This window comes from Pelophylax lessonae, assembly GCF_965119305.1.
Source record: "Pelophylax lessonae genome assembly, chromosome: 2".
NCBI classification, from domain to species: domain Eukaryota; kingdom Metazoa; phylum Chordata; class Amphibia; order Anura; family Ranidae; genus Pelophylax; species Pelophylax lessonae.
The window spans coordinates 749,087,666-749,159,754 of NC_138769.1; the positions used below are offsets into that span (position 1 = coordinate 749,087,666).

At 50.0% G+C, this 72,089-nt stretch overlaps 1 protein-coding gene across 1 annotated transcript; it reads right to left on the bottom strand.

The window, feature by feature from the left end:
* Positions 1 to 14,966: 14,966 nt before the first annotated feature.
* On the bottom strand, positions 14,967 to 35,188 carry SMPD1 (sphingomyelin phosphodiesterase 1). The gene is made up of 6 exons (XM_082245123.1): positions 34,700 to 35,188; positions 29,007 to 29,770; positions 25,167 to 25,338; positions 24,624 to 24,700; positions 22,854 to 22,999; positions 14,967 to 15,868 (listed from the first exon to the last, which is right to left on the bottom strand). The coding sequence occupies exons 1-6, from the start codon at positions 34,862 to 34,864 to the stop codon at positions 15,477 to 15,479; spliced, it is 1,716 nt and encodes a 571-aa protein (XP_082101249.1). The 5' UTR covers positions 34,865 to 35,188; the 3' UTR covers positions 14,967 to 15,476.
* Between the last annotated feature and the right edge of the window lie 36,901 nt (positions 35,189 to 72,089).

Here is a 72,089-nt window from a genome sequence, read left to right on the forward strand (position 1 = left end):
TAACGGACGTCAAGCCAGGCAGCCGCCGCCTCCGGATCCTCAAAGAAGCGCGTGCGATCTCCATCTATCACCCGCAATCGGCTAGGGTAAAGCAGGCTAAACTTGATCCCCTTCTCCCGCAGCCGCCTACGGATGTCTGTAAACATACGCCGTCTTCGCTGGACCTCCGGGGAATAGTCGGGAAACAACATGACCTTGGCATTTTCAAAGCGGAGATCCGGCTTCGTCCTGGCAGCGGAGAGGATGCGGTCTCGGTCCCGGTAATTCAGAAGTCGGAGCAGAAACGGGCGGGGGGGGGCTCCCGGGATCGGGGGCGCCGGGGGAACCCGATGTGCACGTTCCACCACGAACGTCGGAGGCATATCCCCCAAATCCAGCAAGGAGGTGAGAAACTGCTCAGCGAACTCCGCAGGGCGGGAGCCCTCCGCCCGCTCTGGTAGGCCCAGGATCCGGATGTTATTCCTCCGCAGCCGATTTTCGGTGTCCTCCGCCCGATCCTGCAATGCCCGGACCTGCAGTTGGAGGGCATGAAGATCCCTGGAGTCCGCCTGGGTCGAATCCTCTAACTGGGAGATACGGTCCTCCGCCTCCGACATTCTGGACCGAAATTTATCTAAGTCGTGGCGGATCAAGCTGATATCCGTCGCCATGTAGTCCATCTTGACTGTAAGTGTGTCTTTGCAGGCTTTAATGGCCTCCAGAATGTCGGATGGGGACGGATCCTTGCTCACCCCTGAGCTAGGAGCCTGCTGAGAGCCAGCTGCCATCCTGGAGATGGAGGACCTCGTGGGCAAGATGGCCGCGCTGGAGACAGGACCCGAAGCACCGGAGTTCTTACCGGAGCGGAGCTTCCCCGGAGACAGCGGAGGAAGCCGCGTGGATGTCCCCCGTCTTCTGGAACCCAGGGTGCAGGTAAGTGGGGTGCCGGAGCTGGAAAAAGAGAGGCTGGAAGAAGATAAAAATCACTGAGGACCGGAGCTCAAGCACAGTGCGACCGCTCCGCTTCACATCCCGGCCACGCCCCCGGCACTGCGTTAATTTAACGGACAATTGCGTGGTCGTGCGGCGCTGTACCCAAACGAAATTTACGTCCTTTTTTTCCCACAAACAGAGCTTTATTTTGGTGGTATTTGATCACCTGTGCGATTTTTACTTTTTGCGCTATAAACAAAAAAAAGAGCAACAATTTTGAAAAAATAACAATATTTTTCACATTTTTTTTATATGAAATTCCCCAAAAAAAAATGTAAAAATCAAAATTTTTTAACAATTTAGGCCAATTTGTTTTCTGCTACCTATGTTTGGTAAAAAAAAATTGCAATAAGCGTAATTTGATTGGTTTGCGCAAAAGTTATCGCAGCTACTGTGTGACTTTAACTGACAATTGCGCGGTAGTGCAATGCTGTACCCAAACGAAATTTACGTCCTTTTCTCCCCACAAACAGAGCTTTCTTTTGGTGGTATTTGATCACCTCTGTGCTTTTCATTTTTTTGCGATATTAATAAAAAAAAGCGACAATTTTGAAAAAATAACAATATTTTTCTACTTTGACAATTAAAAAATATCCAATATATTCAATTTTTGTCATATATTTAGGCCAAAATGTATTTAGCTACATGTCTTTGACAAAAACAAATTCTCAATGAGCGTAAAAAAATGTAAAAATCTAAATTTTTTAACAATTTAGGCCAATTTGTTTTCTGCTACATATGTTTGGTAAAAAAAAATTGCAATAAGCGTAATTTGATTGGTTTGCGCAAAAGTTATCGCAGCTACTAACTACGGGAAATTGAATCATTTTTATTGGGTTTTTTTTAACGAGTAATGGCGGCGATCTGCAATTTTTTTTTGGTGCACTGTGACATTGCGGCGGACAGATCGGACCCTTGACTGACATTTTTGACACTTTTGGGGGTACCAGTGACATTTCTACAGTAATCAGTGCTATACATATGCACTGTTACTGTAAAAATGACACTGGCAGGGAAGGGGTTAACTTTTATTGGTGATAAAGGGGTTAATGTATGCCTGGTGCTTACTGATGTGTGTGGGGGAAGGGGACAGTGGGACACAGGGACAGATCGCAGGTTCAGCTATCTGTCCCTGTCTGTCACTTAGGAGATCCGTCTGCTTTGTTTACACAAGGGGGCGGACCTCCTCACTCGATCCCCGACGATCGGGGAAGAGCGGCGGTGATAACCGCCGCTCCTCCCCTGGCCCGACTCCCGCTGTGACTGAGCCTACGGCGGCGCGCGCGCCGCCCACGAAGGGAGGAGTCCAGTGAAGTAGACCTACGTCGCTGGACGGTAACGAACCACTTTGCCGCAGTGGTATCCATGTGAGCGGTCGGCAAGTGGTTAAAAGAACTTCATCCTATGGAGGTTTTTCAGGTCGTAATCCCTTCATGCGAACTGCTACATCATAGAGGGCCTTTTTCCCAGTAGCAGTCTGTTCACTGTTCAACAAAAGTCGGCTCATTGGGTCGACATAAGTAGCTGCTAACAAGATTTCATTTTCCAGCAAAAGACTCTCTCTTTTCATCATTGAAGATGCAATGCCCTCAGCTATTAACCCTCCATTTTTATTCAGGCGATATAACAGGCTCTTCCATTCCAAGAGGAATTTACCCGGGGTTAGATCGTCACATTGCAACCTCTTGGTGACAGTGAAGGGGTGAGAAAGAAGGTTCTCCAGCTCTTTTGTTTGTGTCCACTGGCTTTCAGTTAATGCAAGATTTTCATTGTCCATTTCTTCTATGAAGTCTAAGTTCAAGCAAACGCTTCACCGTTAAATAAGTGCTTCCCCAGCGAGTTGTTTGATCCAAATGGCTCCTTTTCCTGCACGTCTTTTCAAAATTGCATTTGTTTTCAGGGCCATGGCTGCAACAGTTACTTGCCGTAATTTGCCAATTAGTGTAGCTGCATGGCGATCTTTTAATCCATCTCTTATGGCAAGTTGCAGTGTATGAACAGCACATCGCATATGATGAATAGTAGCAAGCTTCAATGCTTCTTCAACAAAGTTGTCTAAAAAAAATGTCAGCATTCTCTTCAGTTTCTAAACTGTCTCCAATACTTGCAGAGCTGTCTTCCTCTAATGCCTCGTACACACGTGCAGATTGTCGGCCGAAAAGATTCGGCCGACGACCGATCGGCCGATTTTCGGCTTGTTAGTATGATGCTTCCGACAGCCGACAGCGCACTTTCGGCCGAACAGAATCTGTCGTGCAGGCATTAAAATTTTTGTATGCCGACACCAGAATGGCCGATTGTTCGCCAGTCAGTACAGAATTCGGCCGACAGACAGCAGATTTGCAAGACTGGGCATGCTCAGAAAATAAAAAAGACACGGAAAGTTAACCATCACATGACATCACTTCTGCAGTCGGCTGTTGTTGGCCGACAATATTCGTGTGCAGTCTTTTGCACTTTTCAACAGACACGACAGCCCTCGGACAAAAGACGGCTGATCGTTTGGCCGACGATCGGTACGTGTGTACGAGGCATAACTCTAATATCTGTTTGTTACCTTCAGGGCCGGTCTTTGGGGTGTGCGAGCTGTGCGGCCGCACAGGGCGCCATGGGCAACAAGGGCGCCGTGCGTCCATCACAGCTCGCAGAAGATCAGGTGATTCAGGCCGCACAGGCCGCAGCCCGGACAGGGTTAACACAAGCCGTGGCCGCCGCTTATCTCCAGCTGTGCGACTGTGCCTCGGTCTGCTACTGCTACAGTCTGAGGCGAGCTGTGTATCACACACAGCTCAGCCTCCGATCGATGCTGACAGATCCCTCCTCCCTGCAGGGACGTCAGAGGAGAGATCATCAGCTCCTCCTCTTCCCGCCCCTTCTCCTCCTCCTGCCCCGCCCACACTCCCCGAGGATGTGTGGGCGGTAAGTTTAAAGAAGAAAAAAAGCTGCAGACAGCGTGATGTAAGTGAGGTCTCTCTCCTTCAAAAAATGTAAGGGGGGTCTCTGATGTGGGGGGCTCTGATGTGAGGGGGGCTTTGTGTGGGGGTCTGTGATGTAAGGGGGGGTCTCTGATGTGAGGGGGGCTCTGCGGGGGGTCTCTGATGTAAGGGGGGCTTTGTGTGGGAGTCTCTGATGTAAGGGGGCTCTGTGTGTGGGGTCTCTGATGTGAGGGGGGCTTTGTGTGGGGGGTCTCTGATGTGAGGGGGGCTTTGTGTGGGGGGTCTCTGATGTGAGGGTGGCTCTGTGTGGGGGTTCTCTGATGTGGGGGGGGCTTTGTTTGGGGGGTCTCTGATGTGAGGGGGGCTCTGTGTGGGGGTCTCTGATGTAAGGGGGGCTAAGTTATTAGTGATCATAAAAAAGAAAAGTCAAATAAAGTGCAAAAAAGGTGCAAGAAAATGGGCTCCACAGGATTAGTTCGCACAGGGCGCCTGAACACCTAAGGCCGGGCCTTGGTTACCTTCTTCATCTGCGTTCATCTTCTCAATTGTGCTCAACACGTTAGAAGCGTTATCTGTCACAACACATAAAATCTGTTCCTTTGTCATTTCAAAATCTTCTAGAACACCCTCCACTAACTTCTGAAGGTAATCTCTGGTGTGATGTGCCTAAATGTCCTTTAATCCGAGGGTCCGTGTTATTGTTTTGTTATTTCCATCCACAAATCTAACATTAATAGCAAAATAATTGACTCTGTGACGTGTGCATGCATCCATTTTAAGGAAGACAAAACGTCCTTTCAGAACTTTCTGTAGTTCTTCCTTTTTACATTTGGCCTCCTCAATTATAAGTTTCCTTATACTAAGTCATTAATTATAACTTTTTGTGAATTGGGACATTTAAACTTGCTTTTTTTTAAATTCCAATCTAAATTTAGTAGGAGTAGGAGTCGGAGTCGTGCATTGTTTGCCGACTCTAGGTACCCAAAATTTCCTCCGACTCCGACTCCTCGACTCCGACTCCACAGCCCTGTTTAGAAGACTGCGATCCCCCATCCACCGGGTCATTTCTACTTCTAAGGTTTTCCTTCCCTGGGTAAAGTTCCTTGTAAGCACTTTCTATGCAGCCTCTGTAAGTCAATGGGCGGACGGCGCCCTCTATAGGATGGGTGAAGATTGACAGTCGTTCTCCTCTTTACCTTACCAGACGCACGTTATGTCATTAACCACTTCCAGCCTGACAATGTATATAAACCTCATTACTGGCTGCCAGAACCCCGGCATTTTTTATACAGTGGGCGATCCTCCTTCATATAAAAGCGGATTCATCACAGGATCACTTTTATGGGGGGCGGAAATGGTGCCCCCCCCCCCCCCCCCACTGCTTCCCAGAGCCGATGGTAAAAAGGGGAAACGATCCGATCTGGTGGAGCAATTGGAAGGAAGTCGAATGAGGGCAAGATGGCCCCCACTCCACTCTATGCCCTTGGAGGACCGGAGCGACGTATGACTTCACTTCCGCCTAACTGTCTGATCAATGTTTATAAACAATATTACTTTGTAACTTTCTATCTCTTGTCTGATCTATGTTTATAAACAATGTTACATTGCATCTCTCTATCTCCTGTCTGATCAATATTTATAAACAATGTTACTTTGTATCTATCTATACCCCGTCTGATCAATGTTTATAAACAATGTTACTTTGTATCTCTCTATCTCCCGTCTGATCAATGTTTATAAACAATGTTACTTTGTATCTCTCTATCTTCTATCTGATCGATGTTTATAAACAATGTTACTTTGTATCTCTCTATCTCAAGTCTGATTAATGTTTATAAACAATGTTACTTTGTATCTCTCTATCTCCCATCTGATCAATGTTGATAAAGGCTTCACTGATTCTCCTCCTGGCCAATCAGGAAACAGGTCCTGAGACCCGTTTCCCGATTGGCTAAAAGAAAAAGCCATGCTATTGGCCAAGGAGCGGAGGAGGAGGGGAGAGACTGAGGGGGAAGCCACCGCCGCCGCTGCCTGTCCAGGGTGAGTGAGCTGGCGACCGGGGGGGGGGCAGTTCAGGCTGGAGCTGGTGGGGGGGGGGCAGTTCATGCTGGAGCTGGTGGGGGGGGGCAGTTCATGCTGGAGCTGGTGTGGTCGGGGGAGGGTTTATGGTGTGGTCTGTCTGCAGCACCCCCCCCCCGGCCAATGGAGCCCTAGACGCCACTGTTTGGGAGTATAATTCTATTTAATAAAGCCGTTTTTATTGGGGTAAATCTGTCCACAGGACAACTATTAGTCGTGCGCTCCACAAATCTGCCCTTTATGGAAGAGTGAGAAGAAGAAAACCATTGGTGGAAGAAAGCCATAAGAAGTCCTGTTTGCAGTTTGTGAGAAGCCATGTGGAGGACACAGCAAACATGTGGAAGAAGGAGCTCTGCTCAGATGACACCAAAATGTGTGGGGGGGGGGGGAAACTAACACTGCACATCACCCTGAACACACCATCCCCACCGTGAAACATGGTGGTGGCAGCATCATGGTGTGGGGATGCTTTTCTTCAGCAGGGACAGGGAAGCTGGTCAGAGTTGATGGGAAGATGGATGGAGCCAAACACAGGGCAATCTTAGAAGAAAACCTGTCAGAGTCTGCAAAAGACCTGAGACTGGGGCGAAGGTTCACCTTCCAGCAGGACAACGACCCGAAACATCCAGCCAGAGCTACAATGGAATGGTTTATATCAAAGCATATTCATGTGTTAGAATGGCCCAGTCACAGTCCAGACCTAAATCACATTGAGAATCTGTGGCAAGACTTGAAAATTGCTGCTCACAGACGCTCTCCATCCAATCTGACAGAGCTTGAGATATTCTGCAAAGAAGAATGGGCAGAAATGTCCTCTTTAGATGTGCAAAGCTGGTAGAGACATCCCCAAAAAGACTTGCAGCTGTAATTGCAGGGAAAGGCGGTTCTACAAAGAGGGGAGGGGGGTGAATACAAATGCAGCCACACTTTTCACAGATTTATTTGTATCATTTATCATTTTCCTTCCACGTCACAATTATGGTCACTTTGTGTCGGTCTATCACATAAAATCCCAATAAAATACATTTACGGTTTTGGATGTAACATGAGAAAATGTGGAAAATTTTCAAGGGGTGTGAATACTTTTTCAAGGCACTGTTTCTGAGGTCTACTTTACCTAGGAGTGATAAGGGGGTGCCAGTGGATCCCCATATGGTCTGACATAGGGGTGTCTGGACTTGAAACGTTACCAATTAACTGAGGAAAGTACGTAAGTCTATATTCTGGCTCTGCTATTGTTATTTTAGAAGTTATGGAATAAACTGGGATGATGGATTCTACCGAGAGGCAGAAATGTGTATTGTACAGATTCCTACTGAGGTATTTATCACCCAACGTCTGTTAACTCTCTGGTCCTCCAAGCAGGCAAGCCCAGCAGTTTTATAGGCCCGGAGATGTGTATTGAGAAATTGCTAAGAGATGTCTACAAGGAAGAGGTTGTGGATTGTAAGCAGAAAGAGAAGGCGGGGGGGGGGGGGGAGGTCACTGGAGTTGTGTCTTCGTAGGACAAGATGGCATGGAAGACTTGTGGCCTGAACAAAATGGCTGCTACACACTAGGGCTGCACGATATTAAATAAAAAAAATCACATTGCGATGTTTTTTTCCCAACTATATATATTGCGATATTTTTTTGCGGCGGATCCTCTTCATCGTGCATTTTTAGTAGTGCAGAGTTACTACAGCGTGCCCCCATTCAATGCAGAGTTACTACAGTGTGCCCCCATTCAATGCAGAGTTACTACAGTGTGCCCCCATTCAATGCAGAGTTACTACAGTGGGTCCCCATTCAATGCAGAGTTACTACAGTGTGCCCCCATTCGATGCAGAGTTACTACAGTGTGCCCCCATTCGATGCAGAGTTACTACAGCATGCCCCCATTCAGTGCAGTGACCAGCATGCCCCCATTCAGTGCAGTGACCAGCGTGCCCCCCATCAATGCAGTGACCAGCGTGCCCCCCATCAATGCAATGACCAGCGTGCCCCCCATCAATGCAATGACCAGCGTGCCGTGTCTCCTTCAATGCAGTGACCAGCGTGCCCCCCCATCAATGCAATGACCAGCGTGCCCCCCCATCAATGCAATGACCAGCGTGCCCCCCATCAATGCAATGACCTGCGTGCCGTGTCCGCTTCAATGCAGTGACCAGCGTGCCCTCCATCAATGCAGTGACCAGCGTGCCCCCCATCAATGCAGTGACCAGCATGCCCCGCATCAATGCAGTGACCAGCGTGCCCCCCATCAATGTAGTGACCAGCATGCCCCCATCAATGTAGTGACCAGCATGCCCCCCATCAATGTAGTGACCAGCGTGCCCCCCATCAATGCAGTGACCAGCATGCCCCCCATCAATGCAGTGACCAGCATGCCCTCCATCAATGCAGTGACCAGCGTGCCCCCCATCAATGTAGTGACCAGCATGCCCCCCATCAATGTAGTGACCAGCATGCCCTCCATCAATGCAGTGACCAGCGTGCCCTCCATCAATGTAGTGACCAGCATGCCCCCCATCAATGCAGTGACCAGCATGCCCCCATCAATGTAGTGACCAGCGTGCCCCCCATCAATGCAGTGACCAGCATGCCCCCCATCAATGTAGTGACTAGCATGCCCCCATCAATGTAGTGACCAGCATGCCCCCCATCAATGTAGTGACCAGCATGCCCACCATCAATGCAGTGACCAGCATGCCCCCCATGAATGCAATGACCAGCGTGCCGTGTCCCCTTCAATGCAGTGACCAGCGTGCCCCCCATAAATGCAATGACCAGCGTGCCATGTCCCCTTCAATGCAGTGACCAGCGTGCCCCCATCAATGCAGTGACCAGCATGCCCCCCCATCAATGCAGTGACCAGCATGCCCCCCATCAATGTAGTGACCAGCATGACCCCATCAATGCAGTAACCAGCATGCCCCCATCAATGCAGTGACCAGCATGCCCCCCCATTAATGCAGTGACCAGCATGCCCCCCATTAATGCAGTGACCAGCATGACCCCATCAATGCAGTGACCAGCATGCCCCCCATTAATGCAGTGACCAGCATGCCCCCCATCAATGCAGTGACCAGCATGCCCCCCATCAATGCAGTGACCAGCATGCCGTGTCCCCTTCAATGCAGAGAGACTTACCTAAGGTAGAAGAACACAGCCTGACATCCATCCCACATGTTCAGTCAGCTAGTTCTCTTGACCGAGCGGTGAGTGCGGCACAGCGAACCAATCAGGTGTGCAGGCACGCGTGATTGGTTAGCTGTGCATCTGCTCATGGCGCGCTGCTCACCGCTCAGTCAGGAGAACTAGGCTAGCTGCAGGCGGGCAGACTTGAAGGTGTGGGACGGATGTCGGGCTGTGTTCTGCTACAACCACTGTGAGGCCTCCCGAGTCCCGACTTTTCCCTGCCTAATGCCTATGCCTTACTATCGTATCTTTCTGCGATGTGACTATCGCCCACGCCCGCAGCACGATAGTCGTTATCACTATCGTTCAGCCCTACTACACACACAGCTTTTGGTGAGCCCAGTACGCAGGACTATTACAAGGGGGAGTAATCAGATGTGAGACAATAGAGAGGCATCAAGACCCAAGAAAGAGAAGAGGAAGAGAGAAACCCAATTCAAGAAGATGTGCAACGGGAATAATGACATTGAGGCACAAGCCAGGGACGCCAGGAACAAACTGAAAGAAAAGTAGATCTACAACCCCCGGTATAAACATCAAACTCTCCGTGTAACAGAGGAACTCTACAACTTAAACAGAACATTCTTGACACGTTTCTTGTGAACTTTCTTGAATTTATTAGTGCAAACCATTAGAATTTCGTCACACAATCCAATATTACAGAATTCAGTGCTATATAGTAAGTTTGTCATTAGACTCTCTGTATACATTATTACCAGATTCTCCCTCTGATTCTCCACCTATAATTCCTGGAATCCCAGAAGAGAAGCACACAAATGATCTCTGCACTAAGGTTCATATTCCACAATTCCATTTTTATATGAAGGCTGATGATGGAGATATGTGGTGGTGGTGGGGGGGGGGGGGGTGATAGAATGTACAGCAGGGTGTTGTAGATAATTGATGAGCTGTGTATGGTATGGTGTGGTGGGATGAGGAGGAGAAGATACTTTGGGCTTGGTGAAGGATTGATGAGTTGTGTAAGTCGGTGGGGTGAGGAAGAGAAGGCGGATATACTTTGGGATTGGTGGAGAAATTATGAGCTGTGTATGAAGTGGAGGGGTGAGGAGGAAATAATTTGGGCTTGGTGGAGGATTGATGAGCTGTGTATAGTGAGGTGTGGTGAGGTGGAGGATTGATGATCTGTGTTCAGTGAGGGGGGTTAAGGTGGAGAAGATAATTTTGGTTGGAAGGAGGATTGATGAGCTGTGTATTGTGTAGTGGGATGAGGAGGGGAAGATACTTTGGGTTTGGTAGAGGGTTGATAATCTGTGTATTTAGTGGAGGGGTGAGGAGGAGATAATTTGGGATTGGTGGAAAGATTAATGAGTGATGAGCTGTGTATGAAGTGGTATGGTGAGGGGGAGGAAATACTTTGAGCATGGTGGAGGATTGATGAGCCGTGTATGGTGTGGTGGGGTGAGGTGGATGAGATATTTTGGGTTTGATGGAGGATTGGTGAGCTTTGTTTGGTGTGGGGTGAGGAAGAGGAGGAGGAGTAGATATTTTGGGTTTGATGGAGGATTGGTGAGCTTTGTTTGGTGTGGGGTGAGGAAGAGGAGGAGGAGTAGATATTTTGGGTTTAGTGGAGGATTGGTGAGCTGTGTTTGGCGTGGTGGGATGAGGAAGAGGAGGTGGAGATAATTTGGGTTTGGTGGAGGATTGATGAGCGGTGTATGATGTGGTGGGGTGAGGTGGAGGAGATACTTTGGGTATGAAGGAGGATTGATGAGCTGTGTATGGTGTGGTGGGATGAGGAGAAGAAGATACTTTGGGCTTGGTGGAGGATTGATGAGCTGTGTATGATGTGGGGGAGTGAGGGAGAGATATTTTGGGTATGATAGAAGTTTGATGAGCAGTGTATGGTGTGGTGTGTTATGGAGAAGGAGATACTGCAGGGTTTGGTGGACATTTGGGTAGCTGTGTATGGTGTGTCGTAATGAGGGGGAGAGGATACTGCATGATGTGCTTGAGTACTGGTAAACCTTAAAGGCTATGAAGGGGTGTAGGGGTGGGGTGGAGTACACACTGCAATGTGTGCTAGGGAATGGGGAGCTGTGTATAGCATGGTGGGATCAGGGGAGGAGATACTGCAGGGTATAGTGGAGGTTAGTGATCAGTAGCATGCATTAGAGAAGTTTTTTGGGGTTTGGCAGAGGATTGGTGAACTGTGGATTGTGTGGTAGGGTGAGGAGGAGATACTGCAGGGTTTGGTGGTCAGTTGGTTCGTTGTATATGGCATGGTGTTGTGATGGGGAGGTGATACTTTGGGTATAGTGGAAGACTGGTGAGTAATGTGCAGTGGGGTGAGGTGGAGATACGTTGGGTGTGGTGGATTGGTGAATTATGTATGGTATTGAGGGTGATAGGGCAGACTGGGTGGAGATACGTTGGGTGTGGTGGATTGGTGAGTTATGTATGGTATTGTGGAGCGATAGGGCGGACTTGGTGGAGATACATTGGGTGCAGTGGAAGATTGGTGAGTAAAGAGCAGTGGGGTGAGGTGGAGATACGTTGGGTGTGGTGGATTGGTGAATTATGTATGGTATTGAGGGTGATAGGGCAGACTGGGTGGAGATATGTTGGGTGTGGTGGATTGGTGAATTATGTATGGTATTGAGGGTGATAGGGCAGACTGGGTGGAGATATGTTGGGTGTGGTGGATTGGTGAGTTATGTATGGTATTGAGGGTGATAGGGCAGACTGGGTGGAGATATGTTGGGTGTGGTGGATTGGTGAATTATGTATGGTATTGAGGGTGATAGGGCAGACTGGGTGGAGATACGTTGGGTGCAATGGAAGATTGGTGAGCTATGTATGGTATGGTGGGGGATTTAGAAATCAGGAGAGGTCGGAGATGTGAGGGGTCATTAGGATCAGGATTGTAACAGCATTAATAACAGTGTGGGTAAAATGTTATGCGGTTCAGAAGTACAATGGGGGAATCGTGGGAGTACAATGAGATAGAGCAAATATTCCTCAGATCCCATTAACAGTTTTGTGTCCAAACAAGCAGCCAGGTGACACTGCTGGGTCATGAATTGGCCCCCCTTTGTAAATAGTATGCAAGCTTACCTGCTCAGTAGACTTGGTGGACAGTTCTGGGAAATGCTTGGACTGAAAGCAGAAGGAACCCACAGTGATGTAACAGAATATAAAAAGGTTGGTTGGACATGAGGAGTTATGGAGTGCAGTAAAGGAACTGGAGTGATGGTGAAGATTGGGGTATTACCAGATTGATATACGGGGGAAGATGGGGAGATGTTGGAGGATTATGGAAGGATGGCCCTTTTTGGGGTGTGGGTGAAGTTGTTGTGTTGTTTGGAGTTCCTGTAGGATGGTAGGGTGGGAAATGGGGGTCATATGGAGTCATTATAGTTAGGATAAATGCATTAATGAGAAATAGGAAAGGTTGATAGGCAGAGCAATCGGTGAGAAGGTAGATTATAAGGGTAAGGTAAGTGGGTGAGATGGGAAGAAAACAGCCTTTGATAGAAGTTAAGGGCAAGAGAGCGATTGAGGTGAGGTATGACCTGTCAGGGAAGGATTTTACATAGACAATTTGGGCATGGGGTAGAGATTTTAGCTGAGGTGGATTACAAGTAAAAAGTTAGGAGGTTGACCATTGGAATGAGGTGAGGATAACAAGGTAATGGTGACTACAGAGGAGGATCAAGAAGGAGGTATAGACTGGAGTCAGAGACAGCAGGAGACCAGGTGAACCTCTCTCTGCCACTTTCTTCAATGGCTTCCAATCAAGCTGCTCTTGTATGTTGAACCACAGAGAACATATCCAAACTCAAAAAGTCACTATCCTTTGTTTTAAAAACACCCCCCCCCCCATCCCACAGCTATAGATCTCACCTCACCGACAAACACAAAATTTAACTCTCGGTTCCTCCACCGACTTACTAATGGCCTCTTCGACCATAACCTCAACCCATGTGTGATGTTTGGTGGAGGAACGTGTGTTGTGACTTCTCTAGGGGAGCTCCAATCTCTACCACATTAGTAGACCAAGATCTTTATAACTGCTTATCCATCTTCTACTCCACCACAACCATTGTAGATAAATGGGACTTACAAAACCACTAGGTATTTCCTGTACGTGGCAGTTTTTACTTCAATAAAAAGGAACTAATATTTGCTATGTGAAGGACAAAAGAAAGAAGTCCCCAGGTTTTATCATTTAGGGTAACATACACTTAAGGCAAGAGGTGCAATTTCTGTGCTTCTGCTGGGAACTTTGAGGAGTTTCTCCACAATGCGATAGCTACAGAGATCAGTTAGCACTCTTTTACTGCTTGTTCGGGATAAGTAAAATATTTGATTATCCTTAGTCTGAGCACAGATTTGCTATAAAGCATGACTAATCCCAGGAACACAAATGTAATACATTGCTGCTTTTCAGTTCTTTGTACCTATATACCTGTTGATCCTACCAGAAATGCAGTGTCCATGCCACTTCCTGAGAGCTGAACTGGAAGCATAAAGCTATGATAATTACTCATTTCATCATCCCTCATGTAATAGAGATGAACAAGGTCGTTGTTGTCATTCCCCTGCTTCTGGTTTTGGAACTATGCAGGCACCATTAAACAGAAGGCCAACCAACCACAGCTAAAGGAACCTCTAGCAACCTCTGGAGGAACCCTACTGGAGAATGGCTTGTGTCAATGATTAGATCATTCAGGAACTACCCTTTTCCTGCTCCTATGCATGTTTTTACCCCTTTATCGTATGATTTACATTGCTGTTTGTCATATCGGCACTTTAAAAGCTGAATTATAATATTGAAGGGTATAAGGGGAGATGACGATATGCAAGAGGTAGAACATTGTGGGCTAAGGCAGACTTGTTTAGTGGCGAGAAAGTCAGAGGCAGAAGATGAAAAAGTCAAGAGAGTGAAGATAAAGAGATTAAAAGATGGCTGAGAAAAGGGGACTTTGATTAGGAGGGGTATTGGGGTAACAAGGGGTAATATGGGGTTGTGATATAAGGAGATTGGGGAAGTTTGCGATTTGTCATTGGTTGAGGGGAGAATGGCTAAGGTCAGAAATTAGCTAAGGTGCCTGGGGGTGGGGGTTGTGGACCCCAAATTCCTTTAAAGAGGTTGGGAGGCACCATGTCCGGCCTTGTGTGGCTTTCTTATGTTTAAGTCACCCTGCATCTTTTATGGATGCAGGGTGACCGGGAGGGTGGTGTACACTGAGAATATGGTTTGGACTACTTCAAACGGGACAGTAATATGCATTACCAGTATCTCTCAGGAAATATGGAGATCTATCTTATTCCTATACACTGTAAGGCACAGGAAGTGCAACTCCTAATTTGGGCGTCCAGGAACTATGAGAGACACCATGTCTGCTAATCAGTGTATTAGCTGCAGAGAGAGGGGGGGATTGTTTCCAGCAGCCCCTCCTAAAGAATGTCTACTGATTAACTAGGTGCTTTTGTCTAAAATAGGACAGTATGTTAATTGGGTCTGAGACTATTGATAAGTATGTTTATGAGCTCACCTGGCTGTCTACTAAGGGGTGTAATTACACAGTCATTGTTCATGTGGCATTCTCAAAGTGTATATAAATGCTGTGTTTCTTTCAATAAAGGGGCAGAAGAGAGTTATTCTCATTTGACCTCAATACGGAGCCTTGTTTCGTACTCGGGGGGGGGGGGGGATTATTTGTATGGGCTTCATGTATGGCGGATTGGAGTGGTCGATAGCTGTCCTGGTATTCGGGAGCGGATTATCCTAGACGACTAACCCCTTTCATACTTTGGGGTGTCGTTACAGTGCCTTTGGATATAAGAAGGGTATTGATTAGTCCCACTTCCATCAGATATAAGGAAAATCTGACACATTAGAAGTGTGGTGGCAATGGTCACTTTCAGAGATAGAACTGTGTAAGTGACTTGTCAGTTGAATAGAAAACACCTGAGCTTGTAGATAGAACCACAGAATGTATCAGAATGCAAAAGTCACTAGGAAGACATTGACGTGTGAATAGTCCATATGTTTTTACCCATCGACAAGAACTTCCTCAGAACTTCCCAGAGACATTGGATGTTCTCCAACAAATCTGGTCTACGTTGCCTTCATTTAAGTCCATGTCTACGTTCCCAAGGAACCACCACAGTTTTATAAATACTCTAAAATCTCTTGAGATTTCTTCATTGCTTCTTAGCTTATATGAAATGCTTTTCAGGAGGTCCAAAATGTCTTTTGTAAACAGTCCTTTCCTCCATGAGTTGAGTTTCATCTCCTCCAGGAGATGACCATAGTTCAATAGTTCCTTGGAAGTTGCATCTTTAGCAAAGAGATTTCCGCTTCCAGTTGGGTTTCCCATCAAGTCCCAGATCTTTGCACAGTTGGGGATCACTGGACCTTCCAGTACGAAGGATACAGATGACAGTCTTCTTACACATTGGCTCACATACCTCTTCCACGTGACCCTTGTGATGGAGGAACCAGAAGGTCTGGAAAAGTCTTTCATCCTGTAGAAATCTCTTTAGCAAGTTGTCCCAGTCTGATGGATAGGCCGACTTCATCCCATACGTGTTGAGGGCGCTGTACAAGAAAGTCCACCGCGGCTCCTCCTTTTTTTTGTTGGCTTCAGTCAGGTTGAGGATGTACGTCTCGTGGTCTAATACAACGTGGGAGCTGTTGAAGTATTCACCATCAATCTGGTATACACGGTAACCTGAAAAGAGGACATATATCAGATTCACTACATGGAAATGAAGGTCACCATACTGAAAAAATTCTAACTAGGGAGTTTCATCCATCTGCACTGTATAGAGTGGATGGAGGAATTATTTTTGAGCACCATGCAATTGTGTCTGGCCAGCCTTACTAAGAGAGGTCAGAGGACAAAGGCCAGACTAGGTGAAGAAGAAAGGAAGTCTGAAACTGATTCAAAAACCTTGCTGTGCAGAAGACCATCTATGAACACAAAGAGCGGACAAGCTAAAGGTGATGGGCTACAGCAGCAGTAGGCCAGGCTGGGCTCCTCTCCTGAGAACAGGAAAATTAGGCTACGTGGGGAAGTTTATTACCAGCACTGGGAAAATGTTGGTGGTTCTGCTGAGACAAGTAGGAGGTTCAGACTTTGATATGAGATTGGCAGTCCTAATAAAAACAGCAATTAAGTGTATTTTTGAAGTACATGTCTCCTATATATGTGCCTTGGAGATAAAATTGTATCTGTTTATATTTTGCCTTCCATGGTTCCTCCCCCCCCCCCCCCCATTTGCCTACCAGGCACTTAAACCCCAGGCCAATTTTCACTTTTCAGCTTTCAGCACTGTCACACTTTGAATGACATTTATGCGGTTATGCAACGCTGTACCCATATGACATTTTTATAATTTTATTTACACAGATAGAGCTTTCTTTTGGTGGTATTTAATCATTGGTGGGGTTTTTTATTTTTTTGCTAAACAAACAAAAAATACTGAAAATTTAGAAACAAAAAACAGTTTTCATGGTTTGTTATAAAATTTTGCAAACAGGTAATTTTTCTCCTTCATTGATGTGTGCTGATGAGGCGGCACTGATGGGCCCTGATAGGCTGCACTGATAAGGCAGCACTGGTGGGCACAGGTAGGGGGCATTAATGGGTGGCACTGATGGGCGGCACTGAAGGGCACTAGTAGGTGGCACTGGTAGGTGACACTGATAGGCAGCACTGATAATGAGGCACTGATTGGCAGCACTGATCGGCATTAATAGGTGGCACTGGTGGGCACTGATAGGCGGGAGTCACTTTGGTTGAGGGGCCCGTGGAACCCAGCGTACCCTAGAGAGGTTGGGAAATCCCTCTCTCTGCTCCCTTGGTCCCTCTTATGTGTAAGTCACCCTGTCTCTATTAGGGGCACAGGGTGACCAAGAAAATGCTAGACTAATGGACACTGAGAATATGGTTTGGATTACTCAAATGGGACAGTAATATTTGTCAACAATATATCTCAAGGAATATATGAAGGCTCTAGGCCTAGGATCCATGTTAAAGGCCTAGCTGCCTATTGCCAATAAGAGCAGTGGTGGCCGGCCAATAGGGGGCGCAGGGGCGCCACCCCCCCAAAAAAAAAGAAGAAGGAAAAAAAGATTAAAAAAAAAAATTGTCCATTTCAGCCCACTAGGGGCGCCGGACCTAGTGGTGGGTATGGGGGGGGGGGTTTGACCCCACGTGCGGCGCCGATTGGCGGCCTTCTGGGGGAGTGTCGGGGCACAGAGCAATGCGACCCGACACTCCCCACTTTACTGGACTCACAGGAGGACATCTCGGGACCTGGTGACGTGACGCCTGGGGGCGGTGCACCGCCCCGGCGTCACGTAATCACCTTCCCGCCCGCCGGAGAGAGGAGAGCCGCTGCCGCGCCCATGTGAGGAGTCAGAGTGGTCGCCGTCGGGACTCGGAAGAACAGGAGAGAAGAAGCACTGCTGCAGCCTTTCCGTCCATCCGGTCCGGTCCGTCCGTGTCAGTGTCGTGACTCGAGGTAAGTTCGTGATGCCTCAGGGGGGACCCGCCCAGCCAACAGTCACTGGCTGCTTTGAAGGGGGCACGCACGCACGCTGATCTCTGCATTGGGGGAAATGAGCTGGTCACTAGTACATTGGGGGCACACATCCACGCTGATCTCTGCATTGGGGGCAATGAGCTGGTCAGTACATAGGGGGCACGCACGCACGCTGATCTTTGCATTGGGGGCAATGAGCTGGCTAGTACATTGGGGGCACGCACGCACGCATGCACGCTGATCTCTGCATTGGGGGCAATGAGCTGGTCAGTACATTGGGGGCACGCACGCACGATGATCTCTGCATTGGGGGCAATGAGCTGGTCAGTATATTGGGGGCACGCATGCATGCTGATCTCTGCATTGGGGGCAATGAGCTGGTCAGTACATTGGGGGCACGCACGCACGCTGATCTCTGCATTGGGGGCAATGAGCTGGTCAGTACATTGGGGGCACGCACGCACGCTGATCTCTGCATTGGGGGCACCATGTACGCTGGTCACTACATTGGGGGCACGCACGCTGATCTCTGCATTGGGGGCACTATGTACGCTGGTCGCTGCATTGAAAGGGGGTCTGTACTGTGGGGTTTGTGCTAGGGGGCCTGTGCTGTGGGGTTTGTGCTGGGGGGGTCTGTACTGTGGGGTTTGTGCTAGGGGGTCTGTACTGTGGGGTTTGTGCTAGGGGGTCTGTGCTGTGGGGTTTGTGCTAGGGGGTCTGTGCTAGGGGGGTCTGTACTGTGGGGTTTGTGCTAGGGGGCCTGTGCTGTGGGGTTTGTGCTTGAGGTGTTTGTGCTTGGGGGGTCTGTACTGTGGGGTTTGTGCTAGGGGGTCTGTACTGTGGGGTTTGTGCTAGGGGGTCTGTACTGTGGGGTTTGTGCTAGGGGGTCTGTACTGTGGGGTTTCTGCTTGAGGTGTTTGTGCTGGGGGGGGGTCTGTACTGTGGGGTTTGTGCTTGAGGTGTTTGTGCTAGGGGGTCTGTACTGTGGGGTTTGTGCTTGAGGTGTTTGTGCTGGGGGGGGGGGGTCTGTACTGTGGGGTTTGTGCTTGAGGTGTTTGTGCTGGGGGGGGGGGTCTGTACTGTGGGGTTTGTGCTTGAGGTGTTTGTGCTAGGGGGTCTGTACTGTGGGGTTTGTGCTAGGGGGTCTGTACTGTGGGGTTTGTGCTAGGGGGTCTGTGCTGTGGGGTTTGTGCTTGAGGTGTTTGTGCTGGGGGGGGTCTGTACTGTGGGGTTTGTGCCACTCTCAGTCAGTGTATCCCATAATAGGGTGTCTCTCACAGTATATCCCATAATAGGGCCCCTGCTCCCTATTATGGGATATACTAGTACTGATGGACCCCTTAATATGTGATCTATTGGGAGAATTTGTTCACGCAAGCAAAATACAGGGGACAAAATGGGTGGAGTCTATAAGGGGTGGGGCTTATGAGAAATGGGAGGGGTCAAATGGAAGGGCTGGGTCTTGCGCCCCACCATCTTAAAACTTCACCAGCCGTCACTGAATAAGAGATTGCTTCACACAGTCAGACTCATAGCAGATGCCATCATCATCAGCTCAACCACCTGTCTTCCACACATTGTTGATTATGCTGATTTATTCACCAGGGTGAGAAGGTGGTAGTCACTCCCCAGCAGCAGATCAGGATCCAGCGGGAGAAGGGAGAGGAGGTTGTCATCCTCCCTTCCCAACAGTCAGTCAGAGCGGAGGAAAGTGTCTTCCCTCCCCAGCCAGGATCTGTGCACCTGGGAGACGGTGCCAGAGAAAGGCTGTCCCAACGGCCAAATGAGGGTAAGGAAGATGGAGCAGCCGACTCCCCTTCCCAGCAGCAGATGGTGCCCCAGAATGATGACACCAACCCAGCAGAAGAGCTGGCAACAGAGCAGAGTGTGGCTGGCCTTTGCCCTCCACTAACAAAGAAAGGGTTTCCTGTGGTAGTGGATTGGACTGTGGTCTTCACCTCTATAGCCCAGGGATGCTGGGCAGTCAGCCCAGATTCCCAACAGCATGAGGGAGTGAGCCTAGTCACCCTGTCTTCTCTCCAGCGGCTGAAAGAACTCCAGGGAGAAGGGCCAGTCCACGCTTCTCCCCGAAGGCGGGTATATTCTACGAGAGAGGCAGAGGTTGGCTGGGTGAGTAATGCTCTGTTCGGGACAATTTGTTAGGGGGTATTGTGAGGGTGTGGGCATTGGGAGACTGGAACTACGGACTAACTTTGAAGTCAACCCGTCTGACGTCTCCTCCTGTGTTAGTTTCCTTCCGAAAGGGAGAGATGTGACGGGAGTCACTTTGGTTGGGGGGCCCGTGGAACCCAGCTTACCTTAGAGAGGTTGAGAAATACCTCTCTCAGCTCCCTAGGCCCCTCTTATGTGTAAGTTACCCTGTGTCCAAGAAAATGATGGACTTAATGGACACTAAGAATATGGTTTGGATTACACAAATGGGGCAGTAATATTTGTCAACAATATTATATATGAAGACTCTGTGACTCTAGGCCTAGCTGCCTATTGCCAATAAGAGACTGCTTCACACAGTCAGACTCATAGCAGGTGCTGATATCATCAGCCCACCCACCTGCCTTCCACACATTGTTGATTATGATGATTTACTCAGCTATTGTCTACTGTGGGTTCTGTGTTTATACTTAGGATAATGTGTAATGTGCTTTGTTTTAGCCTTGTTGCAGTGCTGAGTTAATTAACATGTTAATGATAACATTGTCTGGGTCTGCATTCCCATTCACATATTGTTTCTGTCCAGATGGCAAGGTGATTAGTTCAGGTTAATTATGTTTCTGTATATAATTTCATCTGCATATGATAATGTAATCAGGCACCTGACCTGGTGGGGTAATGTAATCAGGAGGGAGATGTCCTCCTGTATGGTATATATTCGGTGTGAGTTTGTTCAATAAAGATTCCAGAACGTATACAAGCTAAGTTGTTGGCTAGCTTTGTATGTATGGCTGCTGTAATATCTGATATCTATGTTCAAGACTGCAGGAAGCGGTATTCTGACCGAAGCCCACAAACACAGTGTGGGTCGTGGTTCCGTTACAGGCGGGACTAATTTGCACTGATAGTTGGCATGGTGGACACTGGTAGGTGGCACCGAGGTCCCTCTGACAGAGGCCGGTCATCTTTTTCTTTTCAGCGTGAGGGAAAAAAAAGCCAATTAACGTCTCTGTTTACATCACATTGGCTGACAGCTGATCACATGGTAAGGGGCTAACTCTTTACACCAATCTGTGATCAGCCGAGTCTCATTGACCCGTGGGCCCCACAGGGTGCGTGCAGGCAGCTCATGCACGGGAGGACATACATGGAGACCCTCCAGGCAATTTAGGCCCGCGCTGAAGCCGTCTTTCGGCTATAGCACGGGTAGGAAGAGGTTAAATAAAATCTTTCCATTTTTATTCTGTATATTATTTGGGTCCCAGTAATGTCATCACAGGGTCTCTGTGCTTCTCTATGTATGCAGGCAGATCAAAGCTGGTTGGATGGATCGGTGGGGTGCTGTACATAGCTTCCTTTAAAGATCAAAGCACCCTGACTCTGCTCTGATGTAAGCAGTGCCCTGGCTCTGGGGAGGAGTAATGAAAATATTAAAAGTCTTCAGGGGCAAATGTTATTCTGTATTTGTATGCAGACCTACCTACGTAACGCCCACATATGATACTGAGCATCCATTATTGAAAGAACTGAAATCCAATGAATGAAAGCTCTAGATTAGTGGTATCCAAACTGTGGCCTACAAACCAGATGCAGCCCTTTGCTTGCATTTATCGGGCCTTGGGGCACTATTCCTCCCACTGACACCAATGATGAGGCACTATTCCTCCCACTGACACCAATGATGGGGCACTATTCCTCCCACTGACACCAATGATGGGGCACTATTCCTCCCACTGATACCAATGATGGGGCACTATTCCTCCCACTGACACCAATGATGGGGCACTATTCCTCCCACTGACACCAATGATGGGACACTATTCCTCCCACTGACACCAATGATGGGGCACTATTCCTCCCACTGACACCAATGATGGGGCACTATTCCTCCCACTGACACCAATGATGGGGCACTATTCCTCCCACTGACACCAATGATGGGGCACTATTCCTCCCACTGATACCAATGATGGGGCACTATTCCTCCCACTGACACCAATGATGGGGCACTATTCCTCCCACTGACACCAATGATGGGGCACTATTCCTCCCACTGACACCAATGATGGGGCACTATTCCTCCCACTGACACCAATGATGGGGCACTATTCCTCCCACTGACACCAATGATGGGGCACTATTCCTCCCACTGACACCAATGATGGGGCACTATTCCTCCCACTGACACCAATGATGGGGCACTATTCCTCCCCACTGATACCAATGATGGGGCACTATTCCTCTCACTGACACCAATGATGGAGCACTATTCCTCCCACTGACACCAATAATGGGGCACTATTCCTCCCACTGACACCAATGATGGGGCACTATTCCTCCCACTGACACCAATGATGGGGCACTATTCCTCCCACTGACACCAATGATGGGGCACTATTCCTCCCACTGACACCAATGATGGGGCACTATTCCTCCCACTGACACCAATGATGGGGCACTATTCCTCCCACTGACACCAATGATGGGGCACTATTCCTCCCCCTACTGACCACAGTTGCTGTGCAATTTATTTACTCCTGCTGACTACTAAGACTGAGACATGATCCAGTCCCACTGCCCACAGTCCAGCCCCCCTAAATTCTGAAGGACAGTAAACTGGCCCTTTGTTTGGAAATTTTGAAGACCCCTGAGCTAGATAACGCTGGATGTCCTACAGCCAGGAAAGGAGGAGGGGCTCGATCTGACTTGCTGCAGCTTCTAATGCACATAGTGAGAAGCTCACAGTGTGCAGTAAATTCAGAGTAAGAAATTTCAGTCCAGGAGAGGAGCCGGTACACCAATGCAAGACTGAAGGAAAGGAAGGTCGGAGGTCAGATGTAACCAAGGCCTCACTAGTATCAGATATTCTGCAGTTTCCAGGACACGGAGAGCTCTTTGGCAGTAAACGGTACTGCAGTCACACCGCATTGCCGGCTGTCTGACGGTACATGTAATATCCGTGCTCAGTACATGGTCACAGTGCCTGGTACTTACCTGGGTTTAGGTCAATGTAGGTGGTGACGCTGGGTGCGATGTAGGCCACAGACAGCGGGCGGCTGAGGGTCTCTTCATCGTAAAATATCTCAAACTCATCCAGGTGAGTGTGTCCAAAGAACTGGGCAGCAATGGTGCTCTCATATCTGCGGGGAAAGAGTAACAATGAGGCAACAGGAGGGATTCTGGAAAGACAGGGCCATGACCCCGGTCAGATATGCCGAGTGTTTTCAGGGTGACAACAATCTATCTCTTTTCATGTTAGTGGAAGTCCTGAGCCCTGTACCAGAAGACTCAACTACATTTTAAAGGCTTGGTGCAAAAATTAGGTTAGGATGGTCATAGCTGAGGGTACATAGATTAGTGGGGGGGGGGGGGGGGAGGTCACGGCTGGGGATACACAGATTAGGGTGATCGGTCATGGCTGAGGGTACATAGATTAGGGGGGATGGTTATGGTTGAAGGTACAGAGACTAAGGGGGGTGATCATGGCTGAGGGTACAGAAATTAATGTCGGATGGTCATGGCTGAGGGTACAGAGATTAAGGAGGAGACGGTCATGGCCATTGTTACAGAGATTAAGGGGAGATGGCCATGGCTGAGGGTACAGAGGTTTTAGAGGGGTGGTCGTGGCTTTGGGTACAGATATTAAGGGAGGATGGTAATGGCTGCAGGTACAAATATTAAGGAGGGGTGGTCATGGCTGGGGGTACTGAGATTAAGGGGGGATGGTGATGGCTGGGGGTACAGAGATTATGGTGGGATGGCCATGGCTGTGGGTACAGAGATTAAGGGGGAATGGTCATGGTTGTGGGTACAAACATTAATGGAGGATGGTCATGGCTAGGGGTACAGAGATGATGGAGGAATGGTCATGGCTGTGGGTACAGAGATTAAGTTGGATTCTAATGGCTATGGGTACAGAGATTGGGAGGGGGGGTGGTCATGGCTGAGGGTACAGAGATTATTGAGGGATGGTAATGACTGGGGGTACATAGATTATGGAGGGATGGTCATGGCTGGGGGTACAGATAATATGGAGGGATGGTCATGAGTGTGGGTATTAAGGGGAATGGTAATGGCTGTGGGTACAGAGATTGGAGGGGGGGGGGGGTGGTCATGGCTGGGGGTACAGATAGTAAGGAAGGATGGTCAAGGCTAGAGGTACAAGAATTATGGAGAGAAAGTAATGATTGGGGATACAGAGATTATAGAGGAAGGGTCATGGCTGTAGGTACAAAGATTAAAGGAATGGTAATGGCTGTGGATAGAGAGTTTGGGGGGTGTCATGGCTGGGGGTACAGATATTAGGATGGTCATGACTGAGGGTACAGGGATTAAGGGGGGATGGTCATGGCTGAGGGTACGGAGTTTTTTTTTGGGGGGGGGGGGGAATGGTCACGGCTGTGGGTGCAGAGATCATTGAGGGATGGTAATGGCTGTGCGTACAGAGAATATGGGGGGATGGTCATGGCTGGGGGTACAGAGATTGTAGAGGGAGGGGGTCATTGCTGTGGGTACAGAGATTGGGGGGGGGGTTGTCATGGCTGTGGGTACAGAGATTATAGAGGGAGGGTCATGGCTGAGGGTACAAAGGTTTTGGAGGGATGGTAATGGTTGTGGGTACAGAGATTGGGGTGGCCATGACTGGGGGTACAGAGAACACAGTAGGGAGGTGGTACAAGTAACGAGGGTTACATTACCCCTTGACATGCCATGAAGAGGGGTACGGGAGACATCAGAGTGTGATGGAAAATAAGAGTGTCTCACCTGTTGACAATCCGGTAATAGTTCCAGCTCCAGCTCTTCAGGCACATGCCCGGTGGGATGTGTCCAATAATATGAACCTGTGACCAGAGAAAAGAGGAGATTCACTCTCAGCCCCGGGGTCACCCATATATTCCTGGGTAGTCCCACCCTCCACCTAGAACTTCTCTAAGCCCTTATAACCATAGACCACCAATCCACCGTACCATCACACCAAATCTATAACTCTATCTCTGTATCTTTGCCATGGATACAATCTCTTCCGGTGTCTACCATGGGCAAAAGGAGATCCCATGGTCTGTAATTCCTCAACCACTCCGGGTGGCATAGAGAAACCATTCAGCCCCTTTGTCTCTGCTGGACAGGGCTGGTCCTTCCCTTTGGCAAGAATCTGATGGCCAAACGCCTTTGATGGTGTGAGCGGCACTGGGAGAGCTTGGAGAAGCATTTCCTCCAGGGAAGCCATGCGATTCCTTCTATTATCCTAATCCCAGTAAAGGGAGAATATCGCCTTAGATATTCCAGAAGATTGGAAACACTCCTCACCTTTTCATGGTTGTCCTCGGCCTCCTGTAGAATTCCCACTAGCCATTGCAGCTGCCCCGCGGGGTCCGTGAAATTGATGAGGAGCCAGAAGTTCTCACTGGCACAGTAGTTCATATTGAGGGACACCAGGCGCAGGCCGGGACCGATCTTCACCGTGTAAAAACCAACCGTACTGAAAGACCAAGGCCAGAGGTCAGAGACAAAGAGGAAGAGGAGGCCGAAAGGAGAAGATCGGGAGAGGACACAGCAAGAGACAAAGAGGAGGAAGAGGAGGCCGAAAGCAGAAGATCGGGAGAGGACACAGCAAGAGACAAAGAGGAGGAAAAGGAGGCAGAAAGGAGAAGATCGGGAGAGGACACAGCAAGAGACAAAGAGGAGGAAAAGGAGGCAGAAAGGAGAAGATCGGGAGAGGACACAGCAAGAGACAAAGAGGAGGAAGAGGAGGCCGAAAGCAGAAGATTGGGAGAGGACACAGCAAGAGACAAAGAGGAGGAAAAGGAGGCCGAAAGGAGAAGATCGGGAGAGGACACAGCAAGAGACAAAGAGGAGGAAGAGGAGGCCGAAAGCAGAAGATCGGGAGAGGACACAGCAAGAGACAAAGAGGAGGAAGAGGAGGCAGAAAGCAGAAGATCGGGAGAGGACACAGCAAGAGACAAAGAGGAGGAAGAGGAGGCAGAAAGCAGAAGATCGGGAGAGGACACAGCAAGAGACAAAGAGGAGGAAGAGGAGGCCGAAAGCAGAAGATCGGGAGAGGACACAGCAAGAGACAAAGAGGAGGAAGAGGAGGCAGAAAGCAGAAGATCGGGAGAGGACACAGCAAGAGACAAAGAGGAGGAAGAGGAGGCCGAAAGCAGAAGATCGGGAGAGGACACAGCAAGAGACAAAGAGGAGGAAGAGGAGGCCGAAAAGCAGAAGATTGGGAGAGGACACAGCAAGAGACAAAGAGGAGGAAAAGGAGGCCGAAAGCAGAAGATAGGGAGAGGACACAGCAAGAGACAAAGAGGAGGAAGAGGAGGCCGAAAGCAGAAGATCGGGAGAGGACACAGCAAGAGACAAAGAGGAGGAAGAGGAGGCCAAAAGCAGAAGATTGGGAGAGGACACAGCAAGAGACAAAGAGGAGGAAAAGGAGGCCGAAAGCAGAAGATAGGGAGAGGACACAGCAAGAGACAAAGAGGAGGAAAAGGAGGCCGAAAGCAGAAGATAGGGAGAGGACACAGCAAGAGACAAAGAGGAGGAAAAGGAGGCCGAAAGCAGAAGATTGGGAGAGGACACAGCAAGAGACAAAGAGGAAGAGGAGGCCGAAAGCAGAAGATAGGGAGAGGACACAGCAAGAGACAAAGAGGAGGAAGAGGAGGCCGAAAGCAGAAGATTGGGAGAGGACACAGCAAGAGACAAAGAGGAGGAAAAGGAGGCAGAAAGGAGAAGATCGGGAGAGGACACAGCAAGAGACAAAGAGGAGGAAAAGGAGGCAGAAAGCAGAAGATCGGGAGAGGACACAGCAAGAGACAAAGAGGAGGAAGAGGAGGCAGAAAGGAGAAGATCGGGAGAGGACACAGCAAGAGACAAAGAGGAGGAAGAGGAGGCAGAAAGGAGAAGATCGGGAGAGGACACAGCAAGAGACAAAGAGGAGGAAGAGGAGGCAGAAAGGAGAAGATCGGGAGAGGACACAGCAAGAGACAAAGAGGAGGAAGAGGAGGCCGAAAGCAGAAGATCGGGAGAGGACACAGCAAGAGACAAAGAGGAGGAAGAGGAGGCCGGAAGCAGAAGATCGGGAGAGGACACAGCAAGAGACAAAGAGGAGGAAGAGGAGGCCAAAAGCAGAAGATTGGGAGAGGACACAGCAAGAGACAAAGAGGAGGAAAAGGAGGCAGAAAGGAGAAGATCGGGAGAGGACACAGCAAGAGACAAAGAGGAGGAAGAGGAGGCCGAAAGCAGAAGATAGGGAGAGGACACAGCAAGAGACAAAGAGGAGGAAGAGGAGGCCGGAAGCAGAAGATCGGGAGAGGACACAGCAAGAGACAAAGAGGAGGAAGAGGAGGCCAAAAGCAGAAGATTGGGAGAGGACACAGCAAGAGACAAAGAGGAGGAAAAGGAGGCAGAAAGGAGAAGATCGGGAGAGGACACAGCAAGAGACAAAGAGGAGGAAAAGGAGGCAGAAAGCAGAAGATCGGGAGAGGACACAGCAAGAGACAAAGAGGAGGAAGAGGAGGCAGAAAGGAGAAGATCGGGAGAGGACACAGCAAGAGACAAAGAGGAGGAAGAGGAGGCAGAAAGGAGAAGATCGGGAGAGGACACAGCAAGAGACAAAGAGGAGGAAGAGGAGGCAGAAAGGAGAAGATCGGGAGAGGACACAGCAAGAGACAAAGAGGAGGAAAAGGAGGCAGAAAGGAGAAGATCGGGAGAGGACACAGCAAGAGACAAAGAGGAGGAAGAGGAGGCAGAAAGGAGAAGATCGGGAGAGGACACAGCAAGAGACAAAGAGGAGGAAGAGGAGGCTGAAAGGAGAAGATCGGGAGAGGACACAGCAAGAGACAAAGAGGAGGAAGAGGAGGCAGAAAGGAGAAGATCGGGAGAGGACACAGCAAGAGACAAAGAGGAGGAAGAGGAGGCAGAAAGGAGAAGATCGGGAGAGGACACAGCAAGAGACAAAGAGGAGGAAGAGGAGGCAGAAAGGAGAAGATCGGGAGAGGACACAGCAAGAGACAAAGAGGAGGAAAAGGAGGCAGAAAGGAGAAGATCGGGAGAGGACACAGCAAGAGACAAAGAGGAGGAAGAGGAGGCAGAAAGGAGAAGATCGGGAGAGGACACAGCAAGAGACAAAGAGGAGGAAGAGGAGGCTGAAAGGAGAAGATCGGGAGAGGACACAGCAAGAGACAAAGAGGAGGAAGAGGAGGCAGAAAGGAGAAGATCGGGAGAGGACACAGCAAGAGACAAAGAGGAGGAAGAGGAGGCAGAAAGGAGAAGATCGGGAGAGGACACAGCAAGAGACAAAGAGGAGGAAAAGGAGGCAGAAAGGAGAAGATCGGGAGAGGACACAGCAAGAGACAAAGAGGAGGAAGAGGAGGCAGAAAGGAGAAGATCGGGAGAGGACACAGCAAGAGACAAAGAGGAGGAAGAGGAGGCTGAAAGGAGAAGATCGGGAGAGGACACAGCAAGAGACAAAGAGGAGGAAGAGGAGGCAGAAAGGAGAAGATCGGGAGAGGACACAGCAAGAGACAAAGAGGAGGAAAAGGAGGCAGAAAGGAGAAGATCGGGAGAGGACACAGCAAGAGACAGAACATGGAGAAACCTCAAGTGCTAGATAATGAAAAAAAGGGAAGCAGGACCCTCATACCTCCTGTTCCCTATTAGATGTAATAATTAGGACCCTCATACCTCCTGTTCCCTATTAGATGTAATAATTAGGACCCTCATACCTCCTGTCTCCTACTAGATGTAACGATCAGGACCCTCATATCTCCTGTCCTCTATTAGATGTAATGATCAGGACCCTCATACCTCCTGTCCCCCATTAGATGTAATGATCAGGACCCTCATACCTCCTGTTCCCTATTAGATGTAATAATTAGGACCCTCATACCTCCTGTCTCCTACTAGATGTAACGATCAGGACCCTCATACCTCCTGTCCTCTATTAGATGTAATGATCAGGACTCTCATACCTCCTGTCCTCTATTAGATGTAATGATCAGGACCCTCATACCTCCTGTCCCCCATTAGATGTAATGATCAGGACCCTCAGGCTGTGGTTCAGTAATGTTCTGTATGGTCCCCATATTGAGGCGCTCTATGGAATACAACCTTCTCTATATATAATAGACAATAGTAATCTCAGCTCACCTAAGTGTCTCCAGAGCTTCTGGGGGAAGCCATTCCTTCCACTCCTGGGCCATGGCCTGGTACAGCCAGCTGGAGGACAGATTTCCATGCACAGAGGGGGGAGGGAAGCTATTGACTGGCGCACTCTCATGGTTGCCCACGGCGGGATAGACGGGTACTGGGCCGAGGTATTTCTTGATGAGCCCGGTAATGGTTGTGAGGGCATGCAGCTGTTCCCCCCGGGTCTGCTCCCATATGTTGTGGGCTGGAATGTCTCCTGTCCAGTAGACCCGGGCATAGGGCCCACTGCCGGCAACGTGACGCAGAAGAGACTCTATGGTGTGCAGAGGAAGGTCGCACTTGCTGTACTCCCCCCAGTACCCAGCCGACCCGTGTCCTCCTGATGGGTGCTTCCTGCAGCACAGAGGTTCCTTGCAGGTAATCGGGCCCCCTGGGGAGTAGCCGTGATCCCAATGGACATCCGTCAGGAAGAGAACGCGGGAAACTGGAGACCCCGGAGCTGGCGGGACAGGAGGCTGTACGGGGGGTTTGGGCACAGCGGGCAGAGTGATATTCCAGTCCGAGCCTATGTCCCAGTGGCCGCAGTCAGTGCCCAGGAGCAGACCACAGACCTCAGAAGGGCGCAGCACAGAGAGGACCCAGGCCATGATCATTTGCTGCTTGAAGAGGTAGATTGCCTGCTTGCAGACGCTGGGCTCCGCCAGGTGCAGAGCATCGCACACCTTCACCGCCAGCGAGGCCACCAGATCCATGTTACTCTCCAGCTGTAATCAGAGAGAGAGAGACGCAAAATTAAAGATGAAAAATCCATAACGCATAAGGCTGCTGAGATGATTCAGACTTTACTGACAGGCGCATTTTATCTGCAGTTGATGCCCCTATGATCTGCAGTTGATGCCCCTATGATCTGCAGTTGGCATCCTTCTGACCTGCATTTAAAGCCCTTCTGACCTGCAGTTTATATCCTTCTGACCTGCAGTTGATGCCCCTATGATCTGCAGTTGATGCCCCAATGATCTGCAGTTGATGCCCCTATGATCTGCAGTTGATGCCCCAATGATCTGCAGTTGATGCCCCTATGATCTGCAGTTGATGCCCCTATGATCTGCAGTTGATGCCCCTATGATCTGCAGTTGATGCCCCTATGATCTGCAGTTGATGCCCCTATGATCTGCAGTTGATGCCCCTATGATCTGCAGTGATGCCCCTATGATCTGCAGTGATGCCCCTATGATCTGCAGTGATGCCCCTATGATCTGCAGTGATGCCCCTGTGATCTGCAGTGATGCCCCTGTGATCTGCAGTGATACCCCTATGATCTGCAGTGATGCCCCTATGATCTGCAGTGATACCCCTATGATCTGCAGTGATGCCCCTATGATCTGCAGTGATGCCCCTATGATCTGCAGTGATGCCCCTATGATCTGCAGTGATGCCCCTATGATCTGCAGTTGATGCCCCTATGATCTGCAGTTGATGCCCCTATGATCTGCAGTGATGCCCCTGTGATCTGCAGTGATGCCCCTGTGATCTGCAGTGATGCCCCTGTGAACTGTGGTTGGCATCCTTCTGACCTGAATTTAAAGCCCTTCTGACCTTCAGATGACACCCCTATGATCTGGGTGTGTATCAGGTCCCTACTGATCACATCTTAAACCTCTTCATAATAGGGAATAAAAGAATAAAATATATATTTACACACTAATTCACAAAAGTGAGTGGAGGGATTGGTGGAAGGAGGGGGGACACTGAGTGGAGGGATTGGTAGAAAGGAGTGGAGAGGGGTGGAAGGATTGGTGGAGAGGGGTGGAGGGATTGGTGGAAGGAGGGAGGACACTGAGTGGACCCCCGGAAAGTCACATGACTTTGCTGAGACTCGAAGTCGCACAGATATGATCGGTACTCGTTGGGGGAATATTGGGGGGAGGGGACTTTGGAAGTCACAGAAGTGTGAATGGGGGCCTGAGATCCAATCAGATACGACGGATTATTTCCCACCTTGACTGAGCTCCTGCGATGTGATTGGAGTTTCAGGCTGAGCACAGACGGTGCAATCTGATTGTAGGATTTGGTTTTGATTTACCAACAGATCGGAATATGAAGACGATGTCCAATCAGGCCGGCCTATAGGAGAGATCTATAGGAGATTGTACAATCAGATTGTATGGTGTATGGTGAGCTTTGCAGGCATAATGTGTGTGGGGGGAGCACTGTGCAGCATGGCCCGATAAAGGGTGACGGGGCCCAGCATTGTCACCCCCCCCCCCCCTGCACCCGATGCGCTGCTTCCACCCCCCACCGGATTGGTTGTTCTTATAGAAGACGGTCAGATTTCACCTCAACTGAACCCAGAAACACAACCTGACCCCCCCTCCTACACCACTCACCCCCCTCCCCCCACACACACTGCTAATCATTCTATACATGTTAGGGTATTAAAAGGGGGACCCTGCACCCTGCTGTACACCCAATGGTGCCCCCCCCCCCCGGGCTGTCATGTGACGGTGGGCTGATCATGTCACTTGACTGGGGGGGGGTAGTCACATGTATTCCTGTATTAACCCCTTCACTGCCAGAGCTCCAGATCAGAACCCTCCCCCAGAGAGCCTGTCTGAGCCAATCAAGGAGTCCAATCACAGCACACCCTAGGTATTAAAGGGCCGGTACACAGAATACGGGGGGGGGGGGGGGGGATGTACTGACCAGAGGGCAGAGTGCGACTTCCCAATCTACCAATCACCAGAGGGGGCGCCACCGAGCCACACCCCCTCCCCTCCTGCTATATACTACTGTATTAACCCCCTCCCTCCCAGCCCAGTACATTAACCCCCTCCCTCCCAGCCCAGGACATTAACCCCCTCCCTCCCAGCCCAGTACATTAACCCCCTCACTCCCAGCCCAGTACATTAACCCCTTCGCTCCCAGCCCAGGACATTAACCCCTTCGCTCCCAGCCCAGGACATTAACCCCTTCGCTCCCAGCCCAGGACATTAACCCCTTCGCTCCCAGCCCAGGACATTAACCCCTTCGCTCCCAGCCCAGTACATTAACCCCTTCGCTCCCAGCCCAGGACATTAACCCCTTCGCTCCCAGCCCAGGACATTAACCCCTTCGCTCCCAGCCCAGTACATTAACCCCTTCGCTCCCAGCCCAGGACATTAACCCCTTCACTCCCAGCTCAGTACATTAACCCCTTCACTCCCAGCCCAGGACATTAACCCCCTCCCTCCCAGCCCAGTACATTAACCCCTTCGCTCCCAGCCCAGGACATTAACCCCTTCGCTCCCAGCCCAGTACATTAACCCCTTCACTCCCAGCCCAGTACATTAACCCCTTCACTCCCAGCCCAGTACATTAACCCCCTCACTCCCAGCCCAGGACATTAACCCCCTCCCTCCCAGCCCAGTACATTAACCCCTTCGCTCCCAGCCCAGTACATTAACCCCTTCGCTCCCAGCCCAGGACATTAACCCCTTCGCTCCCAGCCCAGGACATTAACCCCTTCGCTCCCAGCCCAGGACATTAACCCCTTCGCTCCCAGCCCAGGACATTAACCCCTTCGCTCCCAGCCCAGTACATTAACCCCTTCGCTCCCAGCCCAGGACATTAACCCCTTCGCTCCAAGCCCAGGACATTAACCCCTTCGCTCCCAGCCCAGTACATTAACCCCTTCGCTCCCAGCCCAGGACATTAACCCCTTCGCTCCCAGCCCAGTACATTAACCCCTTCACTCCCAGCTCAGTACATTAACCCCTTCACTCCCAGCCCAGTACATTAACCCCCTCACTCCCAGCCCAGTACATTAACCCCTTCGCTCCCAGCCCAGTACATTAACCCCTTCGCTCCCAGCCCAGTACATTAACCCCTTCACTCCCAGCTCAGTACATTAACCCCTTCACTCCCAGCCCAGTACATTAACCCCCTCACTCCCAGCCCAGTACATTAACCCCTTCGCTCCCAGCCCAGTACATTAACCCCTTCGCTCCCAGCCCAGGACATTAACCCCTTCGCTCCCAGCCCAGTACATTAACCCCTTCACTCCCAGCCCAGGACATTAACCCCTTCACTCCCAGCCCAGGACATTAACCCCCTCCCTCCCAGCCCAGTACATTAACCCCTTCGCTCCCAGCCCAGTACATTAACCCCTTCGCTCCCAGCCCAGGACATTAACCCCTTCGCTCCCAGCCCAGGACATTAACCCCTTCACTCCCAGCCCAGGACATTAACCCCTTCACTCCCAGCCCAGGACATTAACCCCTTCGCTCCCAGCCCAGTACATTAACCCCTTCGCTCCCAGCCCAGTACATTAACCCCTTCGCTCCCAGCCCAGTACATTAACCCCTTCACTCCCAGCCCAGTACATTAACCCCTTCACTCCCAGCCCAGTACATTAACCCCCTCACTCCCAGCCCAGGACATTAACCCCTTCACTCCCAGCCCAGTACATTAACCCCTTCACTCCCAGCCCAGTACATTAACCCCTTCACTCCCAGCCCAGTACATTAACCCCCTCACTCCCAGCCCAGTACATTAACCCCTTCACTCCCAGCCCAGTACATTAACCCCCTCGCTCCCAGCCCAGTACATTAACCCCTTCGGTCCCAGCCCAGTACATTAACCCCTTCGCTCCCAGCCCAGTACATTAACCCCTTCGCTCCCAGCCCAGTACATTAACCCCTTCGCTCCCAGCCCAGGACATTAACCCCTTCGCTCCCAGCCCAGGACATTAACCCCTTCACTCCCAGCCCAGGACATTAACCCCTTCACTCCCAGCCCAGGACATTAACCCCTTCACTCCCAGCCCAGGACATTAACCCCTTCACTCCCAGCCCAGTACATTAACCCCTTCACTCCCAGCCCAGTACATTAACCCCTTCGCTCCCAGCCCAGTACATTAACCCCTTCGCTCCCAGCCCAGTACATTAACCCCTTCACTCCCAGCCCAGTACATTAACCCCCTTCACTCCCAGCCCAGTACATTAACCCCTTCACTCCCAGCCCAGTACATTAACCCCCTTCACTCCCAGCCCAGGACATTAACCCCTTCACTCCCAGCCCAGGACATTAACCCCTTCACTCCCAGCCCAGTACATTAACCCCTTCACTCCCAGCCCAGTACATTAACCCCTTCACTCCCAGCCCAGTACATTAACCCCTTCACTCCCAGCCCAGTACATTAACCCCCTTGCTCCCAGCCCAGTACATTAACCCCTTCGGTCCCAGCCCAGTACATTAACCCCTTCGCTCCCAGCCCAGTACATTAACCCCTTCACTCCCAGCCCAGGACATTAACCCCTTCACTCCCAGCCCAGGACATTAACCCCTTCACTCCCAGCCCAGTACATTAACCCCTTCGCTCCCAGCCCAGTACATTAACCCCCTTGCTCCCAGCCCAGTACATTAACCCCCTTCACTCCCAGCCCAGGACATTAACCCCCTTCACTCCCAGCCCAGTACATTAACCCCTTCACTCCCAGCCCAGTACATTAAGATCTTCACTCCCAGCCCAGTACATTAACCCCTTCACTCCCAGCCCAGTACATTAACCCCTTCACTCCCAGCCCAGTACATTAACCCCCTCACTCCCAGCCCAGTACATTAACCCCTTCACTCCCAGCCCAGTACATTAACCCCACCACCTCCAGCCACTTAGTGAAATACATTAACCCCTGTAACCCCAGTTCCCCTCTCACCTGCAGGCTGATGTCCAGGGCGGTGAAGAGCGCCTTACAGGCGGTGCAGGTGACATTCTGCCAGCTGTAGTCCAGGGATATGGGGGGTGTCTGAGCAGAGAGGGGGACACCGGACCCCAGAGAGCACAGCAGCAACGCAGCGAGGACTCCCAGCATGGGGGACATGGTGTGTCTCTAGATCAGGGGGTGCACCGACTCTACAGCGACATCCAGACGTCACTCTGATCCCACCGGATGGATGGATGGGACTCACTCTCCTTCTCCCTGTATAGGGAATGTGGATCAGCAGTGACAACCAGGAAGAGACTCAGTCACAGCCCCTGTATTGGGCGGGGACTGGCAGATCAGACTGCAGCACTTGGGTGGAGTCAGAGCTGCGATTGGTGGAGTGTCAGCTCACCGGACAGGAAGAGCAAACAATGCAGACTGTTTACACTGTGACCTGAGATGATACATTGTTATTGATTTACTAAAGGCAAATAGACTGTGCACTCTTCAGGGGCCGCGCTCCATAGATTAGTACATGGAGCCGACTTCAGCATCAGAAATGATGGAAGCTTCACCAATCACGTGCAAGGAAAAGAAAAAAACAGCATTTTTGTTTGCATGTGATTGGATAATTAAAGTCAGCAGAGCTTCCCTTCATTTAGGCCCCTTCACACTTGTACCACCTAAAACTCCTGCGACTTTGCCGTGCGACTTGAAGAAATGCCTGTGTAATATTCAGGTCTTTGGACCCCAAGTCGGACCAAAGTAGTTTTTTTTTTGGAGGGGCATCATTCAAGGTCACCCATGCTCAGCTCCTTTTCGCCCCCATAGATCCCCTTTTAGAGAAGGCCAGGTCCCCCATAGATCCCCTTTAGAGCAGGGTCCCCATAGATCCCACCTTAATAACAGGCCAGGCCAGGGTCCCCATAGATCCCACCTTAATAACAGGCCAGGCCAGGGTCCCCCCATCGATCCCCCTTTAGAGCAGGCCAGGCCAGGGTCCCCCATAGATCCCCCTTTAGAGTAGGCCAGGGTCCCCCATAGATCCCTCCTTTAGAGTAGGCCAGGCCAGGGCCCCCCATAGATCCTCCTTTAGAGCAGGCCAGGCCAGGGTCCCCCATTGATCCCCCTTTAGAGCAGACCATGGTCCCCATAGATCCCCCTTTAGAGCAGGCCAGGATCCCCATAGATCCCCCCATAGATCCCCCTTTAGAGTAGGCCAGACCAGGGTCCCCCATTGATCCTCCTTTAGAGCAGGCCAGGCCAGGGTCCCCCCATCGATCCCCTTTAGAGCAGGCCAGGGTCCCCATAGATCCCTCTTTAGAGCAGGCCAGGCCAGGGTCCCCATAGATCCCTCTTTAGTCTTACCTTTTCACCTATATTCCCCATGCTACCAGGTTTTCCTGCACCACCAGGTACTCCAGGCTCTCCCTGCAAAGAATATATATATATACTAGCCAATATGACCCCCTTTAGAGCAGACCAGGGTCCCCATAGATCCCCCTTTAGAGTAGGCCAGGCCAGGGTCCCCCATAGATCCCCTTTAGAGCAGGGTCCCCATAGATCCCCTTTAGAGCAGGGTCCCCATAGATCCCACCTTTAGAGCAGGCCAGGCCAGGGTCCCCCCATTGATCCCCCTTTAGAGCAGGCCAGGGTCCCCATAGATAGATCCCTCTTTAGTCTTAACCTTTCACCTATATTTCCCACCTTAACAGGTTTTCCTGCACCACCAAGTACTCCAGGCTCTCCCTGCAAAGAATATATATATATATACTTAACCAATATGACCCCCTTTAGAGCAGGCCAGGATCTCCATAGATCCCCTTTAGAGGAGACCAGGGTCCCCATAGATCCCCCTTTAGAGCAGGCCAGGATCACCATAGATCCCCTTTAGAGCAGACCAGGGTCCCCATAGATCCCCCTTTAGTCTTCCCTTTTCACCTATATTCCCCGTGCTGCCAGGTTTTCCTGCACCACCAGGTACTCCAGGCTCTCCCTGCAAAGAATATATATATATACTTAACCAATATGACCCCCTTTAGAGCAGGCCAGGATCTCCATAGATCCCCTTTAGAGGAGACCAGGGTCCCCATAGATCCCCCTTTAGAGTAGGCCAGACCAGGTCCCCCATAGATACCCTTTAGAGCAGGGTCCCCATAGATTCCACCTTTAGAGCAGGCCAGGCCAGGGTCCCTCCATCGATCCCCTTTTAGAGCAGGCCAGAGTCCCCATAGATCCCTCTTTAGTCTTACCTTTTCACCTATATTTCCTACCAGGTTTTCCTGCACCACCAGGTACTCCAGGCTCTCCCTGCAAGGAATATATATATACTTAACCAATATGACCCCCTTTAGAGCAGGCCAGGATCTCCATAGATCCCCTTTAGAGGAGACCAGGGTCCCCATAGATCCCCCTTTAGAGCAGGCCAGGATCACCATAGATCCCCTTTAGAGCAGACCAGGGTCCCCATAGATCCCCCTTTAGTCTTCTCTTTTCACCTATATTCCCCGTGCTGCCAGGTTTTCCTGCACCACCAGGTACTCCAGGCTCTCCCTGCAAATAATATATATATACTTAACCAATATGACCCCCTTTAGAGCAGGCCAGGATCTCCATAGATCCCCTTTAGAGGAGACCAGGGTCCCCATAGATCACCCTTTAGAGCAGGCCAGGATCTCCATAGATCCCCTTTAGAGCAGACCAGGGTCCCCATAGATCCCCCTTTAGAGCAAACCAGGATCTCCATAGATCCCCTTTAGAGCAGACCAGGGTCCCCATAGATCCCCCTTTAGAGTAGGCCAGGCCAGGTCCCCCATAGATACCCTTTAGAGCAGGGTCCCCATAGATTCCACCTTTAGAGCAGGCCAGGCCAGGGTCCCTCCATCGATCCCCCTTTAGAGCAGGCCAGGGCCCCCATAGATCCCTCTTTAGTCTGACCTTTTCACCTATATTTCCTACCAGGTTTTCCTGCACCACCAGGTACTCCAGGCTCTCCCTGCAAGGAATATATATATACTTAACCAATATGACCCCCTTTAGAGCAGGCCAGCAGTAGTCAGGTCCAGGCAGGGGTGATGGAGGCGGCAGTAAAGAGAGTAGTCAGGTGTGACATTATTCACCGTCACTGGAATTTAAAGACAGATAAGTAATGGTTTGGATTGCTTCATATTTGTCAGAAAAGTTTTCATATAGAAATATGAAGATTTATTCCCATTTGCCATGAAATCTGTAATTCCTAAATGCTGTGTATATTACATATCTTTCAATGTCAGACAGGTTTTCCTTTTGTTGTGTATTGGGAGGGAATGTGGATTGCCCTGTCTCATTGTTAAGTGTTAATGACCTCCCATTGTTCTGTCTGTCTGCCTTAAGAGAAACGTATTATGGGATGTATAAAGATATGTGGATTGGATGCTAAGGGGGGGGGGGGGGTTGTCCCACATTGTATATTTTGTACACTGTATGAGAGTGTAAAACTCTGTTCCTATTGGATGGTGAATATTATGTTCAGTCTTCAACAAGGTCCATCTGGGTGGTAACCTTGTGGGTAAAAACTGTATATAAGTCTTGTTCAATAAAGTTGTTCTAGATTGTTCTCATCAATGCCTCCTTATCAGTGCCCATCAGTGACGCCTAACAGTGCCCATCAGTGCTGCCTCATCAGTGCCCATAAGTGATGCCTCATCAATGCCTCCTCATCAGTGCCGCCTCATCAGTGCTGCCCCATCAGTGATGCCTCATCAGTGCCCATCATTGCAGCCTATCAGTGGCCATCAGTGATGCCTCCTCAATGCCTCCTCATCAGTGCCCATCAGGGATGCCTATCAGTGCCCATCAGTGATGCCTCATCAGAGCCTTTCAGTGCCACCTATCAGTGCAGCCTATCAGTGCCCATCAGTGCTGACCCATGAATGCCTCCTCATCGGTGCCCATCAGTGATTTCTCATCAGTGCTGCCTCATTAGTGCCCATCAGTGTAGCCTATCAGTGCCCATCAGTGCTGTATCATCAATGCCTCCTTGTCAGTGCCCATCAGTGATGCCTCATCAGTGCAGCCTATCAGTGCCCATCAGTGCTGCCTCATTATTGCCTCCTCACCAATGCCCATCAGTGCCACCTCATCAGCGCCCATCAGTGCAGCCTTATTAGTGACCATCAGTGCAGCCTCAACAAAACCTCCTCTTCAGTGCCCATCAGTGCTGCCTCAACAAAACCTCCTCTTCAGTGCCCATCAGTGCCACCTCATCTGTGCCATCAGTGCAGCCTAATCAGTGCTCATCAGTGCAGCCTTGTTAGTGCCCATCAGTGCAGCCTATTAGTGCCCATCACCAAAGCCTCATTACCACACATCAGTGAGGAAGAAAAATTACTTATTTGCAAACTTGTCTGCCTTTTTTCATGTGCTTACCAAAAAATAAAAACCCCATTGCTGATGAAATACCACCAAACAATATCTCTCTTCTGTGGGCGGGGCAGACGGGGAAAGTGACTATAAATCAACCACAAAAAGTGAGAGGAGGAAAGGCCGCAACGCGCTGGACACGGAATAAAAAGGAAGTCACCCACATACACCCGCCGGACTGATCTGCATAGATAGTGCTGTGAATGCTCTGTGTATGACTCTGATATCAGAAAAAAGAGGAAGGAAAGCAGCAGATAGAGTACTTGCCCAAAGAGCTAGCAATCAGAATGAAAGTACTGATCCAAACCACTCCCTATGCAGCTTGTCACCTTTATCTATCATTTCCCTGTAGCAGCTTCCAATACACTGACACCATGGCAGCTCTGTGCCCCGATTTATAAGGAAAACCCTCATACCTCCTGTCCCCCTATTAGATGTAATAATCGGGAGCCTCATACCTCCTGTTCCCCTATTAGATGTATTAATCGGGAGCCTCATACCTCCTGTTCTCTATTAGATGTATTAATCGGGAGCCTCATACCCAGAGGCGGCTGGTGCTCAAAATTTTTTGGGGGAGGGGGGGCGCAAACACAAAAATGTAAGAGGTATTGCTTTGCGGCAAAAAATGCTGTAAAAAATTGCGTGACTTAACAAACAATCATTAGGTTGGTTCAAGATTGACCAGCGTGTCCCCATCAATGCACAGTGACCAGCATGTCCCCATCAATGCACAGTGACCTGACCAGCATGTCCCCATCAATGCACAGTGACCTGACCAGCATATCCCCATCAATGCACAGTGACCTGACCAGCATGTCCCCATCAATGCACAGTGACCAGCATGTCCCCCATCAATGCACAGTGACCTGACCAGCATGTCCCCATTCAATGCACAGTGACCAGCATGTCCCCCATCAATGCACAGTGACCTGACCAGCATGTCCCCATCAATGCACAGTGACCTGACCAGCATGTCCCCCATCAATGCAGCGTGACCTGACCAGCATGTCCCCATCAATGCACAGTGACCAGCATGTCCCCATCAATGCACAGTGTTCAGCATGTCCCCCATCAATGCACAGTGTTCAGCATGTCCCCATTCAATGCACAGTGACCAGCATGTCCCCCATCAATGCACAGTGACCTGAAAAGCATGTCCCCATCAATGCACAGTGACCTGACCAGCATGTCCCCATCAATGCACAGTGACCAGCATGTCCCCCATCAATGCACAGTGACCTGACCAGCATGTCCCCATCAATGCACAGTGACCTGACCAGCATGTCCCCATCAATGCACAGTGACCTGACCAGCATGTCCCCATCAATGCACAGTGACCTGACCAGCATATCCCCATCAATGCACAGTGACCTGACCAGCATGTCCCCATCAATGCACAGTGACCAGCATGTCCCCCATCAATGCACAGTGACCTGACCAGCATGTCCCCCATCAATGCACAGTGACCGGACCAGCATGTCCCCATCAATGCACAGTGACCTGACCAGCATGTCCCCATCAATGCACAGTGACCAGCATGTCCCCCATCAATGCACAGTGACCAGCATGTCCCCCATCAATGCACAGTGACCTGACCAGCATGTCCCCATCAATGCACAGTGACCTGACCAGCATGTCCCCCATCAATGCAGCGTGACCTGACCAGCATGTCCCCATTCAATGCACAGTGACCAGCATGTCCCCATCAATGCACAGTGTTCAGCATGTCCCCCATCAATGCACAGTGTTCAGCATGTCCCCATTCAATGCACAGTGACCAGCATGTCCCCCATCAATGCACAGTGACCTGACCAGCATGTCCCCATCAATGCACAGTGACCAGCATGTCCCCCATCAATGCACAGTGACCTGACCAGCATGTCCCCATCAATGCACAGTGACCTGACCAGCATGTCCCCATCAATGCACAGTGACCAGCATGTCCCCCATCAATGCACAGTGACCTGACCAGCATGTCCCCATCAATGCACAGTGACCTGACCAGCATGTCCCCATCAATGCACAGTGACCAGCATGTCCCCCATCAATGCACAGTGACCTGAAAAGCATGTCCCCATCAATGCACAGTGACCTGACCAGCATGTCCCCATCAATGCACAGTGACCAGCATGTCCCCCATCAATGCACAGTGACCTGACCAGCATGTCCCCATCAATGTACAGTGACCTGACCAGCATGTCCCCATCAATGCACAGTGACCTGACCAGCATGTCCCCATTCAATGCACAGTGACCTGACCAGCATGTCCCCCATCAATGCACAGTGACCTGACCAGCATGTCAGCATCAATGCACAGTGACCACCTGACCAGCATGTCCCCATCAATGCATAGTGACCTGACCAGCATGTCCCCATCAATGCACAGTGACCTGACCAGCATGTCCCCATCAATGCACAGTGACCTGACCAGCATGTCCCCATCAATGCACAGTGACCACCTGACCAGCATGTCCCCAATAATGCACAGTGACCTGACCAGCATGTCCCCATCAATGCACAGTGACCTGACCAGCATGTCCCCATTCAATGCACAGTGACCTGACCAGCATGTCCCCATTCAATGCACAGTGACCTGACCAGCATGTCCCCCATCAATGCACAGTGACCTGACCAACATGTCCCCCATCAATGCACAGTGACCTGGCCAGCATGTCCCCATTCAATGCACAGTGACCTGACCAGCATGTCCCCATCAATGTACAGTGACCACCTGACCAGCATGTCCCCCATCAATGCACAGTGACCTGACGAGCATGTCCCCATCAATGCACAGTGACCTGACCAGCATGTCCCCATTCAATGCACAGTGACCTGACCAGCATGTCCCCCATCAATGCACAGTGACCTGACCAGCATGTCCCCATCAATGCACAGTGACCTGACCAGCATGTCCCCATCAATGCACAGCGACCTGACCAGCATGTCCCCCATCAATGCACAGTGACCAGCATGTCCCCCATCAATGCACAGTGACCTGACCAGCATGTCCCCATCAATGCACAGTGACCACCTGACCAGCATGTCTCCATTAATGCACAGTGACCTGACCAGCATGTCCCCATCAATGTACAGTGACCTGACCAGCATGTCCCCATCAATGCACAGTGACCTGACCAGCATGTCCCCATTCAATGCACAGTGACCTGACCAGCATGTCCCCATCAATGCACAGTGACCTGACCAGCATGTCCCCATCAATGCACAGTGACCAGCATGTCCCCCATCAATGCACAGTGACCAGCATGTCCCCCATCAATGCACAGTGACCTGACCAGCATGTCCCCATCAATGCACAGTGACCTGACCAGCATGTCCCCCATCAATGCAGCGTGACCTGACCAGCATGTCCCCATCAATGCACAGTGACCAGCATGTCCCCATCAATGCACAGTGTTCAGCATGTCCCCCATCAATGCACAGTGTTCAGCATGTCCCCATTCAATGCACAGTGACCAGCATGTCCCCCATCAATGCACAGTGACCTGAAAAGCATGTCCCCATCAATGCACAGTGACCTGACCAGCATGTCCCCATCAATGCACAGTGACCAGCATGTCCCCCATCAATGCACAGTGACCTGACCAGCATGTCCCCATCAATGCACAGTGACCTGACCAGCATGTCCCCATCAATGCACAGTGACCTGACCAGCATATCCCCATCAATGCACAGTGACCTGACCAGCATGTCCCCATCAATGCACAGTGACCAGCATGTCCCCCATCAATGCACAGTGACCTGACCAGCATGTCCCCCATCAATGCACAGTGACCGGACCAGCATGTCCCCATCAATGCACAGTGACCTGACCAGCATGTCCCCATCAATGCACAGTGACCAGCATGTCCCCCATCAATGCACAGTGACCAGCATGTCCCCCATCAATGCACAGTGACCTGACCAGCATGTCCCCATCAATGCACAGTGACCTGACCAGCATGTCCCCCATCAATGCAGCGTGACCTGACCAGCATGTCCCCATTCAATGCACAGTGACCAGCATGTCCCCATCAATGCACAGTGTTCAGCATGTCCCCCATCAATGCACAGTGTTCAGCATGTCCCCATTCAATGCACAGTGACCAGCATGTCCCCCATCAATGCACAGTGACCTGACCAGCATGTCCCCATCAATGCACAGTGACCAGCATGTCCCCCATCAATGCACAGTGACCTGAAAAGCATGTCCCCATCAATGCACAGTGACCTGACCAGCATGTCCCCATCAATGCACAGTGACCAGCATGTCCCCCATCAATGCACAGTGACCTGACCAGCATGTCCCCATCAATGCACAGTGACCTGACCAGCATGTCCCCATCAATGCACAGTGACCAGCATGTCCCCCATCAATGCACAGTGACCTGAAAAGCATGTCCCCATCAATGCACAGTGACCTGACCAGCATGTCCCCATCAATGCACAGTGACCAGCATGTCCCCCATCAATGCACAGTGACCTGACCAGCATGTCCCCATCAATGTACAGTGACCTGACCAGCATGTCCCCATCAATGCACAGTGACCTGACCAGCATGTCCCCATTCAATGCACAGTGACCTGACCAGCATGTCCCCCATCAATGCACAGTGACCTGACCAGCATGTCAGCATCAATGCACAGTGACCACCTGACCAGCATGTCCCCATCAATGCATAGTGACCTGACCAGCATGTCCCCATCAATGCACAGTGACCTGACCAGCATGTCCCCATCAATGCACAGTGACCTGACCAGCATGTCCCCATCAATGCACAGTGACCACCTGACCAGCATGTCCCCAATAATGCACAGTGACCTGACCAGCATGTCCCCATCAATGCACAGTGACCTGACCAGCATGTCCCCATTCAATGCACAGTGACCTGACCAGCATGTCCCCATTCAATGCACAGTGACCTGACCAGCATGTCCCCCATCAATGCACAGTGACCTGACCAACATGTCCCCCATCAATGCACAGTGACCAGCATGTCCCCCATCAATGCACAGTGACCTGGCCAGCATGTCCCCATTCAATGCACAGTGACCTGACCAGCATGTCCCCATCAATGTACAGTGACCACCTGACCAGCATGTCCCCCATCAATGCACAGTGACCTGACGAGCATGTCCCCATCAATGCACAGTGACCTGACCAGCATGTCCCCATTCAATGCACAGTGACCTGACCAGCATGTCCCCCATCAATGCACAGTGACCTGACCAGCATGTCCCCATCAATGCACAGTGACCTGACCAGCATGTCCCCATCAATGCACAGCGACCTGACCAGCATGTCCCCCATCAATGCACAGTGACCAGCATGTCCCCCATCAATGCACAGTGACCTGACCAGCATGTCCCCATCAATGCACAGTGACCACCTGACCAGCATGTCTCCATTAATGCACAGTGACCTGACCAGCATGTCCCCATCAATGTACAGTGACCTGACCAGCATGTCCCCATCAATGCACAGTGACCTGACCAGCATGTCCCCATTCAATGCACAGTGACCTGACCAGCATGTCCCCCATCAATGCACAGTGACCTGACCAGCATGTCCCCATCAATGCACAGTGACCACCTGACCAGCATGTCCCCATCAATGCATAGTGACCACCTGACCAGCATGTCCCCATCAATGCACAGTGACCTGACCAGCATGTCCCCATCAATGCACAGTGACCACCTGACCAGCATGTCCCCATTAATGCACAGTGACCTGACCAGCATGTCCCCATCAATGCACAGTGACCTGACCAGCATGTCCCCATTCAATGCACAGTGACCTGACCAGCATGTCCCCATTCAATACACAGTGACTTGACCAGCATGTCCCCCATCAATGCACAGTGACCTGACCAACATGTCCCCCATCAATGCACAGTGACCAGCATGTCCCCCATCAATGCACAGTGACCTGGCCAGCATGTCCCCATTCAATGCACAGTGACCTGACCAGCATGTCCCCATCAATGCACAGTGACCTGACGAGCATGTCCCCCATCAATGCACAGTGACCTGACGAGCATGTCCCCCATCAATGCACAGTGACCTGGCCAGCATGTCCCCATTCAATGCACAGTGACCTAACCAGCATGTCCCCCGTCAATGCACAGTGACCTGACCAGCATGTCCCCATCAATGCACAGTGACCTGACCAGCATGTCCCCCATCAATGCACAGTGACCTGACCAGCATGTCCCCATTCAATGCACAGTGACCTGACCAGCATGTCCCCCATCAATGCACAGTGACCAGCATGTCCCCCATCAATGCACAGTGACCTGACCAGCATGTCCCCATCAATGCATAGTGACCTGACCAGCATGTCTCCATCAATGCACAGTGACCTGACCAGCATGTCCCCATTCAATGCACAGTGACCTGACCAGCATGTCCCCCATCAATGCATAGTGACCTGACCAGCATGTCCCCATTCAATGCACAGTGACCTGACCAGCATGTCCCCATCAATGCACAGCGACCACCTGACCAACATGTCCCCATTAATGCACAGTGACCACCAGACCAGCATGTCCCCAATAATGCACAGTGGCCTGATCAGCATGTCCCCATCAATGCACAGTGACCTGACCAGCATGTCCCCATTCAATGCACAGTGACCTGACCAGCATGTCCCCCATCAATGCACAGTGACCAGCATGTCCCCCATCAATGCACATTGACCTGGCCAGCATGTCCCCATTCATTGCACAGTGACCTGACCAGCATGTCCCCATCAATGTACAGTGACCACCTGACCAGCATGTCCCCCATCAATGCACAGTGACCTGACCAGCATGTCCCCATCAATGCACAGTGACCTGACCAGCATGTCCCCATTCAATGCACAGTGACCTGACCAGCATGTCCCCCATCAATGCACAGTGACCTGACCAGCATGTCCCCATCAATGCACAGTGACCTGACCAGCATATCCCCATCAATGCACAGTGACCTGACCAGCATGTCCCCATCAATGCACAGTGACCAGCATGTCCCCCATCAATGCACAGTGACCTGACCAGCATGTCCCCCATCAATGCACAGTGACCAGCATGTCCCCCATCAATGCACAGTGACCTGACCAGCATGTCCCCATCAATGCACAGTGACCTGACCAGCATGTCCCCCATCAATGCAGCGTGACCTGACCAGCATGTCCCCATTCAATGCACAGTGACCAGCATGTCCCCCATCAATGCACAGTGTTAGCATGTCCCCATCAATGCACAGTGACCTGACCAGCATGTCCCCATCAATGCACAGTGACCTGACCAGCATATCCCCATCAATGCACAGTGACCTGACCAGCATGTCCCCATCAATGCACAGTGACCAGCATGTCCCCCATCAATGCACAGTGACCTGACCAGCATGTCCCCCATCAATGCACAGTGACCTGACCAGCATGTCCCCATCAATGCACAGTGACCTGACCAGCATATCCCCATCAATGCACAGTGACCTGACCAGCATGTCCCCATCAATGCACAGTGACCAGCATGTCCCCCATCAATGCACAGTGACCTGACCAGCATGTCCCCCATCAATGCACAGTGACCAGCATGTCCCCCATCAATGCACAGTGACCTGACCAGCATGTCCCCATCAATGCACAGTGACCTGACCAGCATGTCCCCCATCAATGCAGCGTGACCTGACCAGCATGTCCCCATTCAATGCACAGTGACCAGCATGTCCCCCATCAATGCACAGTGTTCAGCATGTCCCCATTCAATGCACAGTGACCAGCATGTCCCCCATCAATGCACAGTGACCTTAAAAGCATGTCCCCATCAATGCACAGTGACCTGACCAGCATGTCCCCATCAATGCACAGTGATCTGACCAGCATGTCCCCATCAATGCACAGTGACCTGACCAGCATGTCCCCATCAATGCACAGTGACCAGCATGTCCCCCATCAATGCACAGTGACCTGACCAGCATGTCCCCATTCAATGCACAGTGACCTGACCAGCATGTCCCCATCAATGTACAGTGACCTGACCAGCATGTCCCCATCAATGCACAGTGACCTGACCAGCATGTCCCCATTCAATGCACAGTGACCTGACCAGCATGTCCACATCAATGCACAGTGACCTGACCAGCATGTCAGCATCAATGCACAGTGACCACCTGACCAGCATGTCCCCATCAATGCATAGTGACCTGACCAGCATGTCCCCATCAATGCACAGTGACCTGACCAGCATGTCCCCATCAATGCACAGTGACCTGACCAGCATGTCCCCATCAATGCACAGTGACCACCTGACCAGCATGTCCCCATTAATGCACAGTGACCACCTGACCAGCATGTCCCCAATAATGCACAGTGACCTGACCAGCATGTCCCCATCAATGCACAGTGACCTGACCAGCATGTCCCCATTCAATGCACAGTGACCTGACCAGCATGTCCCCATTCAATGCACAGTGACCTGACCAGCATGTCCCCCATCAATGCACAGTGACCTGACCAACATGTCCCCCATCAATGCACAGTGACCAGCATGTCCCCCATCAATGCACAGTGACCTGGCCAGCATGTCCCCATTCAATGCACAGTGACCTGACCAGCATGTCCCCATCAATGTACAGTGACGACCTGACCAGCATGTCCCCCATCAATGCACAGTGACCTGACGAGCATGTCCCCATCAATGCACAGTGACCTGACCAGCATGTCCCCATTCAATGCACAGTGACCTGACCAGCATGTCCCCCATCAATGCACAGTGACCTGACCAGCATGTCCCCATCAATGCACAGTGACCTGACCAGCATGTCCCCATCAATGCACAGTGACCAGCATGTCCCCCATCAATGCACAGTGACCTGACCAGCATGTCCCCCATCAATGCACAGTGACCAGCATGTCCCCATCAATGCACAGTGACCTGACCAGCATGTCTCCATTAATGCACAGTGACCACCAGACCAGCATGTCCCCAATAATGCACAGTGACCTGACCAGCATGTCCCCATCAATGTACAGTGACCTGACCAGCATGTCCCCATCAATGCACAGTGACCTGACCAGCATGTCCCCATTCAATGCACAGTGACCTGACCAGCATGTCCCCCATCAATGCACAGTGACCTGACCAGCATGTCCCCCATCAATGCACAGTGACCTGACGAGCATGTCCCCCATCAATGCACAGTGACCTGGCCAGCATGTCCCCATTCAATGCACAGTGACCTAACCAGCATGTCCCCCGTCAATGCACAGTGACCTGACCAGCATGTCCCCATCAATGCACAGTGACCTGACCAGCATGTCCCCCATCAATGCACAGTGACCTGACCAGCATGTCCCCATTCAATGCACAGTGACCTGACCAGCATGACCTGACCAGCATGTCCCCATTCAATGCACAGTGACCTGACCAGCATGTCCCCCATCAATGCACAGTGACCAGCATGTCCCCCATCAATGCACAGTGACCTGACCAGCATGTCCCCATCAATGCATAGTGACCTGACCAGCATGTCTCCATCAATGCACAGTGACCTGACCAGCATGTCCCCATTCAATGCACAGTGACCTGACCAGCATGTCCCCCATCAATGCATAGTGACCTGACCAGCATGTCCCCATTCAATGCACATTGACCTGACCAGCATGTCCCCATCAATGCACAGCGACCACCTGACCAACATGTCCCCATTAATGCACAGTGACCACCAGACCAGCATGTCCCCAATAATGCACAGTGGCCTGATCAGCATGTCCCCATCAATGCACAGTGACCTGACCAGCATGTCCCCATTCAATGCACAGTGACCTGACCAGCATGTCCCCCATCAATGCACAGTGACCAGCATGTCCCCCATCAATGCACATTGACCTGGCCAGCATGTCCCCATTCATTGCACAGTGACCTGACCAGCATGTCCCCATCAATGTACAGTGACCACCTGACCAGCATGTCCCCCATCAATGCACAGTGACCTGACCAGCATGTCCCCATCAATGCACAGTGACCTGACCAGCATGTCCCCATTCAATGCACAGTGACCTGACCAGCATGTCCCCCATCAATGCACAGTGACCTGACCAGCATGTCCCCATCAATGCACAGTGACCTGACCAGCATGTCCCCATTAAATGCTTAGTGACCTGACCAGCATGTCCCCCATCAATGCACAGTGACCAGCATGTCCCCCATCAATGCACAGTGACCTGGCCAGCATGTCCCCATCAATGCACAGTGACCTGACCAGCATGTCCCCATCAATGCACAGTGACCTGACCAGCATGTCCCCATTCAATGCACAGTGACCACCTGACCAGCATGTCTCCATCAATGCACAGTGACCACCTGACCAGCATGTCCCCATTAATGCACAGTGACCACCTGACCAGCATGTCCCCATCAATGCACAGTGACCTGACCAGCATGTCCCCATCAATGCACAGTGACCTGACCAGCATGTCCCCATTAATGCACAGTGACCACCTGACCAGCGTGTCCCCATCAATGCACAGTGACCTGACCAGCATGTCCCCATCAATGCACAGTGACCTGACCAGCATGTCCCCATTCAATGCACAGTGACCTGACCAGCATGTCCCCATCAATGCACAGTGACCTGACCAGCATGTCCCCATCAATGCACAGTGACCTGACCAGCATGTCCCCATTCAATGCACAGTGACCTGACCAGCATATCCCCCATCAATGCACAGTGTCCAGCATGTCCCCATCAATGCACAGTGTCCAGTATGTCCCCATCAATCTGCTCGGGACTCGGTTGGACGTCTTCTCCCTCCGAGTCCTCGTCTCGACCTGCATGTGCGCCGCCCGTCACCGTCCCGACTCCCTGGCGACCGTGCTGCTCGGGAGTAGACTTCTTCCTCCTCCATGGCTCCGCGATTCGGTCAGACCGGTGTCCTCCGACCGGACACCGGACTCCTCTTCCTCCATGATGCGCGCCTTCCGCTGCCTCTTCTCTGACGGCGGGCGGGAAGGTGACGTCGGGACGGTGCGTGACTGACACATGCACCGCCCCCCATGCGACGTCACCTGGGATGTCCGCTATGATTGGTCCAGGCTGGAGACTGGACCAATCACAGCCAGGACATCCTGAAAGTGGGGAGTGTCGGGCGCATTGCTCTGTGCCCCGATGACCCCCAGAAGAGCGCCAATCGGCGCCTCTGCCAGCCGAAGGTGGGGTCAAACCCCCCCCCCCCCCATACCCAGCACTAGGTCCGGCGCCCCTAGTGGGCGAAAAATAGACAATTTTTTTTTTAATTTAATCTTTTTTTTTCTTCTTTTTTTTGGGGGGCGGCACCCCTGCGCCCCCTATTGACAGGCCGCCACTCCATACCTCATGTTCCATATTATATGTAATGATCAGGACCCTCATACCTCCTGTCCCCTATTAGATGTAATAATCAGGACCCTCATAACTCCTGTCCCCTATTAGATGTAAAGATCAGGACCCTCATACCTCCTGTCCCCTATTAGATGTAATGATCAGGACCCTCATACCTCCTGTCCCCTATTAGATGTAATGATCAGGACCCTCATACCTCCTGTCCCCTATTACATGTAATGATCAGGACCCTCATACCTCCTGTCCCCTATTTTATTGTGGGCAGCCTAAGGCACACCTGTGCAATAATCATGCTGTCCAATCGGCATCTTGATATGCCACACCTGTGAGGGGGATGGATTATCCCCAATGGAGAAGTGCTCACTAACACAGATTTACACAGATTTGTGAACAATTTCTGAGAGAAATCGGCCTTTTGTGTACATAGTGTGTTTCCCCAAAAATAAGACCGGGTCTTATATTAATTTTGGCACCGAAAGACACAGTAGGGCTTATTTTCAGGGTAGGTCTTATCATGGAATGTGCTGTCTTCTCTCTCTCCCTGCCTGTCAGGAATCCCCTGTGTGAACCGAGTAAAAGTGTTTGTAAAAATCTAGAATCCATTCCATTTTTAGTATTATATAATGTCCAGTGTGTGTTTCGGTATTATAATTGTGTGAAATACCTTCGGTACATCGCCGCTCGGCGCTAAGCTGATCTCCCGCTGCTCTCCTTCTCTTCTCATAGCTGTCAGCGGGGGATCTCAGCCCCTCTCCTCTGCAGTGCTCAAAGCGAGTCACGGAAGTTCCAAGCGGCGCTCAGCTGATCTCCAGCTAATCTCTTTCTCTTCTCATAGCTGTCAGCAGGGGATCTCAGCCCCTCCCCTCTGCAGTGCTCAGAGCTGGTCGCGGAAGCGTCGAGCGGCGCTCAGCTGATCTCCCGCAGCTCTCCTTCTCTTCTCATAGCTGTCAGCAGGGGATCCCCCTCCCCTCTGCAGTGCTTAGAGCGGGTCACGGAAGCGGCGCTCAGCTGATCTCCCGCAGCTCTCCTTCTCTTCTCATAGCTGTCAGCAGGGGATCTCCCTCCCCTCTGCAGTGCTTAGAGCGGGTCACGGAAGCGGCGCTCAGCTGATCTCCCGCAGCTCTCCTTCTCTTCTCATAGCTGTCAGCAGGGGATCTCCCTCCCCTCTGCAGTTCTTAGATCAGGTCACTGAAGCGGCGCTCAGCTGATCTCCCACAGCTCTCCTTCTCTTCTCATAGCTGTCAGCAGGGGATCTCCCTCCCCTCTGCAGTGCTTAGAGCGGGTCACGGAAGCGGCGCTCAGCTGATCTCCCACTGCTCTCCTTCTCTTCTCATAGCTGTCAGCGGGGGATCTCAGCCCTCCCCTCTGCAGTTCCTGGAGCGGGTTGCGGAAGTGCCGCTTGGCACTCAGCTGATCTCCCACTGCTCTCCTTCTCCCAGCTGTCAGCGGGGATCTCAGCCCCCCCCCCCTCTGCAGTGCTCAGAGCGGGTCACGGAAGTGCCGAGCGGTGCTCAACTGATCTCCCGCTGCTCTACTTCTCTTCTCATAGCTGTCAGCGGGGGATCTCAGCCCCTCCCCTCTGCAGTACCCGGAGTGGGTCGCGGAAGCGCCGCTTGGCACTCAACTGATCTCCCGCTGCTCTCCTTCTCTTCTCATCTTCACATAGCTTTACATCTAATCTCAGCCCCCCCCTCTGCAGTGCTCAGAGCGGGTCATGGAAGCTGCAAGCGGCGCTGTAACAAATGTATTTCACACAATCATAATATAATACTCTGCGCTTCCGTGACCCGCTCTGATTTCTGCAGAGGGGAGGGGCTGAGATCCCTCACTCACAGCAATGAGAAGAGAAGGAAGAGCAGCAGGAGATCAGCTGAGCGCCACAGTACTGAAGGTATTACGCACAATTATAATACAGAAACACACACTGGACATTATATAAAACAGTAATAGAGTGGATTCTAAAATTTTACAAACACTAAACTAGGGCTTATTTTCGGGGTGAGGCTTATATTGCAGCCCTCCCTGAAAATAACAGTAGGTCTTATTTTCAGGGTAGGTCTTATTTTCAGGGAAACACGGTTAGGTCTTTGAGTTCAGCTCATTGAAAATGAGAGCAGGGGGAAGATGTCAGAGATTAGAGGGGGTGTCAGCGAGTGGGGGGGGGATGTAAGAGAGTGGGGGGGGTGTCAGAGAGTGGAGGGAAGATGACAGAGAGCGGGGGGAAGATTTCAGAGAGGTGGGGGAGATTTCAGAGAGTGGAGGGAAGATGTCAGAGAGCAGGGGAAGGAGTCAGAGAGCAGGGGGAAGATGTCAGAGAGTAGGGGGAGATGCCAGAAAACGGGGGGGGGGTGTCAGAGAGTAGGGGGAAGATGTCAGAGAGTGGGGGGAAGATGTCAGAGAATGGAGGGAAGATGTCAGAGAGTGGAGGGGAGATGTCAGAGAGTGGAGGGGAGATGTCAGAGAGTGGGGGGGGGAGATGTCAGAGAGTGGGGGGGGATGTCAGAGAGTGGGGGGGGGAGATGTCAGAGAGTGGAGGGAAGATGTCAGAGAGTGGGGGGGAGATGTCAGAGAGTGGGGGGGGGAGATGTCAGAGAGTGGAGGGGGGATGTCAGAGAGTGGGGGGGGGGAGATGTCAGAGAGTGGAGGGGGGATGTCAGAGAGTGGGGGGGGGGGAGATGTCAGAGAGTGGAGGGGAGATGTCAGAGAGTGGGGGGGGGGGGGAGATGTCAGAGAGTGGAGGGGGGATGTCAGAGAGTGGGGGGGGGATGTCAGAGAGTGGGGGGGGGAGATGTCAGAGAGTGGAGGGAAGATGTCAGAGAGTGGAGGGGGGATGTCAGAGAGTGGAGGGGAGATGTTAGAGAGTTGGGGGGGGGAGATGTCAGAGAGTGGAGGGGGGATGTCAGAGAGTGGGGGGGGGGGAAGAGATGTCACTGTGTAAAATATAAATAACAGAGAAGGAGGAAGTGTCTGCATAGAAAAGGGAAGAGAGATAGCGGTGTGGGGGGAGGAAGATAAGGAACCATCTGCAGAAACGGGAAGAAGGACGGGGGAAGAAGGACGGGCGCACACACAGATGGTCAGACCGATGTTGGCGTAGAAGTTTAACTCTTCTCTCAGATACAGAAATAAACATTCTGATTGGTCCATGGAGTCCAGCGTTTTCTTGCTTGCAGACGAAGGTCTCCCTCTGCCCCGTAGTGAAGGTTCGCTCTATTCCCATTTCAAAAGTTCTTTTCAATCTTTTTAATCATTGAAGTGACCCCGGATGATCCCACCATGGAGTTTTCTGCACAGGCACATCCTCTTATATGGTGACAACCGCTGACAAATTTAACATCCTTGTTGTCACTCACAAATATAGGTGACTGTACCAACCACACACATGGCTCAGGGAGGGTCCATGGTTGGGGAGTGAGTGCATATAGACAGGAAGTGGCTGAGAGAAGCTGGAGGAGATCTGTAGCACTGACACAAAAATCTGACCATCTCCTGTACTATGTCTTCAGTCTCTGACCATCCATCTCCTGCACTATGTCTGCAGTCTCTGACCATCTCGTGTATCATGTCTGCAGTCTCTGACCATCTCCTGTATCAAGTCTCCAGTCTCTTACCATCTCCTATACCATGTCTTCAGTCTCTGACCATCTCCTGTGGTATGTCTGCAGTCTCTGACCGTCTCCTGTAGTATATCTGCAATCTCTGACCATCTCCTGTATAATGCCTGCAGTCTCTGACCATCTTCTGTATAATTGTATAAAAGAAGGAAAGTGTCGCGCTCAAACATAAATATAAAGTGCCTGTGCAGATATTAGATCAACAATTCATAATTAGTACCAATCCAAATTCAAAACATCAATCAATCTGTGCCCAACATTATAAAGTGCAAACAGTCCATATGCAGCATCAACCAGTCCACATATCATTGGTGTCACGCAATGTAGCAGAGACTTGATAGTTAGTGCAGATTAAGCCTTCACCTCCACACTTCACCCAGTGATCTAGTAAGGTACTCCTTACCGGAAGTATATGACCCCTTGATTATAGGGGGTCACATAGACATTTTCTCCAACTCAATGCACGATCCTCAGCTCCTCTGTCACACAATAGGTTCCAGTAACAAGCCTTTAGAGCATAGCTCGGATCAGGTGGCAAACATGGGTGGAATGAAAAGAGACTCTCATGGTGCAGTAAATCAAAACATGTCGCTTTATTTAAAAAGAAATGCACTTACTAGAATCTCCATAAAAGAATCGCCTTTCTCATAAAAGTATACAGCGGGGTTGAGAGCACTGCCGATCGTACAGCGCTCCTCTAACCCGGAAGTGGCTACGGTCTCACGTTTCCCTTCCCGACGTACGTTTCGTCAGTACGACCTGACGTCATCAGGGGATCCTGATCCTAAACTTTTATAATAGTTCTCTGCAATTTATTATCTTCTAATCACCAAAATTATAAGAAATCTATCAATCATGTCTATCTCTCATTGATACATTGTATCCAGGGTGATATCTTTATGGTAATAATGTGACTGTCGCATACTGAGGACATCTAGTGGTCAAATCAGTGAAATACATCTATTCTAAAATCTCCAATTACCATTTCTTCATGTTCTTTCATATTAGATCATAAAACCGAAACGTATTTGTGTCTTTCACCTAAAAATCCCAAAACAATTATTTCTTACAAAGTCTCTGGGATATGTCTTCGGTATTTGGGGATTTCACTCTTGCAGTTCCAGTCTGCGATCGAAGTACAGTCTAGTTCAGGGCATTACACAGAATGTACTCCTTCCTCCCCATGGATGTACCCGTACTCCTTCCACCCCATGGATGTACCCGTATTCCTTCCTCTCCATGGATGTACCCGTACTCCTTCCACCCCATGGATGTACCCGTATTCCTTCCTCCCCATGGATGTATCCGTATTCCTTCCACCCCATGGATGTACCCGTACTCCTTCCACCCCATGGATGTACCCGTATTCCTTCCTCTCCATGGATGTACCCGTATTCCTTCCTCTCCATGGATGTATCCGTATTCCTTCCACCCCATGGATGTACCCGTATTCCTTCCTCTCCATGGATGTACCCGTATTCCTTCCTCTCCATGGATGTACCCGTATTCCTTCCACCCCATGGATGTACCCGTATTCCTTCCTCCCCATGGATGTACCCGTACTCCTTCCTCCCCATGGATGTACCCGTATTCCTTCCTCTCCATGGATGTACCCGTATTCCTTCCTCTCCATGGATGTATCCGTATTCCTTCCACCCCATGGATGTACCCGTACTCCTTCCTCCCCATGGATGTACCCGTATTCCTTCCTCTCCATGGATGTACCCGTATTCCTTCCTCCCCATGGATGTACCCGTACTCCTTCCTCTCCATGGATGTACCCGTATTCCTTCCTCCCCATGGATGTATCCGTATTCCTTCCTCTCCATGGATGTACCCGTATTCCTTCCTCTCCATGGATGTATCCGTATTCCTTCCTCCCCATGGATGTACCCGTACTCCTTCCACCCCATGGATGTATCCGTATTCCTTCCTCTCCATGGATGTACTCGTATTCCTTTCTCCCCCATGGATGTACCCGTATTCCTTCCTCTCCATGGATGTACCCGTATTCCTTCCTCCCCATGGATGTATCCGTATTCCTTCCTCTCCATGGATGTACCCGTATTCCTTCCTCTCCATGGATGTACCCGTATTCCTTCCTCCCCATGGATGTATCCGTATTCCTTCCTCTCCATGGATGTACCCGTATTCCTTCCTCTCCATGGATGTATCCGTATTCCTTCCACCCCATGGATGTACCCGTACTCCTTCCACCCCATGGATGTATCCGTATTCCTTCCTCTCCATGGATGTACTCGTATTCCTTTCTCCCCCATGGATGTACCCGTATTCCTTCCTCCCCATGCATGAACCCGTATTCCTTCCTCCCCATGGATGTATCCGTATTCCTTCCTCTCCATGGATGTACCCGTATTCCTTCCTCTCCATGGATGTACCCGTATTCCTTCCTCTCCATGGATGTACCCGTATTCCTTCCTCTCCATGGATGTATCCGTATTCCTTCCTCTCCATGGATGTACCCGTATTCCTTCCTCTCCATGGATGTACCCGTATTCCTTCCTCCCCATGGATGTATCCGTATTTCTTCCTCCCCATGGATGTACCCGTACTCCTTCCTCTCCATGGATGTACCCGTATTCCTTCCTCTCCATGGATGTATCCGTATTCCTTCCTCTCCATGGATGTATCCGTATTCCTTCCTCCCCATGGATGTATCCGTATTTCTTCCTCCCCATGGATGTACCCGTACTCCTTCCTCTCCATGGATGTACCCGTATTCCTTCCTCTCCATGGATGTATCCGTATTCCTTCCTCTCCATGGATGTATCCGTATTCCTTCCTCTTCATGGATGTACCCGTATTCCTTCCTCTCCATGGATGTATCCGTATTCCTTCCTCTCCATGGATGTACCCGTATTCCTTCCTCTTCATGGATGTATCCGTATTCCTTCCTCCCCATGGATGTACCCGTATTCCTTCCTCTCCATGGATGTATCCGTATTCCTTCCTCCCCATGGATGTACCCGTATTCCTTCCTCTCCATGGATGTACCCGTATTCCTTCCTCTCCATGGATGTACCCGTATTCCTTCCTCTCCATGGATGTACCCGTATTCCTTCCTCTCCATGGATGTATCCGTATTCCTTCCTCTCCATGGATGTACCCGTATTCCTTCCTCTCCATGGATGTACCCGTATTCCTTCCTCTCCATGGATGTACCCGTATTCCTTCCTCCCCATGGATGTATCCGTATTTCTTCCTCCCCATGGATGTACCCGTACTCCTTCCTCTCCATGGATGTACCCGTATTCCTTCCTCTCCATGGATGTATCCGTATTCCTTCCTCTCCATGGATGTATCCGTATTTCTTCCTCTCCATGGATGTACCCGTATTCCTTCCTCTTCATGGATGTATCCGTATTCCTTCCTCCCCATGGATGTACCCGTATTCCTTCCTCTCCATGGATGTACCCGTATTCCTTCCTCCCCATGGATGTACCCGTATTCCTTCCTCTCCATGGATGTATCCGTATTCCTTCCTCTCCATGGATGTACCCGTATTCCTTCCTCTCCATGGATGTATCTGTATTCTTTCCTCTCCATGGATGTACCCGTATTCCTTCCTCTCCATGGATGTACCCGTATTCCTTCCTCTCCATGGATGTATCCGTATTCCTTCCTCTCCATGGATGTATCCGTATTCCTTCCTCCCCATGGATGTATCCGTATTCCTTCCTCCCCATGGATGTACCCGTATTCCTTCCTCCCCATGGATGTATCCGTATTCCTTCCTCTCCATGGATGTACCCGTATTCCTTCCTCTTCATGGATGTACCCGTATTCCTTCCTCTCCATGGATGTATCCGTATTCCTTCCTCTCCATGGATGTACCCGTATTCCTTCCTCTTCATGGATGTACCCGTATTCCTTCCTCTCCATGGATGTATCCGTATTCCTTCCTCTCCATGGATGTACCCGTATTCCTTCCTCTCCATGGATGTACCCGTATTCCTTCCTCTCCATGGATGTATCCGTATTCCTTCCTCTCCATGGATGTATCCGTATTCCTTCCTCCCCATGGATGTATCCGTATTCCTTCCTCCCCATGGATGTATCCGTATTCCTTCCTCCCCATGGATGTACCCGTATTCCTTCCTCTCCATGGATGTACCCGTATTCCTTCCTCTCCATGGATGTACCCGTATTCCTTCCTCTCCATGGATGTATCCGTATTTCTTCCTCCCCATGGATGTACCCGTATTCCTTCCTCTCCATGGATGTATCCGTATTCCTTCCTCTCCATGGATGTATCCGTATTCCTTCCTCTCCATGGATGTATCCGTATTCCTTCCTCTCCATGGATGTATCCGTATTCCTTCCTCTCCATGGATGTACCCGTATTCCTTCCTCTTCATGGATGTACCCGTATTCCTTCCTCTCCATGGATGTATCCGTATTCCTTCCTCCCCATGGATGTACCCGTATTCCTTCCTCTCCATGGATGTATCCGTATTCCTTCCTCTCCATGGATGTATCCGTATTCCTTCCTCTCCATGGATGTATCCGTATTCCTTTCTCTCCATGGATGTACCCGTATTCCTTCCTCCCCATGGATGTACCCGTATTCCTTCCTCTCCATGGATGTATCCGTATTCCTTCCTCTCCATGGATGTATCCGTATTCCTTCCTCTCCATGGATGTATCCGTATTCCTTTCTCTCCATGGATGTACCCGTATTCCTTCCTCCCCATGGATGTACCCGTATTCCTTCCTCTCCATGGATGTATCCGTATTCCTTTCTCTCCATGGATGTATCCGTATTCCTTCCTCTCCATGGATGTACCCGTATTCCTTCCTCCCCATGGATGTACCCGTATTCCTTCCTCTCCATGGATGTATCCGTATTCCTTTCTCTCCATGGATGTACCCATATTCCTTCCTCCCCATGGATGTACCCGTACTCCTTCCTCTCCATGGATGTACCCGTACTCCTTCCTCCCCATGGATGTACCCGTATTCCTTCCTCTCCATGGATGTACCCGTATTCCTTCCTCCCCATGGATGTATCCGTATTCCTTCCTCTCCATGGATGTATCCGTAATCCTTCCTCTCCATGGATGTATCCGTATTCCTTCCTCTCCATGGATGTACCCGTATTTCTTCCTCCCCATGGATGTACCCGTATTCCTTCCTCTCCATGGATGTACCCGTATTCCTTTCTCTCCATGGATGTACCCGTATTCCTTCCTCTCCATGGATGTATCCGTATTCCTTCCTCTCCATGGATGTATCCGTATTCCTTCCTCTCCATGGATGTACCCGTATTCCTTCCTCTTCATGGATGTACCCGTATTCCTTCCTCTCCATGGATGTATCCGTATTCCTTCCTCCCCATGGATGTACCCGTATTCCTTCCTCTCCATGGATGTATCCGTATTCCTTCCTCTCCATGGATGTATCCGTATTCCTTCCTCTCCATGGATGTATCCGTATTCCTTTCTCTCCATGGATGTACCCGTATTCCTTCCTCCCCATGGATGTACCCGTATTCCTTCCTCTCCATGGATGTACCCGTATTCCTTTCTCTCCATGGATGTACCCGTATTCCTTCCTCTCCATGGATGTACCCGTATTCCTTTCTCTCCATGGATGTACCCGTATTCCTTCCTCTCCATGGATGTATCCGTATTCCTTTCTCTCCATGGATGTACCCGTATTCCTTCCTCTCCATGGATGTATCCGTATTTCTTCCTCCCCATGGATGTACCCGTATTCCTTCCTCTCCATGGATGTACCCGTATTCCTTTCTCTCCATGGATGTACCCGTATTCCTTCCTCTCCATGGATGTACCCGTATTCCTTCCTCTCCATGGATGTACCCGTATTCCTTCCTCCCCATGGATGTACCCGTATTCCTTCCTCTCCATGGATGTACCCGTATTTCTTCCTCCCCATGGATGTACCCGTACTCCTTCCTCTCCATGGATGTACCCGTATTCCTTCCTCCCCATGGATGTACCCGTATTCCTTCCTCTCCATGGATGTACCCGTATTCCTTTCTCTCCATGGATGTACCCGTATTCCTTCCTCTCCATGGATGTATCCGTATTCCTTCCTCCCCATGGATGTATCCGTATTCCTTCCTCTCCATGGATGTATCCGTATTCCTTCCTCTCCATGGATGTACCCGTATTCCTTCCTCCCCATGGATGTACCCGTATTCCTTCCTCCCCATGGATGTATCCGTATTCCTTTCTCTCCATGGATGTACCCGTATTCCTTTCTCTCCATGGATGTACCCGTATTCCTTCCTCTCCATGGATGTATCCGTATTCCTTCCTCCCCATGGATGTATCCGTATTCCTTCCTCTCCATGGATGTATCCGTATTCCTTCCTCTCCATGGATGTATCCGTATTCCTTCCTCTCCATGGATGTACCCGTATTCCTTCCTCCCCATGGATGTACCCGTATTCCTTCCTCCCCATGGATGTACCCGTATTCCTTCCTCCCCATGGATGTACCCGTATTCCTTCCTCTTCATGGATGTACCCGTATTTCTTCCTCCCCATGGATGTACCCGTATTCCTTCCTCCCCATGGATGTACCCGTATTCCTTCCTCTCCATGGATGTATCCGTATTTCTTCCTCTCCATGGATGTACCCGGATGTTATGCCCTTTACATGTCATCATATCATATATTGAGTACGGTATTATAACTTTGTCTTAGAAAAACAGAAAAATGTCCGTTTTATTTTCAGTAATTGCAATTTTTACATCTTTTTTGTGCACGTAGGTGTTGTAAATTCCCCTTAAAATGTATCTGAACCCTCACTCTGCTCTCTCTCGCTATCAGCAGGATCCTTGCAGCACATGAGCACTGCAGCACAAGGGATTGGCTATCTGTGCTGCTTCTCTTTCCCAGTCTGAGCTCTGTTGTACAGTGGAGGCTAAATGTCCAGTCAAATTTGGGTATTTTATATTTGATTCTGTGGTCTGTCATCCAGATGCCTTCTTTCACTCCAGGCATATTGGTTGATATGGGCTACTGCCCTGTATAGGATTAAACAGCCCCCGGGGGGGGGGTGTGCTGAATGGACCTTCTTCCCTGATCTCCTATTATCTAAGACAGTGTTTTTTTTAACCTTTTAAAGGCACACTTTTTTCATGAAAAAAATCACGAGGCACGCCACCATTAGAAAATGTTAAAAAAATGTAACTCTGTGCCTATATTGACTATATATAAAGTCATTCTCTTGAATAGGAATCAAATAAACACAAAGAAATTATTTTATATTTACTTTACTATGAATGCGTGGTGGTGGGGACAAGGTGCCTTCCAAGGGAGAGGCTGCGCAGAGAGCATGGGGTGGCAGCATACCCCCTCCTTCTGAATCATACCAGGCCACATCCCTTTTAACACTGCGAGGGTACCTTTCAAAATGAAGCCCCTCCCCCCCCCCTCTTTGTAAGGCAACTTGTTCCCAGGTTGAGGAGACAAAGATGTCATTTCTACATTTTGCTCCCAGAAGGGATCATGTGACTCACGGGCATGTGCTGGGGGCCTATTAGAGTGGAAGCCCCTTTATAGTAAAGGTGCCCCCAAATATCTGATCCCCAATAACCTCCAAAATTGAATAAACACAAATCATGAAAAAGTATTTTGCTAAAAATTCCATAAATAAAAAACAATGTCACCTGCAGTACAGTAAATTCATCATCAATTTCCAACATCAGGGCAGGCAACAATGTAGAGCCGGCCTCAATCCTGAAGACCCAGCACCACACCACAATGTCCTCCTACCTGATAATGTTGCCCAGGCTGCCTGTCACCACCACGACGGGCTGTCTGACACAGTCTTCTTCTTCTCCAGGTTCTGTGACAGTGAGTCCCACGCTGCGCACCTGCAGACAGTGCAGTGCGTGCTGAAAGTGGGTGGAGGCGGGCCTGGAGGAGAAGAGGCTCAGAAGGGGTGATGTCACTGGTTGCTAGATGCTAAGCGGCCTCTAGCCTAGCAACCAGTGCTCCCCGCAGAGAGAGAGCGCCGCCGCAGCAGCCACAGGACACAGGACAGAGGCAGAGAGAGCAGCGCCGCCGCCGCAGCCACAGGACACAGGACAGAGGCAGAGAGAGCAGCGCCGCCGCCGCAGCCACAGGACACGAGCGGATGATAGATGGTCAGTAAGGCGGTCTGAATCCCACCACTACTTAACATGCACTTCGGATGAAATTGGAATTTTTCCCACGGCACACCAGGCAATATCTCACGGCACACTAGTGTGCCGCGGCACAGTGGTTGAAAAACATTGATCTAAGAAGCCTCATCCTTTCTTGTTTTAGGCTCCATTCACACCATCCCTGAGCGTCATGTGTAGGCAGTATCGGGACACGTTTGTCCAGAGCTCAGAGCAAGTATGCAGGATCGCAACCCCCCTGCTCCTAATGAGTGCCCTGCACCCAATATCTGCCCCCTGCTCTGCTTTCTATGGTTGGCACTCCTCATACGCGACCAATTGCTTGCATTATGATTGCCTGCCACTGGAGCGTGTGTGGTGAGGGGAGAGTGCCTCCACCCATTTCTGTGCTTAGGGCGGCTTTTCCCTGCTGCCCACCCCTTGTCCTGGCCTGCATGAAGGGAAGCTCATTCGTTTCAATAGGTTGCCCTACATGCAAAAAAAACACATAAAATAATGCCCCTGACCCTTTTGCAAAGTCGCATGTGCACTGCATCAAACTGCACCATGGTATTGGCTTTGCTAAAGGCCATCAAGTTCCTGGATGTGCCAGGAAAGGGCATGATTTTGCGCATGTCCCTGACCTAAAACCTAAAATTGCGCACTCCCCCGGCATGTACATAAATGTACTTCACTTTAGCAGACATGCGGCAGTGCCATTAATCCTTAAAGGCCTCCCTCGCATCTGCTAGCATGCACATTTATGGGCTGCCCTATATGCGACACACGGGAACATGCCTGAGCTTGCACCTGGATGGTGGGAATAGAACCTAAAGCCTATAGGGGTTAATTTACCAAAACTGGAGAGTGCAAAATCTGGTGTAACCAATCAGCTTGCAGGTTTTATTGTCAAAACTTATTTGAACAAGCTGAAGTTAGAAGCTAGATTGTCTAAAATGCGCAGCTGCACCAGATTTTGCACTCTCCAGTTTTAGTAAATCAACCCCTATAGGTCTATATATTTTCTTAGGAGATTCCCTTTACCAATGTGCAGTCCCTGTTGAGTTTTTTAATCTATCTCTCTTCTCTCTGTAGATATCCCCTGCTGAAGTCTGGGTGATGTCATCTTCTCCTGCTTCAGTCTTCGGATTCTCTTGGGACAAGGACGTAATGCGTAGAGGGGCCATTAAAGTGATTGGTCACCCAGCACACGGCTAGCTGGCTCAGGTGAAGTGATGTGGCTTCAATTAACCAACGGCATTTCCTGATTTTCTTATTAAGAAAAAAAAAAAGGAGTCAGTAGCTGCATGAAGAACTATGTCCTCTTGGCACAAGGACTTAACGCATAGAGGTGGAATTAAAGGGACTGGTCACCCAGTACACAGCTAGCTGGCTCGGGTGAACTGCTGCGGCTTCAATTACCCAGCAGCATTTCCTGATTTTCTTATTAAGAAAAAGAAAAGGCAGCCAGTAACTGCATGAAAAAGCATGCCATCTTGGGACAAGGACGTAACGCGTAGAGAGGGCAATAAAGTGATTGGTCACCCAGCACACAGGTAGATGGCTCGAGTATTGTGCTGCTGCTTCAATTAACCAAAGACATTTCCTGATTTTCTTATATAGAAAAAAAAAAGGAGTCAGTAGCTGCATAAAGAACTTTGCCCCCTTTGCACAAGGATGTAACACGTAGAGAGGGCATTAAAGTGACTGGTCACCCAGCACACAGCTAGCTGGCTCGGGTGAAGTGCTTCTGCTTCAATTACCCAGCAGCATTTCCTAATTTTCTTATTAAGAAAAAGAAAAGGCAGTCAGTAGCTGCATGAAAAAGCATGCCATCTTGGGACAAGGATGTAACACGTAGAGGGGGCATTAAAGTGATTGGTCACCCAGCACACAGCTAGCTGGCTCGGGTGAAGTGCTTCTGCTTCAATTACCCAGCAGCATTTCCTAATTTTCTTATTAAGAAAAAGAAAAGGCAGTCAGTAGCTGCATGAAAAAGCATGCCATCTTGGGACAAGGACGTAACGCGTAGAGAGGGCAATAAAGTGATTGGTCACCCAGCACACAGGTAGATGGCTCGGGTAAAGTGCTGCTGCTTCAATTAACCAAAGGCATTTCCTGATTTTCTTATATAGAAAAAAAAGAAGTAAGTAGCTGCATGAAGAACTATGCCCTCTTGGCACAAGGACGTAACGTGTAGAGAGGATATTGAGGTGACTGGTCACCCAGCACACAGCTAGCTGGCTCAGGTGAAGTGCTGCTGCTTAAGTTAACCAGCGGCATTTCCTGATTTTCTTATTAGGAAAAATAAAGGAGTCAGCTGCATGAAGAAGTATGCTTTCTTGGCACAAGGACATAACACATAGAGGGGACATTAAAGTGACTGGTTTCCCAGCACACAGCTAGCTGGCTCAGGAGAAGTGCTGCTGCTTCAGTTAACCAGTGGCATTTCCTGATTTTCTTTTTATAAAAAAAACGAGTCAGTAGCAAAATGAAGAAGTATGCCTTCTTGGCACAAGGACGTAACACGTAGAGGGGACATTAAAGTGACTGGTTTCCCAGCACACAGCTAGCTGGCTCGGGGGAAGTGCTGCTGCTTCAATTAACTGGCAGCATTTCCTGATTTTCTATTTTAAAAAAGTCAGTAGCTGCATATAGAATTAGGACTAAAAATAACATTGGGGGCCCTTGCCCTACTTCTTTTTGGGGGGTTATGATTGGATGTCCTTACGTTCTATTGTCCTGCACTCACATTATGTCTTCAGTATGTCAACCAGCCTGGAAAACCGAGGACATCTAGTGGCGGAAAGCCATAACTGCACCAAAACTTTTTTAAGCCTGTAGATGGGATTTAATAGAAAATTCCTGCTTTTGCAACAAATAATTACATGCAATAATAGTGCAAAAAAAGCAAAGATGTGTCTTTTTTTGACTATTTTTTTATATTGGAGTCTGCAAAGCTTGGCTACAGTGATTGGTGGGTGTAATGCTCAGGCTCTAGCAGACACTATTTCCAGCTCAGGTCTGTATTAGAGTACGCACCTTCAGTTACGGGGAATGGGGGTCCATTGAGGATTATGAGTCCCGATGCCCTGGTGGCGAAGGGGGCACAATGAATTTAAATAGGGCAGGAGCTGGGAGAAGCACCCCCAGAATGGAGGGGGAGGTATTGGGAGGGGCTGGGGTGCCTGCCACTGGAGCGTGTGTGGTGAGGGGGGGGGGGGTGCCTCCACCCATTTCTGTGCTTAGGGTGGCTTTCCCTGCTGCCCACCCCTTGTCCTGTCCTGCATGTAGCGAAGCCCATTAATTTCAATAGGTTGCCCTACATGCAAAAAAACACATAAAATAATGCCCCTGACCCTTTTGCAAAGTCGCATGTGCACTGCATCAAACTGCACCATGGTATTGGCTTTGCTAAAGGCCATCAAGTTCCTGGATGTGCAAGGAAAGGGCATGATTTTGCGCATGTCCCTGACCTAAAACCTAAAATTGCGCACTCCCCCGGCATGTACATAAATGTACTTCACTTTAGCAGACATGCGGCAGTGCCATTAATCCTTAAAGGCCTCCCTCGCATCTGCTAGCATGCACATTTATGGGCTGCCCTATATGCGACACACGGGAACATGCCTGAGCTTGCACCTGGATGGTGGGAATAGAACCTAAAGCCTATAGGGGTTAATTTACCAAAACTGGAGAGTGCAAAATCTGGTGTAACCAATCAGCTTGCAGGTTTTATTGTCAAAACTTAACTGAACAAGCTGAAGTTAGAAGCTAGATTGTCTAAAATGCGCAGCTGCACCAGATTTTGCACTCTCCAGTTCTAGTAAATCAACCCCTATAGGTCTAAATATTTTCTTAGGAGATTCCCTTTACCAATGTGCAGTCCCTGTTGAGTTTTTTAATCTATCTCTCTTCTCTCTGTAGAAATCCCCTGCTGGAGTCTGGGTGATGTCATCTCCTCCTGCTTCAATCTTCAGATTCTCTTGGCACAAGGACGTAACGCGTAGAGGGGCCATTAAAGTGATTGGTCACCCAGCACACAGCTAGCTGGCTCGGGTGAAGTGCTGGCTGCTTCAATTACCCAGCAGCATTTCCTGATTTTCTTATTAAGAAAAAGAAAAGGCAGTCAGTAGCTGCATGAAAAAGCATGCCATCTTGGGACAAGGACGTAACGCGTAGAGAGGGCAATAAAGTGATTGGTCACCCAGCACACAGGTAGATGGCTCAGGTAAAGTGCTGCTGCTTCAATTAACCAAAGGCATTTCCTGATTTTCTTATATAGAAAAAAAAAAGAGTCAGTAGCTGCATGAAGAACTATGCCCTCTTGGCACAAGGACGTAACGTGTAGAGAGGACATTGAGGTGACTGGTCACCCAGCACACAGCTAGCTGGCTCAGGTGAAGTGCTGCTGCTTCAGTTAACCAGCGGCATTTCCTGATTTTCTTATTAGGAAAAATAAAGGCGTCAGTAGCTGCATGAAGAAGTATGCCTTCTTGGCACAAGGACGTAACACATAGAGGGGACATTAAAGTGACTGGTTTCCCAGCACACAGCTAGCTGACTCGGAGAAGTGCTGCTGCTTCAGTTAACCAGTGGCATTTCCTGATTTTCTTATTAAAAAAAAAAACGAGTCAGCAGCAAAATTAAGAAGTATGCCTTCTTGGCACAAGGACGTAACACGTAGAGGGGACATTAAAGTGACTGGTTTCCCAGCACACAGCTAGCTGGCTCGGGGGAAGTGCTGCTGCTTCAATTAACCAGCAGCATTTCCTGATTTTCTATTTTAAAAAAGTCAGTAGCTGCATATAGAATTAGGCCTAAAAATAACATTGGGGGGTTATGATTGGATGTCCTTACGTTCTATTGCCCTGCACTCACATTATGTCTTCAGTATGTCAACCAGCCTGGAAAACCGAGGACATCTAGTGACGGAAAGCAATAACTGCACAAACACTTTTTTAAGCCTGTAGATGGGATTTAATAGAAAATTCCTGCTTTTGCAACAAATAATTACATGCAATAATAGTGCAAAAAAGCAAAGATGTGTTTTTTTTTTACTATTTTTTTATATTGGAGTCTGCAAAGCGTTGCTACAGCGATTGGTGGATGGTGGGTGTAATGCTCAGACTTCAGCAGATTCTTCTTCCAGCTCAGGTCTGTATAACAGTACGGACCTTCAGTTACGGGGCTGGAGGAAGTGTGGTGAGGTCACTGGACTTGGAATGGGGCTCCATTAAGGACTACGAGTCCACTTGCCCTGGTGGAGAAGGGGACACAACAAATTTAAATAGGACAGTAGCTGGGAGAAGCACTCCCAGAATGGAGGGGGAGGTATTAGGCGGGGGGGGGCTACAGCCTGTGACCCTATAAATGGGAGGGGGGGGGCATAAATCATGGTTAGAAAGATGGAGTTTGCTTTGGGTTCGCTTCTGGATACTGTTATATCAATGTCAGGATAACCAAGCAGACTGTATTATATATTTATATATATTTATTATTATTATTATTATATACTGTATATTTACATACAGGGCTTTGTTTCTCAGAGAAAAGGTGCAGGAACTCCCCCCTTCTGAGTCACCCCTTGTCTCTGCCCCTACCCACCTGCATGCACCGTCCCTTAATTCCACCCCCTATCTGCCTCCCAGTACCTCCCCTTTTAGAGAATACAGAACCAAGTATCATTCTGTTGTACTAAGTCATTTGTATGGAACTAGTTAATTATAACAAGACAAGCTGCAAAATAGATCCCCTTCAGCCAGCAACAATAGATCCTCAGCAACAGTAGATCCCCCCACAACAATACCCCCTCCACAACAAAATACTACCCCAGCAACAATAGATCCAATCCAGCAACAATAGACCTCCAGCAGCAACAACAGATCTCCCTGCAGCAATCCCTCCAGGAGGCAGTAACAATAGACCTTTCTCTCATCAGTACAGTAGACCCCTTCCAGCAACAACAGACCCCTCTGGGAATATAAGACACCTCCCAGCAACAATAGACCTAACCAGTAACAATAGACCCCCCTACACACAAAAAGATCCCCATCAGTGGCAATAGATCCCCCAGCAGCAATCATCAATAGACCCTACAGCACATCCCCAGCACCCCTTGCCATTACATACATTCAGTGGCAGAGGTGCCGGAACTGCGTTCCCCCTGAAAAGAAGCCCTGTTTACATACATACTGGTCAATAAATACACATATTGTACAAAATGTATAATGAATAAAAAAAAACAAAAAAAAAACTCTATAATTCCACTGCACCTGGTGATCATACATCTGTACAGCACTATAGAATATGTCGGAGCTATATAACTTTATTATTATTATATTAATAACAATAATAATAATAGTGTGTGACTGTGGGGGGACATTAGAGTGTACATTTTTGTTTATTAAAAATCTCACAAGCATAATAAAAACATATTTACATATATACAAAATTAAATAAATATATAAACAAAAATAGCTTACATCAGCATAGAAACATAAAACTATTACTATCATGACTAAACTCAAGAAAGCCCTAACCTCCACCTAAACACCCCCTCAGGCTAAGAAATGATTACACATTTATCCCATGCATGCAGCCTTTTTTCAAAAATGCAATCCTATAAAAATCTAGGGGATGTGAAAGGACAGAAAGAAAAGCCGCACACCCAGAGACTGACAGATAGCAGCTACGGGGACCTGAAATTCCTCCCCGCCTTTGCCCAGGCTCCCGGCTGCCACCTGTCCTTCTCAAGACCCCAAATCTTCCCAACCTCTCCCAGAAGGTTGTGCACCACCACCTCAACAGGAAGGACTTTTTTCCTAGTTGAAACCTGACACCGTGCATTCCACGTGAAGTAACGGACTAATGAGCTAACTAGAAAAAGTTTCTCAAAATCAAAATCCTGATGCGTCTCAAAAAACCTGTACGACCACTCCGCATTACGCAAGCGGGAAAGGAAAGGGAATACTCAGAGCCCCACCCACCCCCTTATAGACTTCTATATTGAAGGGGCACTGAAGCAAGAAATGGTCCATTGTCTCCTCCACACCGCCACACTCCACTCTTGGACAACCACGGTTTTCCACAGAGCGATGCTTCAAGTTGCCCTTCACATAGAGTCTGCCATGGAACCAAATCCCAAAACTTTAAAGCGATTCTCTCTATCATAATCAAATGCAGACCCTCACTCAAAACAGGGACTGGGCAATCCCTCAAGGCCAGTGGCTCGTTAAAGGCAGATTCAACAACCCTCCTCTCCAGGGCCTTCCTAGGAAGAGACTTAATTTCCTCCACCGTCACTCGCCACTGCCGAAGCATCTTCAGGCATGGAGCAACGTAAGACGGGAGCTCACCATGTCGGACCCTTAGGCTTTTTACTAGCCCACCATTCTCCCAGCTTTGCAGAAAAGGCCCAGGACTGAAAAATACTAACCCACCCAGGCGGTTCCTCTGCCAGCATGTTAACAAAGTTTTGTTTCAAAACATCAGAGAAAAAAAATACCACCGGGTTGACCATACCTAGGCCACCCATCTGCCAGGGAAGGTAGGTTACAGACCTCCTAATGAGGTTCAGTTTGTTCCCCCATAACAGCTGGAAGAAACAGCTGTAGATCTTCGCATAGAAAGACACTGGCAAAACACAGACAAAGCTGACATACAGAAATGCTGGGATCAGCTAAGTTTTAATCAGGTCAATCCTTTCCATTCCGTCCAGCTGGCAACCTTGGCATCGGCATCTTGTAGCCTGCTTTCCCAATTTGCAAGGCCGTAATTGCCGGGACCAAATTTGATGCCTAAAAAACTTTAATTTCCTGTCAGGGCTCTGGGAAGGTGTCTGGAAGCTTGAAGCTATCACCTTCCTCTCCCATCCAGAAAACTTCACTCCTGCTTAATCTTTGAGCTGGATTCCTCAGCATACTGCTTTGTCACCGAGACCACCTCCTCCGCCTCCTCTGTCCCAGAGATGGAAACAGACACATCATCAGCATAGGCCACAACCCTCAAAGGAGGCTCACCAGAGGAATGCCCAAAGGCACCCCCCAAAACGGTCCACATTCTGATCTCCTGATGAAGGGATCGATTGCAAACGCGTATAGCAGAGGACTCAAAGAACACCCCTGATGCACACCCGAGCCAACCTCAAAGGGCCGTCCGATCCAACTATTCACAAGCATGAAGCTTTAAGCTCCTATGTACAAAGTCTTCAGCCAATCAATAAATCCCCCCTCCAGGCCCTACTTGCCAAGAAGCAACCATAGGTACTCATGATTAACCCGATCAAAAGCTTTTGCCTGATCCAGTGCCAGCAGGTACTTTCTCCAGCCTGCAGCCCTGCATCGTTCCATGGCCTCCCAGACAGCTAACACCGCTGAGAAAGTGCTTGTACCCTGAACCAAACGGTGCTGGTGGTGAGAAAGTAGATTGCCTGCTACAGACGATAAACACCAGAAAATTATTTTTGCCAGTATCTTCCTATCAACATTGAGAAGGCTAATGGGCCGACATTTCTCAATTCTTGAAGAATCTTTACTCTTTGACAGAAGAATCACCGCAGATTGTTGAATGGAGGGAGACCGTAAAACCTCTCTCAGGCAGCCATTAAAAACCTCCACCAAATACGGGGCCAGAGTAACCTTAAAGTGCTTGTAAAACTCAGCTGTCAATCCATCTGGCCCAGGCGACTTCTTAATGGCAAGCTTATCAATAGCCATAGCCACCTCATCTGCAGTGATGTCCTCTGTCAAAGTCACCAGAGAACTGCCATTTTCCAGTCCTGGAATAGAATCCAGAAAACATGACATGCCTGCCCGATCGACACCTCTATTACCCAGGAGGTCAGCATAATATGACCTGGTGGTTTCCAGGATCCCTGACTTGGACTTGGTCAAGAACCCGTACTGTCAACCAGGCCTGGTAAGGGTCGGGAGAGTGATATTTCCCATAACCCCTTTCCAGAACCAAAGGGGCATGCCTGTCATATTGACACTCCCTGAGCAGGTGTTAAACTTCAAAGATCCTCTCTGAAACTCTATTATTCGAGACAAGCCTATCAAGCTTCCTCCGCAAACGCTGGTAGGTGACATACTTATCAAGCTTCTCTGCCTTTTGGCTAATATCAAGTGTAGTATCTGTTCTTATCAGTTGGCATGGGCCTTAGCTAGTACCAGTATGACCGAAACCCGGAGCGCTCAGAGTATTGAGGTATGGGGAGTAGGTCATCTGGGAAAGCATGTGGGGCCCGCCGCCTCCTGATTTGAATGGGTTGAACTGTCCTAACCAGTTTGAAGGGAGCAGGAAAGCCGGTCTGGAGGGTGAGCCCGGTGGAACTGCTCCTGGATGTAATGGGCTGAGGAACAGGATGGCGAGGGGAGGGCTTTCTCTCCTGGGTTTTGATCTGGCTTGCTTGTGGGCCTGTCCCCAGTTGTAGGTAAGCTCTCTCTAAGCTGTCCAGGTTCTGAGGTCTGCTGGTGGGGATAGGCTACGCTCGGTCTGGCCGGGGGCTGAGATAGAAAAAGCCCGTAGTGTAAGTGCCCCTGGGGTGGCAGCCCAGGGGTGCCTTAATTTCTCACTGGTGAGGGGCAGCTCGCTGTGAGTTCTTTTGGCACCTTGGTCACTGCACTATGCACACCTTTTTCACACCTGCCTCTTGGGACAGGCCTTTTGGCTTGCACCAGGGGAATTTTTTATTCCGGCTGGAAGGCCTGCCTTGGTCCCTCACATGGCACCATCGCACTTTCCCCACTTCCCTTCCCCCACTTCTGTGTTTGTTTGTCCTTTTCTTTGGAGTTTGTCACTGCACTGTCACCTTTTTTCTTTATTTGCACAGACTGGAGTGTGTGGGTCTTCGGGCCCAGCCTTAAGTCTTGGGAGGGGGTGGAT

Excerpts from the sequence above, each read along its gene's own strand:
- SMPD1 (XM_082245123.1), bottom strand. The coding sequence starts at position 34,864 with ATGTCCCCCATGCTGGGAGTCCTCGCTGCGTTGCTGCTGTGCTCTCTG. Across the intron at positions 24,701-25,166 it reads CCGAGGACAACCATGAAAAG|GTTCATATTATTGGACACAT; the intron begins GTGAGGAGTGTT and ends CTCTGGTCACAG. Across the intron at positions 23,000-24,623 it reads TATTACCGGATTGTCAACAG|ATATGAGAGCACCATTGCTG; the intron begins GTGAGACACTCT and ends CTTTCCCCGCAG.